Genomic DNA, 64052 nt, shown 5'->3' with positions numbered 1-64052 from the left:
ATTCTATTTCTGCAGTATTGGAGGTTGAATCCAGGGCCCTCTGTGTTTGCTATGCAAGCACTCTACCAGACGGGCTTTGGTAACAGCCCTACCTTATTTTTTATGTCAATTACTGAGCCTGGGAATGTGGCTCAGTGGTATGATGTTTGCCCAGCATGTGCAAGACACTGAGTCATATACCCAGACTCAGAAAAAAAAAAATATGTGCTTTAAGAGCATGGGTGAGCAATGTGGACAGAGTGGACAGAGCCAGAGAAGGTTTCTGGCTGACCCGGGCAAGAACCAGGGGCTGTACCTTCCGCTTGCCAGTCTGCCAGCCAACCTGCTGGGCAGAAAGGCTGTGAAGGAGATAAGAAGAAAGTTTTAAAAACTGACAACAATGTATTACTTTCTCCTTTAAGTATCGGAAGGAGGGAAGGGCTTATGTTGGCTCATGGTGTGATGGTCCAACATGTCACAGCAGGGAAGAGGAGGCTGCTAACATTGTGTTAACTTTTTCCGTTTTGTGTGTGTGTGTGTGTGTGTATGGTGTAATGCACAAGTGTGTGCACCCATGCACATGTGCACAGAGGCCAGAGGAGGCTGTCAGGTGCCCTACTCCATCATCTTCCACATTATTCTTTGGAGACAGGGTCTTTTACTAATCCTGGAGCTAAGCTGGCAGCCAGCAAACTCCAGTCATCTTCCTGTCCCCACCCCTGCCCCCACAACATTACAGTTACAGGGACCTGTGGCAACATTTGGTATTTTCTATGCTGCTGGTGATGCAAACTCAAGTTCTCATCTTGCCCACTGAGCCATCCCCCCAGCCCCATTTTTTTTTCTTTTTCCTACAGTCCAGGACCCCAGCCATGGGATGGCATGGTAGTTTTAATGAGAATGGCCCCCATAGGCTCATCTATTTGAATGTTTGGTTCCCAGTTAATGGAACTGTTTAGGAAGGATCCAGAGGTGTGGCCTTGTTGGAAGAAGTGTGTCACTGGGGGTGGGTTTTGAGGTTTCAAAAGCCCGTGTCAGCCTCAATCTCCTGTTTTTCTCTCTCAGTCTTCTGCTTGTGGATCAGATACAAGCTCTTAGCTACTGTTCCAGTGCCATGATAATCATGGACTAATCCTCTGAAATTGCATGCTGCTAATTAAATGCTCTTTTCTTTCTTCTTTTTTTTTTTTTTAATTCATTATGTATACAGTGTTCTGCCTGTATGCAGGCCAGAAGAGGGCACCAGATCTCATTATAGATGGTTGTGAGCCACCATGTGGTTGCTGGGACTTGAACTCAGGACCTCTGGAAGAGCAGCCAGTGCTCTTAACCTCTTGAGCCATCTCTCCAGCCCCTAAATGCTCTTTTCTATAAGTTGCCTTATCATGGTGTCTCCTCAGTTTTAGAACAGTGACTAAGACAGATGGTATCACCTGCATTCGAGGAATGTCTTCCTCCCTGACCGCTCACATGGGCCCCAGATGTATGTGTCCTGGGTGATTCTAAGCGGGCGGTGAAAATTAACCATCACAAACAGCAGCCAAAACCCACGGTGGATGGGAGAGCGAGCATATAATGAATCCTGGTGAGAAGGGATGGATAATCTAGGACCCAGGGCTCACATTCATTTTCACATGCAGGTTTCAAGGCAAGTTTCAGAGAGATGAAAAGGAGAGGAATGGTCTACAGATAATAAGTCAAGGGAAGAATGATTACCTAGCAATTGCAAGACCTTAGGCCCAATCCCAGTATCTCATCCCTCCCCTGTAAAAAAGAAACCTCATGGAAAATCTTAGAGAGGGCCTAGAGGCAAAGAATATTCTTGTGGCCTTTAATCCCAGCACTTGGGAGGAGAGGCAGGCAGAATTCTGTGAGTTCCAGGCCAGCCTGGGCTACAGAGTGAGACCTTGTCTTGAAAAAAAAAAAAAGGAAGGATGGGAGGGAGGAAAGGAGGAAGGAAGGAAGGGAGGAAGTAAGGAAAGAAGGAAAGAAGGAAGGCAGGAAGGAAGGAAGGAAGGAAGGAAGGAAGGAAGGAAGGAGGGAAAGACGGACATTATTGCCACCGGAACCTCTGGTCTCTGATCCTGGCCACCTGATAATGCAGCAGCTCAGAGGCCCATGGTTCCTTCCACAGAGCCAAAGGTGGATTTGTGTGTCCCTGGGTGTGGGCACAGGTCCTACCTGGCTGGCACAGTCACACACCAACTGCACTCTTGTCTGTGACATCCTGGAAGACCCTGAGTAAAACGTCACCTGCCTAAGGCTCAGCATCAGCATGCACAAGGGAAGGAGTGCTTTCCACCTGTGACAGACACAGCGGGCGGATTTCTAGGACTGACTTCCAGAAGTGACACCCGAGCAGCTCCAGGATGAACACACAGTGCTGTCCATTGCTCACAAAAGCAAAGCTCTGGAAACAACCTGAGCATTCACTGTTCAGTAGGGAAAGGGGAGATTAAGTTTCAGCACAGCTGGATGATACAAAAACACACAGTGGTTTTTAAAAAATGCCATGGGAAGCCAGGCACAGTTCCAGCTAAGGTTGGAGGACTGCAGATTCACAGCCAGACTGAGCTACATAGTGAGACTGTAGTAAAAAAAAATAATTAATTAGTTAAAGCTGGGCAGTAGTCTGGTATACACCTTTGATCCCAGCACTTGGGAGGCAGAGATAGGCACATCTCTGGGAGTTCGAGACCAGCCTAGTCTACAAATCGAGTTCCAGGACAACCAGGGCTGTTACACAGAGAAACCCTGTCTCAAAACAAACAAGTAAATAAATAATCAAGAGGCTAAGGAGATGGCTTGGTCGGTAAAGGGCCCAATACTGAAGCATGAGGACCTGTGTCCAGATCTCCAGAACCCCAGTGAACAAAAGAGCCAGATGCCTATAACCCCAAAGCTGAGGTGGGCTGAGACAGGAAGATCCCTAGAGCTCATAGGTCAGCCTGTTTACCCAAATGGGGAGCTCCAAGGTCAGGGAGAGACCCTGTCTAAAATAAGATGTGGGGCTTGGAAAGATGCCCTAGAGGTTAGGGTACTTGCTGCTCTTTCAGAGAACCAGAGTTTGGTTCCCAGCCTAGGATCCACATTCAGTAGCTCACAACCAACTATAACTACAGTTCCAGGGGATCCAACATTCCCTCTTTGGTGGAAGTAGCTGGGCAGTGATGGCTCACACCTTTAATCACAGCACTCAAGGCAAGCCTGGTCTACAGAGCTAGTTCTAAGACAGCCAGGGCTACACAGAGAAACCTTGTCATGAAAAATGATCAATCATCAATCAATCAATCAATCAATCAATCAAGGTAGAAGCTGGGTGTGGTGGCCTATGCTTTTAATCCCTACACTCCAGAGGCAGAGGCAGGAGGATCTCTGTGAGTCCCAGGACAACCAGAACTATGTAGAGACCCTGTTTCAAATAAGGTGAGCAGGGCAGTGGTGGTGCACACCTTTGATCCCAGCACTTGGGAGTCAGAGGCAGGCAGATCTCTGTGAGTTCGAGGCCAGCTTGGTCTGCAGAGCGAGTTCCAGGAAAGGCACCAAAACTACACAGAGAAACTCTGTCTCGAAAAACCAAAATATAAATAAACAAACAAACAAATAAGGTGAAGCCAGTAAGATTGAAAGGCCTGGCATCGGCTCAGGACACCCCAAAACCAAGCTCTCAGCACGAAGGAGGTTTATGTGCCCCGGAGAGACAAAGACAGGAGATAGAGGACGAGGAGGGAGAGGAAGGGACAAGGGGGGAGGGGATTATTTGTCCCAGAGGGACAAAGGACCGCAGTGCCTAGTGGTTTATAAAGGTAAAAGGGAAAGCTCCGTGTCAGGATGAGGTGTTTAATTTTAACTGGGCATGTTAATTAGGTGAGCCAAAGGGGGCTTTTGATTGCTGGACTTCAATACTTTGATAGCTGGACCTTGGTCGTCAGCCTCAGGAGAGGAAGGGGCCACATAAGGGAATAGACCTTAGTGGCTAGCTTTAGGAATGCCGTCTTTAGCAAGGCTGAGGGAATGAGGGGGAAGGGCAAGGCCTGCCAGAGTCATGTCCCTTCAGAGATGGCTCAGTGGATAAAGGCGCTTGCGACCAAGCCTGGTGACATGAGTTCAATCCCCAAGACCCTCACGGTAGAAAGAGCTGACCCTTGGGCTGTCCTGACTTCCACGCCTGCTGTAGCACGTACACCTCCCCCCGCCATACACACACAAAGAAATGAATAAATAGTATAGCAAAGGGAAATTTAAGAAATAAGGCAGAGATGGTCCAGGAAGACTTCACTTTCCACTTCTGGCCCTGCACCCGTGTGAATGAGCACCCTTCAATACACGTGCACAAACCCACATGACACATACATACACCACACACACATACACAGGAAAATGTCATTTTAACTTTTTCATGTCAATGTAACACTGCTTTCACTTAAATGTCATTGGAAGGAAATCAGACTTTTTTTTTTTACATAGTTATTATTATTATTGCAGGGCTGACAACTCAACCCAGGACCTTACTCTACCCAAGCAGTATACTACTAAGGCGGTATACCACTAAGGCAGTATACTACTAAGGCAGTTTACTACTAAGGCACACTCCCAATGCCTAGGCTTTAATTTGAAAATAAAGCCAGCCCTCAAACAAGGAGGTACAAATTTACCCACTCAGCCACCCAGGGCCTCGGGCAAATCACTAGTAGGAAGATGGGAAGTCTGGGTTACTGAAGAGAGGGGCAGGTACAGCTTATAAGAAAAGGGAGAGAGGGAGATAGATAGATGAGAGAGAGAGAGAGAGAGAGAGAGAGAGAGAGAGAGAGAGAGAGAGAGAGGAGTCATCAACCATCTAGGCTGGACAGACTGCAGTCAGACCACCTGTGGCCTAATTTGCACTGCATTTTCAAAGGGGCCTTGACCCTCAGATTCCAGGGTTCTTAGCCTAGGATTCCCCAAGTTCCTTAGCAGCTGCTTCTGGTGTGACTTGCAACTTTTTCCACCCAAGCTGTCCCTGAGAATGAGGCCCGGCCCAGGCCCCCAGCTCAGAGCTGCTCCCTGGGGGTCAGCCCGGCAAAGCAGTGAACAATGAGAGCCTTGTAGAGTCCCAGGAGCAGGGCTGAGGCGAGCAGTGGGCACGTGGGGTGCTCAGTGGCAAGATGGCAGCTTTCTCCCTCTTCCCCATCCTCCTGGGCCGGAGCAGCCCAGGATTTGCTAGGACACTCGCCCACAGGAAGTCGGAGCCCTGGAATCCCAGATAAGCCTAGCCTTCCAGACCATCCTGTCCTTGCCTGCTATGTTCTAGAATATCTTCCTGGGACTGGGCAAATAGAGCCACCCTTGAACTAAGCTCTGCAGGGAAGAGAGGACTCTGTGCTGCCTGTCACTGGGTGCATGGTGACTGTCATCTGGGACTGCCCTGGTCAAAGAATCTACTGAAAGACCCAACAGGCCAGCCCCCTAATTGAGCGTGTCCCTCCTGTGTACTAAACTGTGCAGAGGAGGAAGAGGTTTGTTAGGGGCACAAACATGCTCAGATTGGGAGCCCAACCCTTTGCAGCAGGCACTGTTAAGGTCTCAGGCTGCCAGGCTGACTCTCTGCTTTTGGCTGTTGTGAGATGCCCATTGCTGCTCTCCCCAACTGTATCTGGGCTCTGAGACCTGACCCGGATGCCACCTCCTCCTAGAAGCCATCTCTGACAGGCACAGACTGGAGCCAGGCCTCCAGGTCTTCTCGCAGGACTCACTCTCAAAATGAGAAGGGCCCCAGCAGGGGTTGTTCATGCTGAGTTCAGACAGGAATTTCCACATGTCTACCCTAGAGGAACTGATCGCTGCTGTGGAAGACAGAGCTGTAAGCTGTCACAGACAACTACCATGCAAAGAGGATGAGTAACATGACGGAAAAACGGACAGAATACTTGAGGATCCTCTCCCTTCTGCAGGAGACTGAGGGTCAACCCCACAGGCTGCATTTGGGCGGTCACCCACACTGGGTGGTATTTTTTTGTACACAGGTGTTTGCCCACTGGACCGTGCTGATAAATAATACAAACAGTTAAACTTTACTGGGCATCAGCGGTAGTCCAGACATTGCATGTGTTTTCTCACTAACATGCCTTGCCACACTTCACAAGGACGCTGAGGTCAGAGACCTGCCATCAGATGCAGTCAGGAATCAGTTTGGGTCTTTTGGACTTTACAAGAGTTTTCTTCGTCATCAAGATGTATTCCTGGCCGGGTGGTGGTGGTGCACTCCTTTAATCCCAGCACTCAGGAGGCAGAGGCAGGCAGATCTCTGAGTTTAAGGTCACCCTGGTCTATAGAGTGAGTTCCAGGACAGCCAGGGCTACACAGAGAAACCTTGTCTTAAAAAACAAAATCAAAAACCCAAAATCAAGATGTATTCCTGTGCTAAGCGTGGTGTGTCCCCTGAAGCACTAGTGGCATGTCTGTTATGGGGGCAAAAAACTGCTTTCTGATTGGATTCGAGGCCTGCTCCCCAGGAGGAAATTCATGCCTCGCGCTGTCATGTTCAAAAGCCCAAAGATGGGAAGGTCATAGGCCCTCGTGGAGAAGCCATTGCTGTTCTAATCTCAATGGATGAGGTATGCATCCATAGGTCAGTTTTCAGCTTTCGTCAGAACAGCTCCCCATCCCCACGCCCAGCAGGCAGCAGTTACTGAAGACATTCAAAGCTGGTCAAAGTGCTGAGAATAAATGACCCTTCAATGGCCAATCCTCAATTAAGACATCTACAGCACTCTTTCCAACATTCAAGGGACATCACAGAAGAGTGGGCATAAAGAATGTAAGGGCCAGGGGACTAGGTGGAATATTGTAGAGCGCTGTCTTCCATGTATGGCATGACTGTTACACTCTTGGACACACATTAGCTGTGATTACCTACAAAAGATGTCACAGGTTTGGGCCCGTTGATATTTCATCATGGATGGGGCCCTACCCTTCCCTGGGAAGTTACTGGAAGTTTTCAGAGGTGTAGCCACCGGTAAGAGGCTCAGGTTCTGGGAAGTAACCCCTTATATAAGCTTATGCAAACAATCCTAATCAAGCCCACTGGGTTACTGACACATACACAAAACAGAAGGGGCAGAGCTGGGAGTTGGGAGGGTGAGCAGGATCTGGATGGGGGACAAGAGTGTGATGAGGGCGGGGCCTGGAAAGATGGCTCAGAGGTTAAGAGCACTGCTTGCTCTTCCAAAGGTCCTGAGTTCAATTCCCAGCAACCACATGGTGGCTCACAACCATCTGTAATGAGATCTGGTGCCCTCTTCTGGCCTGCAGGGCACATGCAGGCAGAACACTGTAGACATAATAAATAAATAAATCTTAAAAAAAAAAAAAAGAGTGTGATGAGGGGTGAATATGATCAAAATACTTTACGTACAACTCTGAAAACGTCATAATGAAATTCATTATAGTGGGCAGTGGTGGCGCATGCCTTTAATCCCAGCCCTTGGGAGGCAGAGGCAGGCAGAGAGATCTTCAAGTTCGAGACCAGCCTGTTCTACAAGGGGAGCTCTAGGTCAGCCAGGGCTACACAGAAAAACCCTGTCTCAAAAAAAAAAAAAACCAAAAAAAAAAAGAGAGAGAGATAAATTCATTATATATAATTACCAGGTCCTGAAAGAAGATGTATGCCTGGTAAATCACAGCAGACATTGTGTCCAAGTCACTGCACAGCTGGTTGTCACCATTCTGTGAGCTTCTGAAATGCTGGTCAACAAGAGCCACCCTAGACTGCTCCAGTTACGCTGAAGCTCTGCCTTAAGATGTCCAAGGCCAGGCCTGGACAGACATCCCCCAGACCTCCAACCTAGGTCTTCTAGTAGTGTCTCGTCTCCCTTTCAGCAGTGATAACTGCTAAAGGACTATTTGCCCTTTGGCTGGCAGGGCCCTAAGAGATGTGCTCCTGTGCACACAATTTTACCTGGAAGATGGGTCAAAGTACTTGACTCAGAGTTGGTCCGCAGAGCGAGTTCTCTGGTTATGCTTCAGCTGTTCAGGGGAGCCCTCTCCCTCTCAATATAACCTGCCCCTCTGCAAGTCAAAGGTAGACAGAGCGGAAATGGTTCCTGAGCTGTCCTGACACAGGAAGATGGCCTTTCTAAGGACTAAGTGATAGGGAAGGAGCTGTCACACACAGGAAAAGGTTTGTTGGCTTCCCAACTGCCTATCTTGGCGCAGCACAGAGCCAGGAGCTCTTCCTGTCACAAACAAAAGGTGGCACTTTCTGTCCAAGATCTAGGAGTTAGGGTGGGGTTCAGCCTCAGGTGACCCAGGACACCAGCTAACTGGGGGGGGAGGGTTATGAAGAGCACACACAAGCTATGTTACCCTCCCTGGAGTCAGGAGCGAATAGGAAGCCCGGGGTTAGAGAGCAAGGGGCCCCATTAGACTGACTGGCTAGAGACAGCAGAGGCTCAGAACGTGAATGCAGAAGGGGCCATATCAGGATGGGAGCCCTGGAGGTCCCTTGAGTCCCCAGGTAGGATCAGAGGAGGAGGCCACCTCTCAGGATTCACCAGCTTCCGAAGACGTGCAGGTTGGGTGGTGGATGCAGTAAGGAAGAACCTGGCCAGGGGTAGGGTGGGACCAGAAATGAGCCAAAGCCTGGCTTCACAACAGGCTAGACAGGAATGTAGAGCCGCAAGCACCACGACACACCACTGCTTCTCATCCCACCTCCTTCCGGAATACCTCAGGAAATTGCTGGTGGGGTCTGGGGCCTTGACTTTGGCAGGTCCCCTGCCTCCACCTCAGCCTCTTCCTGGAAACTCTCCCCATCCCAGGAAGCCGGCTCTTGACCTGACTGCAGCGCAGGCTGGCTGGAAATAAGCAGCCACTGGCACAAAGCCAGGCAGGCGGCCATTGTTTCCCTGAGTGTGTCCCACTATCCACGGCTTTATGGTCCGTGTTCCACGTCTCTACATCTCTACATTCTATATAGGACCTGAGCGCACACACCGCCACTTAGACTGATATTGGTATGCTAATAATTCTTCTTCTTCTTCTTCTTCTTCTTCTTCTTCTTCTTCTTCTTCTTCTTCTTCTTCTTCTTCTTCTTCTCCTCCTCCTCCTCCTCCTCCTCCTCCTCCTCCTCCTCCTCCTCCTCCTTCTTTTTTGTTTGTTTGTTTTTCAAGACAGGGTTTCTCTGTGTAGCCCTGGCTGTAATGGAACCCACTATGTGGACCAGGCTGGACTTGTACCTAGAGATCCGCCTGCCTCTGCCTCCCGAGTGCTGGGATTAAAGGTGTGCGCCAGCACCGCCCTGCTGATGTGTTAATTGTTGTTCACGTATTCCTTGAGAATTTATCAGCTGCTCCTTCAAGAGGATATGTCGTCCACTGCCTGGGCCTTTGCTACCAAGAAACCTTTCTCAGGTGTTCTCAGGTTCACATAGATCCTAAATGTCACTCAGAATTCGAGGATGGCAGGGCTGGTATCTCCGCCTCACTTGGCAGAAGAGGCAATCCTGAGCCACCCTAGGGTCTGAGCAAGACGGGAAGAAAAGGCCCATTTTGGGTTCACCGTACGCTGTGTAAGAGGAAGAGAGTGGAGAAGAGAAGGGGAGAAACTGAGGACAGGTTCCCAAAGCCTTCAGAGGCTGCTCTGTGCTGAGAACCCAGCTCTAGTCCGGGAGTCTAGCGCTCAGGATTCTAACCCCGGCTATCGGCTGTCCCTCTCCAAGCTGTTGTGCCCTTGGAACCCTGCCAGGCTCACACAGGCTCTCCCCTACCCACACATGCCTTCTCTTCCCTCCTGCCCCAGCCCTGTCCGCAGCTCACCGGCTCCATCATCACCCCACAGTATGAGTCAGAGAGCCGGGCTTCTCCCACCTAGCAGCCCCCATAGCCAAATCCTGTCCTCTGTAACTTGTGAAGCCCCTAGGTTTTCCTGTGCCTGTTGCTGGGCTGCTCTGGGGAGTGGCTCGGCCTCTCTGTGAAATGGCCTCCCCACTGGCCCTTCCTTTGCTGTAGGGGTGGAACCCAGAGTCTCCCAAAGGAGCCTCGGGCTATGCCTCTGAGGGCTCGAGCCCTGACTCTCCATTTGGTCCGCGGAGAAAGACTGGATAAAGCCTTCTGTGGTCTTTGGAGGCTGCAGGTCCCTGCTCTACCATGACATCGCCAGGCTGCTGCACACATGACCTTTCTGCCTCGTCTATGACTGTCAAGTTCACAACCAGCTAATAATGGCTTTCATTCCCTAATTACACATTAAGTGCCGGGCTAAGATCTTTATATAATTCACTCATCAGCACAATCTGGAGGCAGGTGTCTTTACCATTTTATAGACGAGAAACCACAGCACTGAGCAGTAACTTGGGCTGTAATCACACAGGGACAGGGAGGGCTCAAACCCCAGAATGGCCGTGCCCACACCCTGCTATGCTGCCTTCTCCTACTGATTCAGAAACTTCTGGTAGGTATCCAGCTCCACCCAGAACCCCCATTCCCTGATAACAGAACACTTGCTCTGGCCATGTATGGAAGGATTCTCAGGCAGCCTGCGCTGCTGCTCCGGGCAAGACAGAAGCAAGCCCCTGCGTGTCGGGTACAGCTGCTCCACTCGATGCATTTCTCACTGTGCCAGGCGGAGTTCAGCTGTGCCTGCCCGACACAAGCGCTGGCTGCCAAGCCCCGCCACTGAGCTGGGTGATCTGGAGCCAGACACTCACACACACACACGGGTCTGTGTGACCCTGGCTAAGGCAAGCAGAGGGCCAGGAAGCCATGTCAGTCCACTGATCTGGAAAACACCCTGAGTATTCTTTTTATTTATGCATGTGTATGAGGCTGTCTTAGTTTATAAGCAACACGTGCTTGCAGGTGGCCAGGGATGCCCTGGAATTGGACTTTTAGGGAGTTTAATTTTTTTTTTTATGTGCATTGGTGTTTTGCCTCCATATATGTCTGTGTAAGGATGTCGGATCCCCTGGAACTGGAGTTACAGACAGGTGTGAACTGCCATGTGGGTGCTGGGAATTGAACCCAGGTCCTCTGGAAGAGTAGTGAGTGCTCCTAACCGCTGAGCCATCTCTCCAGTCCCTTTTTTGAGTTTTGAGCCACCAGATGTGGGTGCTGGGAACTGAACCCAGTTCCTCTGCAAGAGCAGTACTTGCTCTTAACCACTGAGCCATCATCTCCCCAGGTCCCTGACCCAGAATGAGAAAGGACAGAGAAAACCTGCAACTCCAGAGTCAGCCCAGGGGCTGTTTATTCTTGTTGTTTCCAAGACAGCCTTTCTGTGTGGAGTCCTGGCTGTCAGGCTGAGCCTAGGGACTATGTAAAAAGTACTTGTCACTGAGCCTGAGAATCCTAGGGCACATGGTAGGAGGCCTCCTGCAAAATGTCCTATATTTGTGCCACCTTGCTAAATAAATACACTTTAAAACTTTTTTTTTTTTTACTGAGACAGGGTTTCTCTGTGTATCTCTGGCTGTCCTGGAAACTGCTCTGTAGACCAGGCTGGCCTTGAACTCACAGAGATCCGCCTGGCTCTGCCTCCCGAGTGCTGGGATTAAAGGCGTGCGCCACCACCGCCCGGCAAAAACAGAATTTTTATTTTTTTAATTTTACTTATTTATTTTTGGCTTTTCGAGACAGGGTTTCTCCGTGTAGTTTTTGGTGCCTGTCCTGGATCTCTCTCTGTAGACCAGGCTGGCCTCGAACTAAGAGATCCGCCTGGCTCTGCCTCCTGGGTGCTGGGATTAAAGGCATGTGCCACCATTGCCCAGCCAAAACTGAAATTTTAAAACTACCGGGGGGGGGGGGGGGGGGGGGGGGGGGGGATTAGCCCAGGGGAGCCACCCTTGTCCAATGCAGGGCTGCTGGTGGGACAGCAGGAGGCATTCTTTAGGAGTGCGAGCACAACACCCTCCCCCAGCCAGGGAACTAGCACTGGACAGAAGATGGAGGAATCCAAAGCATGGCAGGTCCTGACTCCACTCTGTAGGCTCCTACACAGTCACAAAGGAAGTGCTTGGAAAATTCCCAAGGGTTTTACAAGTGCTTGGATGTTTTCCATATTAAGAGAGAGAATGCTCTTGCTTTTTCCCATCGGGAAGTGGGGCTGTGCCCTAGCACAACAGTTTTTAAAACCGGGCTGCCCTGGGTTATATGTGAACTCCACCCTTTGGCTCTGGAACTAGCAAAGAGCTCTATTAACTCGTTGGCGGGTAACGGCTTCCTGCCTCACGCAGGCTGCCTCCCTTCCCATCACCTACAGACCCCACATGGTCTCTAGCCTCCCACTCAACGTATCTGTACCAACCGGCTCTCCTTCTGCATCCAATGTGCTCTGGCCTGTGTCTGTTTCCTCTGCAGGTAAACACTTGCCCCAGCTTTCTGTAATATTTGTCTCCAGGATTCTGCTCAAAATGACATCCCTATCAGTGTGTTCCTTTATCTTGTCCAAACTCCGTTTCCCCATTCACCCTGCACGGTGGTTATGAACCCCCATTGATCTTCCAGCTTCAGTCTCCCAAGTGTGGGGATTACAGACAGGAGCCACCATACATGGGTCAAACTACCCTTGTGACATTGCCCATAATTTTCCACAGCTCATATCACCGTCAGATACAGAAAGCATGATTTATCACTTATCCACCACTGAAGTTTAAAAGATAGGATTTGGGGAACCTATTCTCCATACTGGATTGCCTCACCCAGCCTCAATACAAAGGGAAGAGCTTAGTCGTACCTCAACTTGATATGCCATGCTTGGTTGACACCCATGGGAGATCTGCCCCTTTCTGAACAGAAACAAAGGAGGAGTGGATGGGCGGGGCAGAGGAGAGGCAGTGGGAGGGAAACTGGTCGGGATGTAAAATTAAATGAAAAAATTAAATTAATAAAAAGAAGGGAAAAAAAAGATAGGATTTGGTCTTTCCATACTAGGACCTCCTTGCCTAGCGGTACCTAGCCACTTTCCCTGTGGATACAGGATTCCATCTTCTTCTAAGTTCTCTACTGTCCCCAGGGCTGCTATACCAAATCACAACACATTTGGAAACTTAGAGCAGAAATCACATTGTACTAGAAGCCAAAAGTCCAAAGTCAAGCTCTCCAGGAGCTACTCCTCAGCACATGGCTGAGAAACTCAACGTCTGTTCCTCTGTCTCTGCTTACCGTGGCTCTTGGGAGGATCCCTTATGAGGATCCCTGTCACTGGATTCAGAGCCCATCTGGATGAACAGGACTGTAGCTTCTATCCACAGAAGGTTACATCAATAGTTTGCAGGCGTTAGACAAATCAGTGGGCGAGAAAGCTTAGTTCCAAGTGTGGGGGAGGAACGACGAGAGAGCACCACTGTGTGCCAGGCAACAATGGGAGCAAACAGCATCCTGCCCATTCCTACTCTTGGCTCAGAGTACAGCTTGTCCTGCACTCACCTGCACTAGGCACCCAACCCAGGCACTGGATGACAAGCCAAGACACCAAGGTGACAGGCACATCATTAGCACCCAGGAAAGGGAAAGCCACTGCCCAGCTCTAGCACCTGCCAAACACCTTAAGTTACCAAGCAGGATGATTACAAGTCTGAGACCATTCTGGGCTACTTTGCTAGCTAGGTCAGCCTGAGCCACTTATCAAGACCCTGTCTCAAAAGAGCCAAAACAGGGCTGGAGAGATGGTTCAGCAGCTAAGAGGGATGCGATGCCCCTATCTGGCTTCTGCAGGCACTGTACACACGGTGCACAGACATGTGCACACACCCATACTCATAGAGCTTTATAAAAGCCCACGACGACACATCCATAACTAGCAGTAGGGAAACTGAGACAGCTGGCTTATGCTTGAGGTCATCCCGGGGTACACAGCCTTGTCTCAAACAACCCCTGCCACCACATACAAAAAGGATCTTAAACAGATCTGCAGAGCAGGCCCAGCTCTGTCTGGCAGCAGGTACTAATCTGACAGGAGGCGGTAATAAAATTAGTTTGAAGACTGGCTTGTTGAGAACTGTATGACCTCATCAAGTTACTCAATTTCCCGGGATCCACTTTCTCAACAAAGAAATGGGACACTGCACAAAACCTGAGCTGTAAGGGCTAAGCATGTCTGACACCTGTCTGCACAACTCCTAGCAGTAAGAGATGTCCCACAGTCTCTTCCCAGGGCCCAGCACTGCCACTAACATGCTATGCAAATCACGGCAGGTCAAACATCCTATAAAGCACACAGTACGTTATGAATACAGGGATGAAATAACTCAGCTTCCGCAGTCTGATGCGCCAGGAAAGCAGGGTACACAGGAAACGACGGACTGTTGCCAAAGCCACAGATCTGCCCATAAAAATGAGACCACAAATCCAGCTCCAACAAAGACCCTTTACTGAGAGCGCCCTAAAACATCCAGTCCTTGATGTGAACAAGTTTCAACTCAGCTGATGGCTGACTTAGGTAAGGCTTCTTGGTGACAAGAATGCTTCCCATCTATATCAAAACAGGTTCTTGACTCCTCGTGAGCATCCTCAGGGTCTCTGTCCCATCTTCTTCAGGGTTCGATTAAGCTACAAGGGAAATAAAGCTAAGTTAGATGTGGGATCTTTGGGACCTATCCCAACAATGTGCACAGTCAGGAAGCCAGCCTCCCAGGAGCCCCTCTGTGGCCACGGAAGGCCACAGAAAGCCAGGCACTCCTGGGACCCTCAGTCTTCCTTCTTGTCTTCACTTGACAAACGCACAGCCTACACTGCTCTGCCCATTTCGTAGACAGGACAGGGGTTCAGGGTGGCCAGACCAGCTGAGCTTCAGCTTCCCCCTGATAGAACAGTCCCACTCACTGTCCGACAGGCAAGCTTAGACAGCTAAATAGTAAAAACGGAGCCATGCTGTCATGACCTGAAGGAGCACGGCCTGTCGGAGGATTCCAGGTACCTCCAAGTGGCTCAGAGATGGACAAAGGAGCCCTACAACCTGGCGCTCTTTGGCCTGACACACAAGACATTTCCGAGTGTTAACACAGAAGCTCCAGGTCTGTCAAACACAGCTTCCAGTCCTGCAGGCTGCAGACACTGGCCAGACCTGCCTGAGCTGGAGAACACCCTAACCGGGACCTGGGGAAGGAGGGACTCAGCAGCAAACCCACCCATATTAGGAAATACCAGGAAGGGCGGGGAGAGCGGCACCCTTTGCAGGGCCACCCGCAGACCAAGATCTTGGAAAGAGATACCCTAGAAAGGGCTGACACAGCAACTCCTGGGCCCAATCCGCTCCTCAAGCTGCCAGCCAGCCAAGCTTGGAAAGTTAAAGGGCCAATCACACATTTCTTAAGAAGAAACATGAAAAAAAATTTAAAGCCCCATCTCTATCCTCAGGCTTATCAGCCACTCTCTTAGATGTCTTACCTCTTCAAATTTGTGGATCTGCCGGATAAAGAAATCCCCATAGCGCCGGGCGACCTTGGTGTCTGCAATATGGATCATGTCCTACGGGAGAAAGCAGTCAGAAGAGACGTGGTGGGTGGGCAAGCAGGGACGGAGAAGAGGGCCACCTAGTGTGGAGCCACTTAACTGCAAAGTACAATGGTGCCAAGTGTTAGTAACCCCTACGGTGCTGTCCCCAGTACTGAAGGGGACAACCCCGACACAGGGGAGGGGGAGGCCCTCTACTACTTACTGATACCCCCAGTCCTCTTTATGTTTTATTTTGAGAGTGTCTCTCTAAGGTGCCCAGGCTGGCAGTGAACTTTCGATGTTCCCTTCTTAGCCTCCCAAATAAATAGTATTACAGAACCTGGACAGTCATACTCAGTTCCTACGCTAATTCCCAAAAGCAAAGTTTGGGGGAAGCCCATCATTAGCAGGTAGTGAGAAACAAAAGCATGCACCGTGGGCACACATATGTAACCTAACACTTGAGAGGCTGATGAAGCAGGATCACCCAAGCTATACAGTGAAGACCATCCTGCCCTCAACACTCCCCAAACCACCAAAGTCATAAATGGCATAGGGCCTCCAAATCACGGATGTAGTACACACTGTCACAGCAAAACATAACCTGTGGGCCAGGGAGATGGCTCAGTGATGGTGATCACCTGCAATCTCAGCACTCCTACTTGGAATGGGAGGTGAGATGTAAGAATTCAGCAGAGCAAACAAAACAAGACAGACCCTGTCTCATCAAGACGGAAGGTGAGAACCAACTCCCCTAAATTGTCCTGAACTGTACATTCACACCAGCATACAGATCACACACAAGTAACAGAATATAAAAGTAAAGACTTGCAATGACCAAATTGGGAGACGCATTTTATTAAACCGTCAGCTGCGTTGGGACCGGTTGCCGAGTCACTAGAAGACAGAGGGGGCGGAGCAGGTCAACAATGCTATCAAAGTGCTTATGTCATACATGCAGGATGAGTCGGTGCAGAGAAGAGGGGTGTGTGTGTGTGTGAGCGCATGTTTGTATGGGTGTGTACAACTGTGCAGAGGCCAGAGGCTAATGTAGAATGTCTTCTTTTATTACTCTCCACCTTACCTTTTTTTTTTTTTTTTAAGTTTTTCGAGACAGGGTTTCTCTGTGTAGTTTTGGTAACTGTCTTGGATCTGGCTCTGTAGACCAGGCTGGGCTCGAACTCACAGAGACCCACCTGACTCTGCCTCCCGAGTGCTGGGATTAAAGGTGGTCACCACCTCCGCCTGGCTTTTTTTTTTAAAAGGTTCTAAATTACAGGCTGGGGAGATGGCTCAGTGGTTAAGAACACTGGCTGCTCCTGCAGAGGACCCTGGTTCAGTTCCCAAGTTCCCAGCACTCACATGGCAGCTCACAACTGTAACTCCAGTTCCTGGGACTCTGACACCCTCCCACAGACATACATGCAGGCAAAACATCAACGCACATGAAACACACATAAATAAATCATTAAAAAATGTTTAAAAATCCGCCGGGCGGTGGTGGCGCACGCCTTTAATCCCAGCATTAGGGAGGCAGAGCCAGGCGGATCTCTGTGAGTTCGAGGCCAGCCTGGGCTACCAAGTGAGTTCCAGGAAAGGCGCAAAGCTACACAGAGAAACCCTGTCTCGAAAAACAAAAACAAAAAAAAAAAAAAAAAAGTTTAAAAATCAACGATTTTCAGTTACACGCAGGCATGTTAGAGGTGGGTAGGTGCTTGAGGCACTGGCTCCCCTGGAGCTGGGATTATAGACGGAGAGCAGCCTGATCTGAGTTCTAGCTCCAAATGAGCAGCAAGTGTCGGGTTTTTATTTTTGCTTGGTTTTCCGAGACAGCATTTCTCTGTGTAGCTCTGGCTGTCCTGGATCTCGCTCTGTAGCCCAGGCTGGCCTTGAACTCACAGAGATCCGCCTGCCTCTGCCTCCTGAGAGCTGGGATTAAAGGCATGCGCCACCACTGCCCGGCTCCAAGTAAATTTTTACTTTTTTTTTTTTTAAACAATTTTATTTATTATATATACAGTGCTCTGCGTGTATCCCTGCAGGCCAGAAGAGGGCACCAGATCTCATTACAGATGGTTGTGAGCCAACATGTGGTTGCTGGAAATTGAACTCAGGACCTCTGGAAGAGCAGCCAGTGCTCTTAACCTCTGAGCCATCTCTCCAAACCCCAAGTAAATTTTTAAAGCCAAATTACTAGACAGCAAGATGGCTCATCAGGCCACATGAGCCTGATGACCAGTGTGATCTCAGAACCTATGTAAAGGAAAACCAACTCACAAAGCTGTCCTCCAACCTCCCCACACACTGTGTGGCACATGTATGTGCGCGCACACAACACACACACACACACACACACACACACACACACACACACACACACACACACTCTCTCTAAAGTTTTAAAAAAACAGATTACACAAACGGGACCCATCCATTCCATAATCACATACACACCCGAGAGAAAGATACTTCAGGTGTGTGCTACCGAGCCTGAAAGCTATTCATGAGAATCCGCAAGAGCTACTGCAGTGGGTATAAGCACTTTCTGCGCGAGCCTGACAGATGACCTGATACCTGGATCCCACACTGAAGGAGAGAACTGATTGCCGCAAGTTGTTCTCTGACCTCCACATGTATACACTCCTCCACACACAGATAAATACATCAGGGGCACTTCAAGAGAAGTAACTTGGTAAGGGAAACTGCAATCATTTGATACATAAAATGTTCACTGTTCTATGCTTTTGAGAAAAATATCCATGGAAATTAAAGCAAGGCTGGGTGTGGTGATTGGAATGAAAATGCCCTATAGGCTCATATTTGAACGCTGGGTCTTCAGTTGGTGGACCTGTTGGGAAGGATCAGATTGATTTGCTGCAGAAGGTGTGTTACCAGGATGGGGTTGGAGACTTCAAAAGTCCCCATCATTCCCAGTTAGCGCTCTCTCTCTCTTTCTCTGCGTCAGGCCTAAGGATCAGATGTGGGCTCTCAGCTTCTGTCCCAGCACCACGTTCCCTGCCATGATGGTTAGTCTTTGAAACCATGAGCCCTAAATTAAATGCTTTCATAAACTGCCTTGGAGGTGTGACGGTGTTCTGTCACAGCAATGGAAAACTAAAACAATGGGCATGGGGCACAGACCTGTAACCTCAACTACTTAGGAAGCTGAGGCAGGAGGATCAAAGTTCAAGGCCTGCCTGGGCAATTTTACAAAATGGGATGTAAAACTGGGCTGGGAATGCAGCCCAGTGCAGAGTGCTTGCCTAACATGCACAGGCACTGCTCAATGCCCAGCACCAAACAAAACAACAAAAAGCCATTTCCTGTTCTCGTTAAATAGGACCCTAAAGACTATTTCAACTTAGCATCACAGTATTGAAAACACTTCCTTCAGCCTACCTCTTATCCCAAGGAAGCCACTGCTATGCTGTTAGTGTTTTAGAAAGAACTCAACACATAACCAGACACACACACAAACGTGTTACAGATTATTGATAGCCAACCTACAAAAGCCTTATGTAAACCAGACAAAGGTGGATGTGTATTGTATAATTCCAGCACATGGGAGCTGAGGCAGGAGGATCATAAGTTCAAGACGCTACCTCTCAAAAAAGCCCCTGTGTCCTTTATGTAATAAACTAAAATCACCCAGAAACCCACCAACAGGAGAGCAGATGAACCACAGAGCAATCACCGTAGAGGGCGATGGGAGGTGACCGTCCATCTCAGGGCAGGCATGAAGGAACTGAGCATACAGAGCCACAGTGGAGAATGGCTAATGCTAACTCTCACCCCAGCTTAAATCTCACTTTCTCAACAAAGCCTTCCATACCATCGTCTTATGCCTGTAACCAGTGCCTCCCATCACCCCTTCCCTGTCTCTACTACTCATACTTCTAACCTACTACATGTCTGACTTAATTATAGTATCTATCATTTACCTCTTTGAGAGGATAAGCAGGGTGACCAGGGTTGCTGGACCAGAAGATGCCATACCTTATCAATATAGAAGTCTACCTCTGAGGCTGACTGGAATTCGCCATCTAGGGCAGAAATGCCACTGGTCCACACCAGGTTCTTCATCTTGTGCTTGAAGACAAGCAGTTGGATGCGGAACTCCTGCTCTGTGAGGTCCAGGAAGCCGGCCAGCTTGGCCACAGGCATGGTGGTGTAGAGCTTGAGGAAGCTGCGGATGGTGGAGAGCTGGGCCTGCTGCTGCACTTCATCAGAAAACACCTTCAGCTGCTGCAGGAAAGGCTCTTTGTGGTAGTTAGGGTGGACGTTGTCATAGTTGGGCACCACAGGCGACAGGAACTTAGGACAGGCATAGCTAAACAGTTCCTCGTAGACCTGGGCGTCACCCTTCTGCATGCGCAGCATCTTGTCCCCATACTTCTCCCGAAGCTGGAGATGGATGCTCTCATCAATCCGCATGGGGTACATGGTGAGAGCAATGGCCAACAGAGCATGCATCTGCTCATTCTGCTTGTTAATCTGGGGGAAGACAAACAAACACATTCCTGAATCCCACTGTGGACTGCTGGCCCCCACCTGCACAGAGCATCATTTATCATGTCTTCCACTCTCCCGGGAGGCCTGCAACACCAACCCCCAAGCCCTCTTGAGCCCCACCCAGTGCTAAGTCCTCCTTGGTTGTCTTCAGAGTCCTCCCCAGGACCTCTCCAGTTGGCCTCCTATTACTGGGAAGTTAATTCTTGTAAACTTGCGAAGAGTAAGTTAATGCCTGCATTTCCAGTACCCCCTTGCTAAGCTCATCTACAGAGCTGCCGTGCCGGACTCTCGAGCCCAAGTCCTCTCTGCTCAGGCCAGCCACGCTGTCCAGGAAACACCTCCCCAGTCCACATGTCTTGAGCCCACCCTCCCCCACTAACTGCTTCGGACAATGTTTGTTTTCGGTGCTGAGGACTGAATCCAAGGCTTTCATCATGCTAGGCAAGGACTCTACCATCAAGCTAAGCTCCTGGCCCCTCTAACTTGCCCTTATTACCAAAATGTTAGTAATCTAAGGTAAATGTCCTAACAAATGCTTAGCCAGGCAGGTAGTAAAATGTGCTGCTGAAGTGCTGGAGTGGAGTTCAGTGGTCAGTGATCATGTGCATGGACCACAGCAAAAGGGGAAAATCCAGTTAAGAGCAAAACCACATGCTCTCACATGCAGAAGCTAAAAACATTGATTTTACAGATGAGCAGAAAAGAGCTGATCCTAATGGCACAGGCTTTTAACCTCAGCTACTTTAGTGGTTAAGGCAGGGAGAACACAAATTCAAGGCCTGCCGGAGCAACAGGGTAAGTGTAAGGTTAGTCTGGGGAACTTAGTGAGACCTTCTCTTAAAACAAGCTTTTTTTTTTTGGAGCAGGGTGGTGGCGGTGGCTGGGAATGCGGCTCAATGGTACAGTGCTTACCTAACAAGCATTAGACCATACGTTTAAGCGGCACCACCACCCTACACATGGGCAGAAAAGCTGTGAGCCCTGTAAGCTAAAATAATGGTCAGTAGGAAAGATACACCCATGGCAGCAACAGTGGCACCAACGGTACAGGCTGACCAGCCAGTTTCTGCTTGGATTTAAGGCCTGCACCACAGAGGAAAAGCAAACAAGAGGGAAGCCCACCAGCCCCAGGGGGGAAACTACAGTAGTTTGCTGAATGGACATAGCACCAAAATGCCCTCTAAATCTCCATCTCAGACTTGATCACAGAAGTTCCATTGTGTAACGGACAGCAGTTAAGACAGAAATTCACAAGTGGTCAAAATCCACAGAAATGTTTGTGGACTAGTCAGTCACAAATGGGACATCTATATCACATGCCCTGCACCCAAGGCTCAGAGACCATGGAGAAGAGAGGCCAGAAAAATTCTAAGAGTCAGAGAATGAGAAGGACTCTGGTGCTGTGAAGATCTGTCACTGAGATTGGTTTAATAAACGGTGACTGGCCAGTAGCCAGGGAGGAGTCATAGTCAGGACATCAAAACTACGAGAACGATGGGAAGAAGAAGGGTGGAGTCAGGGGCGACACCAGACAGCAAGGTGAGTAGAAAACGAGGTCACAAGTCATGAGCCATGTGGCAAAGCATAGATAAGGAATACGGGTTAATTTAAGTGTAAGAGTTAGCTAGTAACAAGCCTGAGCTATGGATCGAGCATTTATAATTATACTAAGTCTCCAAGTCAATTATTCGGGAAGTGGCTGCGGATTATTTGGGAGCAGGTGGTCTAGGCAGTTGGGACAGGAAAACTCTGCCTACCCTCTGGAGCAAAACAGGACACGGCAGGATACCTGCACTCATGAATTGATAGCAACTATGGTTTCCTGCACCAGAACAAGCAAGTCACCATTCCAGCATGGAGCAGGGAGGGGAGGAGCTCAAGGGCCCCCACCACTGGCTGAGGAGCCCTATTAACAGCTGATGGCTTCTGAGGGAGGGAGTAGTTTTCAATGGCACTATACCCTTGAGTATATGGGCAGCACAAACTACTCCCTAGGTTATTATAATATAAATAAGTAGAGCTGGAGAGATTGCTCAGTGGTTCAGAGCACTGACTGCTCTTCCAGAGGTCCTGAGTTCAATACCCAGCAACCATAGTGGCTCACAACCATCTACAGTGGGATCTGATGCCCTCTTCTGGCATAAAGGTGTACATGCAGACAGAGCACTCATACATAAAATAAATAAATCTTAAATATATATATATATAAATAAGTAAAACACAAAGTTGAGAGGGTTAGGGATTCTGGGAGGAGTATGGGGTGAATATGATAAAGATATATTGTATGCATGCACGAAACTCTCAAGTAATTAAGAAAAATGTTATACTGTTTAAAAAACCCAACATGCTGAGGCAGGAAGACTGCTGTGCACAGGAAGACAGTGGCTGGCTGTGGCTATCAACAAAGTCCCCAAACAACAGCCACTATAATTTCCCTGGAAGTGAGCAGGCAAACCGAGGGAGTTCAGAGAATAGGCATGTGATAGATAGATTGAAAAAAAAAAAAAAATGAGTTCTGTAGCATAGCAGGGGCACCATTTTATATCAATTTATATCTACAAGGAACTAGAAGAGGGACTAGAGAGATGGCTCAGAGGTTAAGAGCACTGGCTGCTCTTCCAGAGGTCCTGAGTTCAATTCCCAGCAACCACACGGTGGCTCACAACCATCTGCAATGTGCAATGGAACTCTGTATACATAATAAACAAATAAATAGAACTAGAAGAGCCAGGTGGGCTGTGGTGGCAGAGGCAGGCGGATCTTTGAGTTTGAGGCTAGCCTGGTCTACAGAGCAAGTTCCAGGACAGCTAGCTCTACACAGTGAAACGCTGTGAAAAACAAAAACAAAAGGAAGAACTAGAAGACCAGCTTGAAAGTGTTCAATACAAAGAAATGATAAATGGTTAAGGACAAGAAATATTCTGATTTGTTTGTTTATTTGTCTCTTTACATAGCCTTGGCTGTCCTGGAACTCACTATGTAGATCAGGCTAGCCTCAAACTCAAGAGATACACCTGTCTCTGCCTCCCAAGTGCAAGGATTAAAGGTGTGCACCACTCAGCTCTGATTTTTCCTTCCATCTTATCTAATTACCACATATCCAACAAATATACACAATTTAAGTTGTACTGAAATGAAGTATTTTTAAGAGCAGCGATTTTAGATAGTGCTTGTCCAGACCTGTTGGCACTTGGGAATGAGCTGCCTGGTGAGACAATGGCTGCAGAGTTCTCTTACCATTTCATACTTGTATGTGGTCCTCTGGAACATACTCTTGGTCCTCTGGATGTACAGGAGGATGTTGGCAAAGACCCGGATAGCATCCTGGTAGCGACGCATCATCAAATATGCAAAGCCAACATAATAGTACGTGGTGACTTGGCACTCAGGTACACGGGAATACATGCTCTGCAAAGGAAGGGGGGAGCAGCAGCCGTGAGTCCTGACTCATCCCAAACCAACAACACAAAGCAGTGATGGCACACGTCTTTAACGCCAGCACTTGGGAGGCAGAGGCAGCTGGATCTGAGTTCCAGGACAGCCAGGGTCACACAGAGAAACCATGTCTCAAAAATAAATAAATAAATAAATAAATAAATAAATAAATAAATAAATAAATAAAGCACACAGAAAACTAAGTCTTTCGGGTGGGTGTGATAGAACACAACACCTGCAATCCCAGCACCTGGGTGGCAGAGATAAGTGTGTTTCTGTGCATTTGAGGCCAGGTCTATAGCGAATTCCAGGACAATCAAAGCCATACAGTGAGAGCCTATCTCCAAAAGACAAACATAAACAAAAAACTAAGTCTTTCAGGAATTTGTTTTTGTTTTTGTGGATAGGCTCGTATTATATAGTGTCCTGGCTGGTCTGGAACTTGCTCTGTAGGCCAGGATGGCCTTGAACTTGCAGAGTTCCTACTGCTTCTATCTCCACAGAGCTGGGTTGCAGGCAGGCACCGCCCATGCTCAGCTTTTGAACTCCATCCACACTAGTAGAGAGCTCTCACTAGCTTTCTGTTCTGAAGACAGGACAAAGACTCCAAGACCACTTCACCTCAGTGTCCGCCACCCAGACCATCAAGCACAGAAAGGCTTGGGGACAAAGGAATGCTCGATCCTGTTCCCTGGCTGTTTATCCTAGGAGATGAGACCAGAGGCAGGCATTCTTACCTTCTTGTTCAGCTCGATGTTTTCCAGCACCTTGATAGCCTGGTAGTAATCCCCCAATAGGGAATGCAGGCGCAGAAGCCCCACCAGGCTGAAGTAGCCCAGCATCTTGTAGAGGGAATGTCGTCCATATTCCCCAGCCACACTTTCGGGGTCGCCTGTGAGGGAAAGATGCTGTGAGTGCTTCCACAGGGAAAGGAAAGGGGGACCAGCCTGGCCTCTGACGGTCACTAAGACTCTCACCTGCTGCCAGGTTTCAAAGCTGCCCTCACATGGAGTGCCTCGGCCTAGGAGTCTCAAGGAACAGGGCCGGCTGTGTTCTCATCTTGTGGTGACTAACAGCTGCCTTGAGAGGGGCAGGTCATTTTTGGTTTGCTATTTGTTTATTTATTTATTTTTGGTTTTTCAAGACAGGGTTTCTCTGTGCAGCTTTTGGAGCCTGTCCTGAAACTCACTCTGTAGACCAGGCTGGCCTCGAACTCACAAAGATCCGCCTGCCTCTGCCTCGAGAGTGCTGGGATTAAAGGCGTGCGCCACCACCACCCGGCTGTTGTTTTTTATTTATCCTAATATATCTGAGAATGTGAGAAGGGCCTCACTGAGAATAGTTAGTTACTCCCAGAACCCTTCCTTTAGGGACCCGAAGGCAAAGCTATCTCCCCGCAGATGCTACGGCCTCTCTCTGTGGAGCTGATGAGCGAGAACACAGAACCAATGCTGGGCAGAAGCACGGCCATCTTTGAACCATCAGCACGTCCTGGATGCCACATGGTGGTGCCTGCTCCTAGTCCCTTTCCTCAGCACTCTACTTAACACAATTACATACAAGAACCAAACTCAGGCCTGGCTATTCGACAGACGTGTCTCCAAAAATAATCTCTCAGACTTCAAAGAAAGCTCAAGGGCGGACAATGTGGTTCAGCAGGTAAAGGCACTTGCCGCCTAGCCTGACCATCTGAGTCAGATAACCATATGACCAGAACCCAAATGGTAGAAAGAGAATCAACTCCCACAAATTGTTCTCTGCCCTCTGCATGTGTGCACTGTAACACATGTGCACCTATACACAGAAATAAACAAAATGTACTTTAAGCGAAACAGATTCTAACTATTTACCTGATGAGATGAGGAATACGATGTCTTTTTTTATTGGTGCTGGGAACTGAATCTAGGGCTATGCACATGCTGAGCACACAGCCTTCCACTGAGTTACACCCAAGCTCTAATGTGCTTTTTTTAAATTATGTAATAAAAGGTGCCAATATAAGGCCAGGTATGTTGATGCACATCAACAGCACATCAGAGGCAGACGGATTTCTGTGAGTTCAAATCCAGTCTGGTCTACACAGAATTTCATTCATGTTGATGAAGGACCCATTGAAATTGTAGGGCAGACCAGTAAGTTCGAGATAATGAAGTGAAAGGTCACACCAACATGGTTCCTCACCAATACTACGTAGATCAAAGAACCACTGTCAAATTCCAAAGACATACACTCTGCAGTGAAGAGCGGGAGCGGAGCACCAGCTACCTGAAAGGCTATTAACCTCCTCCAGAACACACTGCAGCAGCAGGCGAGCCTCTGTGAGGTCCAGGCCAGTCTGCTCTACAGAGTTCTAGGCTGCCCCAACCAGTCAATCAAACCATTCTTCCCTTTCCAGCTGAGTACAGTGTGAAATTAGATTATCCTCATGTACGTCAGCCAAAACCTGCCAAAGGCTCCACACAAAAAGGCATTCCAGCTATCTAAGAAGGCAGATTCTAATGAGCCCTGGAAAATGCCCCTTTAACTAAAAATAAAATAACGTGTGTGTGTGTGTGTGTGTGTGTGTGTGTGTGTGTGTGTGTGTGTGTGTACAGTGCCTGTGTCCTCTGTCCCTTCTAAGTTTGGGTTTGTTCTTGGAATGAGCTTTTGTGCCCCTCCTGGGTGTTGAAAACAGGAGTGGGTTTACCTCAGATTACCTAATGTCTAATGTTTATTACTCAAAAAATGTTTTCCTGCCAGGGCAGTGGTGGTGCACACCAGAACCTGGGAGGCAGAGGCAAGTGGGTCTCTGAGTTCCAGGACAGCCAGGGTTACACAGAGAAACCCTGTCTTGAAAACCAAAACAAAAAAGTTCCCAAGTATGGCCTTTCCTGAGTTTGTAAACAGCTTGAAGTCATGTGACCTTGCTTAATCCTCACAATATAAACTGTCTGATGCTCTAAATAAAGGTGGCTACTGCATGAGACTTTTGTTCACCTCATTTTTAGGTTCTACTCTCCCAGGTTCACGCCACCAACTACAGTGGTGACACACACACACACACACACACACACACACACACACACACACACTTACATAATAACTAAAATGTTATGGTTCTTAATCTAAATGTAAGAGCAGGTAAAACAGCTTGGTTAGTAAGAGCAGGGGTGTAACCCAGCAACCTGAGTGTGATTAGGGTGGAGAGAACCAACACATACATACACATGATTTTTTAACACATAAGAGTTCCTGACAAAAGTCTGAGCGGTATTAACCCAAACAAAGGCCCTGGAGACACAGCAGAAGCAGTTGAAAACGTAGATCTCGGCTCGGCCGGCTCGGCCTAGCCTGCAGCACTCACCTCCACTTGTGTAGACCTCCAGCTGACGGTTGATGTTGGATTTGTCCACCAGAGAGTGAAGGACATTGAGGACGCTGTGAACATTCCAGATCTTAGGGTTGGACCTGAGGAAGTCAATCTCCTCCTCTGACTTCTTGGCAGTCTTGCAGCGGTACTGGCTAAAGGACTGGAACTGTGGAGGAGGAAGAGGAAGATGTGGCATCTATGCAGTACAGTCGTGTGCTGAGAAGGAAGTGGCACGGGGTTTTATTAAGTAACTGCTCACGGGTGGGAAGGACAGCTATACAGCTCAGGTGGCCTCACACTCTCAGTGCGCCTGCTTTTGCCTAAGTGCCAGGATGAAGACAAGGCGTGTGTTTTCAAGTCACAGCAAATGGCACAAAGCACGACCCTGTCTTTAAATGACAGCTCTAGACACACAAATTCATATAAATCCCTATGCACCAACAAGCAGACACTTCCATGTTATCTGAGGTTTGAAAAGACTAAATAAAACTCCACCCAAAAGGCCAGTGGTGGTGGCACAGCCTTTAATCCCAGCACTTGAGGCAGAAGGCAGATCTCTCTAAGTTCAAGGCCAGTCAGAGCTACATAGTAAAACCCCATCTCAAGGAAACAAAAAAAAAAGTGTCGTGGAATATTTTTTTTTGTAGAATATTATTTTAAGATGTGTTACATTTGTTCATGCTATGGAACATTTGTTTAATGATGTAAAGATGTGTTGCATTCTTTTACGTTGCATTTGTTTAACTCTGTGATGTGGTGATATTGTGTTCCCCAAAATATTGTGCACCCTAATAAACTTATCTGGGGTCAGAGAACAGAACAGCCACTAGATATAGAGGCCAGAAAATGGTGGCACACACGCCTTTAATCCTATCACTTGGGAGGCAGAGATCCATGCTGATCTCTGTGAGTTTAAAGCCACACTGGAAACAGTCAGGCATGGTGACTCACGCCTTTAATCCCAGGAAGTGACTGCAGAAAGCAGAAAGGCGTGAGGACCAGGAACTAGAGCTGGTTAAGCTTTTAGGCTTTTGAGCAGCAGCTCAGCTGAGATCCATTCCGGATGAGGACTCAAGAGTATTCCAGTCTGAGGAAACAGGATCAGCTGAGGAACTGTCGAGGTGAGGAAGCTATGGCTTGTTCTGCTTCTCTGATCTTCCAGCATTCACACCAATACCTGGCTTCAGGTTTGATTTTTTTTTTTTTTTAAGATTTATTTATTTATTATGTACACAGTATTTTGCCTGCATGTGTCCCTGCAGGCCAGAAGAGGGCGCCAGATCTCATTATAAGTGGTTGTGAGCCACCATGTGGTTGCTGGGAATTGAACTCAGGACCTCTGGAAGAGCGGTCGGTGCTCTTAACCACTGAGCCATCTCTCCAGGCCCCCAGGTTTGATTTTATTAATATGACCTTTTTAAGATTCCTGCTACACTGTGAAGCTGTGATACTTTGTCTAAAACACCTGATGGTCTAGTAAATAACTGAACGGCCAATAGCAAGGCAGGAGAAAGGATAGGTGGGGCTGGCAGGCAGAGAGTATACATAGAAGGAGAAATCTGGGAGAAGGGAGATCAAGGAACGAGAAAAGGAAGGAATGAGAAAAAAAGGGGCAAGCCACACAGCCAAACACGGATTAAGAAGAAAAGAAAAGTATACAGAAATAAGAGAAAGGTAAAAGCCCAGAGGCAAAAGGTAGACAGGCTAATTTAAGAAAAGCTGGCTAGAAACAAGTCAAGCCAAGGCTGGGCATGCATAAGTAAGAATGAAGTCTCCGGGTATGATTTCTTTGGGAGCTGGGTGGCAGGCCCCCTAAAGAGCCAAAGGAGCAAAGACTAAAAACACCACCACCGAAAGAGTGTCGAGGAAGGGCCATTCCCTCTGTGTCTACTGCCTTGGTCAGGGACTTTCACAGGCCTCCCTGATCCTCCTGGTCAGTCTCTGGATTAGAAAGCCCCTTAAGAAAAGAACACCAGCTAAGCTAAGGAATTTTGCTTATCTTAAGACGGATAAAGCTCAACCAGGATTCTCCTCCACTCCCAAGCCAACAGGACAGTCAACAATCTCAATTATTCCGAGAGGCAGAGACAGCCGAGAGGTCAGGAAGGGGAGTGTGGCCTGAGACTTGCACCGTGAAGGCACTGGTGCCTCCCTCAGGGCAAGAAGCATCTCTCTCAAAGAACCTGAAGGAGTTTTTACCTACCACAATCACCAACACTGTGTACTCAAAGGCTCCCTAGCCTGTGGCATTCAAATACCTTAAGACACTGATTTCAGGCCAGGCCGGCACACGACTTTAGTACCAGCACTTGGGAGGCAGAGGCAGGCAGATCCATGGTCTACAGACTGAGCACCAGGATAGCCAAGGTTACACAGAGAAACCCTGTCTTGGGGGACGGAAAAAAAAAAAAAAGATACTAATTTCTAACCTGGTCTGTAATCCCAGAACATGGAGAAGAGGCAGAAGTTCAAGGATAGCCTAGGCTACATAAGACACTATGTCAAAGCAAATTAAAACAAAGACAATGATTTCTCCCGAATTTTTCTAAATTTTAAACTTTTTTGAGACAATACGGCCTGGAACTTGCTATAATCCTCGCCCCTCCTTCCCAAGTCCTGGATTTACAAGTGTGAGCCACCATGCCCAGCAACGTATTCTGCTTGTAAGATGACTCAAGTCTGGAAAAGGATGGTGACAATTCTGACCACATAAGGAACACGCACTAGCTGTTCTGTGACTAAGCACTGTATATGCAGGGCCTCAGGAATCTTCCCAGCAACCCCTGTGCTCAGAGATGAGGAAGCCTGCATGGTGGTTAAATTACCCACCCGACATCCAGGGTCAGTCAACAGTGACACTGAACTTCTACCCCCAGGCTACACAGTTGTGACTGCACTTTACACCTGGCCACATTCTCAGTGCACCTCACCAAGAGAGCCCTGAGACAAGAGACGGGTCCTTCCTGATAAGCAGTGTTACTGCATTCTGACCCAGCACATTTCAGGTAAACACCACGATCGAGATACAGACCTCTCTAGCAGGCGGGATGGTACACCCCTTTATCTCAACACTTGAGAGACAGAGGCAGGGGGATCACTGAGTTCAAGGCCAGCCTGGTCTACAAAAAGAATCCAAACGTTTCTGTTTGATGGGTGAGAAAGACTAGTGAAAGTTTAAACAAAGTCAGTTACTGAGACACGAGGCAGCCCTCAGTCTAGAACCTACTTCCACCCGACTCTAAAGCCTGAAGTGTGTGGCTGCTGCCAGGCCAGTCCCTGAAGTCAGAAAAATTCTGGGTAATGAAGGTCAAGCCCAAGACTTCCAAGTTCGTATCTGGAATTCTCAGGCGTCACTGCTCTCTTCAGAAAACCATTCTAACCCAGGGCCCAGTGCCATACTGGAGATAGTGTCACACACATGCACAACGGTCATGGCAGCTCTCTGTGGGAATTACTTTTTTCAAGTTAAGGCGAGGCTGAACAGGTACCTGGTAGATGAACTCATCGATGATGTCCCAGAGCCACTGGTTGGGGAGTTCAAGAGGAGCAGGTCCATCAGCATCTGTAGAGATGACAAGAAAATCAGATTGCAGAGTTTGCCTGTTGGAGCAGGGCTACAGTACCCTTCATAATCTCCCTCACCAGAGCACTACAAACCACAAGACTTCCCTTCTTCCCAACTGCACACTGAAATCCAGTGAAGAGCTGGATGCCAAAAAAACACCCGTGGACAAACGTGAGACTTACTGAGGATGTAGTTGAAGAGGTTGCAGTAGTTGTAATAGGATTCGAACCTCTGCTCTAAAGAGGGTCCCCCCTGTAAAGAGAACAGGGATATCAGGGCACATATGAAGTTTAAGTGCTTTGCCCGTGGTCTACCATGACGGCTGAGAAATGAGGTCAGTCCTCTGCTTGTATGTGAGAGCACAGAAGGGAGAGGAGTACTACCCTGACTGAACATGAGGTCAAGGTCAAGTTTGATGGCCACAGATCACAGCCAACAGGCATGCAGATCTAGAGAAGCAGAGACAGGGAAGGTGCTTCAGGAGCTGTGGCCCTAACAAAGGTGAAGAGGTAACATGAGAGCATCTGAAGGCCAGGGGTTAAAGGAGACAACACAGCATTGGGCCAGTGCCAGACGAATAGTCCAGGGGACGGCAAAGCCCATGAACCACCCGTCCACAAAGTTGGAACATGCAGCCACACCCACTCACTGGTATCATTTATGGCTCCTAAAAAGGCACAGATGGAGGGGCTGGAGAAATGGCTCAGAGGTTAAGAGCACTGGCTGCTCTTCCAGAGGTCCTGAGTTCAATTCCCAACAACCACATGGTGGCTCACAACCATCTGTAATGAGATCTGGTGCCCTCTTCTGTCATGCAGGCATACATGCAAGCAGAACACTGAATACACAATAAATAAATTAAAAAAAAAAAAAAAAAAAAAGGCACAGATGGACAGATTAAAGTTACTATGTCCCCGCTGGGAGGTGGTAGTGCACGCCTTTAATCCCAGCACTCGGGAGACAGAGGCAGGTGGATCTTTGTGAGTTCGAGGCCAGCCTGGTCTACAGAGCGAGATCCAGGAAAGGCGCAAAGCTACACAGAGAAACCCTGTCCAGAGTGGTGGTGATGACCACAATTCCAGCACATGGGAGAATGAGGCAAGACGAGGTCAAGGCCAGTCTGGGCTACAAAGAGTTTTGCTCAAAAAAGAAAAGGGGGAAAAGGTAAGGTATTTTATATCAAAAATTATGTTCGTCTAAGACTGGGCCAGCCTGGTCCACATACTGATCCCAACCACAGCTGCATAGTTAAACTCTATCTCGAAAAAAAAAAAAAGTCATCTAATCATTCAAAGAAAATTCTCTCTCCAGGGTATTAAAACTGGTCACACTCAGTGCCAGTCTGGAACCCAGCAAAGATTCCAGGTGGTAATGAACTGCTAAGTGTCCAGTCTGCAGACCAGACAGGAGAAATGCAGTCCAGTTACATCCCATCTTCCCTAAGTAGTCACACACACACACACCATGGCCCCCTTCAGTGCAGCCACACATGGCTGGACTTGAGCACTAACGGCAGTAAGGAGCCCTGGCTTTCCCTCGGTCAAGTAGCAGAGATCCCACTGGGACGCCGGGTGACAGCCCCAGAAACTCCTCCAGCTGCCATTGCTGGTGGCTCCCACAGCAGGACAGGAGCTCCGGGCAGATCAAGCGGTCCTAAGGACTGAGGAGGAGTCACCGAGAGTGAAGCCAGGTCTCCTTAGGTGGGGACTCTTCCAAAGAGTCTCCTTCACTGACACATGCTCAAACAATGACTGTGTCACTGGTGACACATCAGACATCACTCCAGGAACTGGGTGACAGCAGTGAACAGCACAGAGCCCAACCCCCAGTGGGCTAACACTCCAGTCGAAAAATCGAAGAGACCCCAACGAGCCAACAACACAGTGTGCTAGTGATCCAGGAGGGAGGGGCAGTCACAGGGAATCAAACTGGCAAACGAGTCAGCCAGATGCAGAAGGGCCATGGACCTAACCTGGCCTTTCCTAAGCATGATGGACTACAGGGAATATATCAGTGTAAGTTCCCGTGAACAGGGACTGGGATGGTGGGGACACTAAGGACGGACAAGCGCAAGTGTCTACAACAGATGCCAACTTTCTGGGTCAAACCACTCTTTTGCCTTTCTTCAAAAAAGTGCAGCGGTGGCGCACGCCTTTAATCTCAGCACTTGGGAGGCAGAGGCAGGTGGATCTCTGTGAGTTCGAGGCCAGCCTGGGCTACAGCGTGAGTTCCAGGACAGCTAGAGCTACCAGAGAAACCCTTTCTTAAAGAGAAAAAAAAAAAAGTTAAAACCAAACAAGCAGTTGGGAGCTGGAGAAATGTTTAGTAGTTAAGAGCACTTGTTCTTGCAGAGGACCAGGGTTTGATTCCCAGCACCCACATGGTGGCTCACAACTGTCTGTAACTCCAGTTCCAACGGATCTGATGCCCTCTTCTGACCTCTTCGAGCACCAGGCACACACATGGCACACATACATGGAAGCAAAACACTTACACACATAAAATAAATATAAAAAGAAACAACAACAAACACCAACCAAGCACCTTTAGACGTGGAACAAATACAACTAGTGACCGTATTAGACATGAATCTGACAGGGACAGTTTACAGAGGGACTACCAGTAACACCAACATTAGTGTAAATCCCCACACTGACTTTGTTAGAGGTGAAATTGACAGGGACAGTTTACAGAAGTACCACTAGTAACACCAACACTAGTGTAAATACTCACGCTGACTTTGGCGTATATATGCCTGTAGTACAGTTCTTTGTACAGAATCAGGAAGACAGCATCTAGAAGACAAAGCCGAAGGGTACTCCGTTAGTCTACAAACCGACTGGTATTTCCTGCAGCTGCAGCCTTTCAATGTAGGGCAGAGGTGACCTAGAAGGCAAACTCCTAAACCAGTGGTTCCCAACCTTCCTGACCTTCAACCCTTTAACACAGTTCTTGTTGTGCTGACCCCCAACCATAAAATTATTTCGCTGCTACTTCATAACTGTAATTTTGCTACTGTTATGAATTGTAACGCAAATATCTGTGTTCCCTGATGGTCTTAGAGGCGAACCCTGTGAGAGGTAGTTCATCCCTTCTCAAGGGGTTGCTACCCACAGGCTGAGAACTGCTGTTCTAAACTCTTAAGCTGATGTCCCAAGAACCTATGCACCCAGTCAGGGCAGTGCACGCCTCTAGTCCCAGCACTTGAGAGGCTAGGGCAGGGAGACCTCTGAGTTTGAGGTCAGTCTGTTCTACACAGTGAATTCCAGGTAAGCCTGGGCTACACACGATGAGAGCCTGTCTCAATAAAAAGACTATATACACCCAGAGAAAACTATGCTCCATTCTACTTTTAACCTCCTAGCCATCTGCCCCTTCTCTCCCGCTCTGAGGCAGGTCTCACCATGTTATCACTGGCTCTAAACGGATCCTCACCACATAGAAAAAGAAAGTGGGAGCTGGAGAGATGGCTCAGCGGTTAAGAGCACTGGCTGCTCTTCCAGAGGACCCAGGTTCAATTCCCAGCACCCACATGGCAGCTCACAACTGCCTGTAACTCCAGTTCCAGGGGACCCTCACGCAGACATACATGCAGACAAAAACACCAGTGCACATAAAATAAAAATAAATAAATTATTAAAAAAAAAAAAAAAAGAAAAAGAAAAAGAAAGTGAAAAGGTGAGGGGCTAGGAAGCTCAAACCAAAGTGACTCAAAGACCACCCACCCCAAAAAGAGGGAAAAGAAAACTCCTTATCTGGGAATGCTCAAATTATACCATGTTCTCTAACTGTAGATGTAACCAACCGTCTTATTAAATAAGAAACACAGAGTCGATTCAGAGAAGAAAGCCAAGAGGTCAGAGCTAAGAGCCTCACCCTTCCTGCTTCAGCGATCCCCTTCAGCCAAGAGAGCTCTCCGAAAGGGACCTACTTCCTGTGTGTATGTCTTTATATAGTCTAGCTGTTCTGCCTTCTCATTGGTTGTAAACCCAAACATGTGACTGCCTCGTCACTGCCTGAATGTACCGCCCTCCAGGTCCTTAAAGGCGTGCGCCACCGCCGCCAAGCACTTGCTATGGCTCTAATAGCTCTGACCCCCAGGCAACTTTATTTATTAACATACAATTAAAATCACATTTCAGTACAAGTAAAATACCACCACATCTAACCATGCAGTTTTACTAAAAACCTACATCTTAAGCTCTAGGGAAATAAAATGCAAAGTGAAACACACACAGGCTGACCATGGTGGTGGTGGTGGTGGTGCATGCCTTTAATCCCAGCAGTCAGGAGGCAGAGGCAGGCAGATCTCTGTGAATTAGAGCCTGGTCTACAGAGTGAGGCACAGGACAGTCAGGGCCGTTACACAAGAAACCCTGTCTGGAAAAGCAAAAAAGAAAAAAAAAAGAAACACACACAAGGTCCCTCGGCCTGTCTATGATATCTGCTATCCAGCACACGTAAGACACGGATTTATACCTACCGTTGCCAACTTGGGGTGCAATGGCTTCCGCCTCAGGCCATGGTGTATTCTTGAAGAATCTTTCAGTTAGCTTGGTCCAGCTGAAAGTCAAGCAAAAACAATTCACAACTCCAAAATAAGAAAGATTCAGGACCCAACCCTCAAATTTTATGGGACTGAGAACATAAGAGATATCACAGAAACAGAGCCTGAGCCCTCCAAGCCTATGACTTTCCTCAACCTAGCCCTCCTCTTCCGACCCTCAGCAATGTGGGAACAGAGTTAAACTCCTGTTAGTTGATCCAATAGGTGTCTGATCATTTGCACACACACCCCATCCTCCCAGAACTTGCTTGAAATATCTCCTGTCTCATCCCTGGCTGACCTGTCTTATATCTAGCATCCACGATTATCAGGGCATCCCCTCACCACTACTCTGGAGCTTGGTCTGTGATGGCATGCATTGGGAGGTTGTACAGTTCAGAAATTAGGCTCTGGGGTCAAGAGTGTGCCGGTTCAGAACAAAGCATCTGCACAGTGCTAGCTCTGATTCATTTCTATGATGTTTCCTCTACTATACAAAGAGAAAAACCATAGAACTTATACTATGGGATTACTGTTACAGGTAAAGTAGTAAACACACAAAAAGTACTCCAACACTGCTCGACCTACATGAGAATATGCTAACAGCTACTACTATCATTATTAGTGATGACATTATTTTAGATTTGAACCTTTTTTGTCTGTGGGATACAAAGTCTAGAGCTAATTAACATGCCGCTAGCCCAGTGGTTCTCCACCTGTGGGTCAAAACCCTTTTGACAAACCTCTATCTGCAAAAACACTTACATTACAATTCATAACAGCAGCAAAATTACAGTTATGAAGTAGCAGTGTTAATAAATTTATGGTTGGAGGGGTCACCACAACATGAATTGTATGTTAAAGGTTGCAGCATTAGGAAGGTCGAGTCCAAAGGAGTCATAACAACACAGTAAAACCATCTCCAAACCCCAAAACCATAAGCCCTCTACACACACACACACACACACACGACCGCACATTACTCATCTTGTAGGAGCTGCATCACCAGGCCAGTCCCACTCAGAGACACAGTATTACGGTCCATACCTGTTCTCATAGATGTCCTGGATCTCATACACCTTCTGGTCAATGACATCACTGGAGACACGGCTGGCCTGAAGCTCATACACTTTCTGGTCAATCAAATCCGAGACAGTTTTGTGGAAGTACTGGATGAAATTTTTGATTACTTCAGGAATCACCTGATAGGTCTGCTGCTCGTACTGCCGTTCATAGGCAAGGTCCTGCTTTGGGTCTCCTAGAGGATGGATACAATAAAAACTGTAGAGTGCTTGCAAGCTCATAGATATGATGGACCAGAAGGGCAGGGCCACCTACAGGGCTTGGAGTATAGTTCAATCTTGATCACAGAATGCTTGCCCAGCATGAACAAGGGCCTAAATTCAATCTGAGGCTGCGGTCGGGGTGGGTCAGTGTGGACAGACAGACACAGAAACATGCACCTCATCCCAAACTAAACTCAGATCTACACAAACCAGTATAATTTTCCTTTAAACATTTAGAGATATAAACTCTCCCCAAGTCACCCTCAATCCCATCCCACTGTACTGTTCCTTCACAACAATTACCATCAAAGATATTTCTTAGCTGGGCATGGCTGTGCACACCCAGCACTCAGGAGGCAGAGGCAGGTGGCTCTTTAAGGCCAGCCTGGTCTACATAGTAAATTCCAGGATAGCCAGAACTATACAGTGAGACTCTGTCTCACAAAACATAACAAAAAAAAAAACAACAAAAAAAGAAAAAGAAAACAAAAGAAACTCATTTTCTAACTAGGTTAACTCATGGCAAGCTACCCAGCCTCCTTCCTCAGTTTTTTCACGTTTAAAGAGACATTAACATATACTTTGTTAAACTACTTTAAGGGTCTGAATAAAACATTTAATAGGATGTACCCTGAGCAACACATGCCACTTGGTACTTAATCTCAAAGTCACTGTAGCATTTCAGTAAACTTCAAAAGCCTCCCCAGAGTATTTTACATGGACTTGGTTTGAACCAAGTACATTTTTCACACCAAGATTTTCTTCCTCGGGGCTGGGGTGTGGGTCACATGGTAGAGTGTGTGCAGAGTGCACCAGACCCCAAGTTCAATATCCAGTCCAAAACAGTAAACCCACAAAGGTTTTTCAACTTCGCCTGATGGTTTGAGTAAGGAGGGTTGTGGGTGTGGCTCAGAGCTTGCCTAGAAGCTTGGGGCTCTGGGTTCCATTCCCAGCATGTCAAATAAGATCACCCACAAGTAAAGAAAACCTAGCCAGGCCAGTTATCCTCCCCCCGGCAGGAAGACCACAAAAAAGGCCTGATTTATTGGGCCCTTGCACCACCCTACCACTCAGGCCTAATGGCGGACTCCAGACCTGGCCCATCAAGGAGGAGTTTTTACCAGGTCCCTGTCGGAGTCAATGCTGAGACATTTAAAAAGGTGCCAATATCTGGAGGCACTGAGCCCAGCGGGGCAAATTCAAGGTCTCACCTGTGTGCATATCATAGTCGCCCGGGTAGGCATAGGGATCATATGCAGCCTGCAAGGAAAAAGACTAAGTCAGGAATGCACGCCAAGTGAGGACTCCAAAATGCTCGTCCTCGGGCGTACACGTCAAGCTGACGACACCACGCAGCTAAGACAGTCCCCACCTCGGAGGGATTCACGCGTGTGCGAGAAATGGGAGCGCGGGCAAAGACGACCCACGGTTTACCCGGGAAATAAGATAAGGCAAGCACAGTATGCGCGCGTCTGCAGCAGACACAGCGCAGCTCCAAACACCCTTCAGGCCGCCTAGGGCTGCGAAGACACGCGGGGACACACGCCGAGTAGGCGGGCAGGGGAGGGACCGGTGAGGAGTGCCGGAGCCCGGAGGGCCAGCATGGTCGCGGCCGGCATATTCCGGCCCGATCTGGACGCCGCCTCACCTCGGGGGCAGATCCCACAGCGCCGGGTCCCCGACGCGGAGCCCGCCGTGCGCACATTTCCTCCTTACCTCAGACTCGTAGTCATCAGCGGGGTAAGACATGGCTACGCCGCTCCAGAACTCCGCGGGAGAGAGCGGAAGAAGTACTCGGCGCTTGGCTGTCGGAACCGGAAGTCCCGCCCAGCCCCAGCCTTACCGGAAGCCCTTCCGGGGCGGCCGAGGAACTGATGTAGCTTTGATCGGAAGGGCGGAGCACGTAGGCTAGCGGAGACCCTCCCTCCTCCTACAGAAGCTTTTCAAAGGATGTGGTTCGCGCAGAAATAGGGACCGGCGGGAGTTCTGTGTGAAGGGGAAGCCTGGAGGGCCTGTTGGATCACGTCTGCGTTCTCATGGATGGCGGGGGCAAGAGGTTCGCAGCAAGTTGCAGGATACCCTGAGTTTAGTTATTTCCAGGCCAATGTGGTTATAGAGCAGGATCACTGCGAGGCTCTCTGTGGCTGGACCGGTGTTGCTGCGTAGTGATGCCTTCTACTCAAAGCATTTAGAATTGCATTTAGAATTGCCTTCAGGTCTGATTCTTTTTTTTTTTTTTTTTAACACAGAGGGTTTAATAAAGATTTTACTTTTTTTTTTTTTTTTTTTTTTTTGGTTTTTCTTTTTTTTTTTTTTTTTTTTTTTGGTTTTTCGAGACAGGGTTTCTCTGTGTAGCTTTGCGCCTTTCCTGGAACTCGCTTTGGAGACCAGGCTGGCCTCGAACTCACAGAGATCCGCCTGGCTCTGCCTCCCAAGTGCTGGGATTAAAGGCGTGCGCCACCACTGCCCGGCCAAGATTTTACTTTTAAAATTACTATTTATTAGCGCGCGCACGCGCGCGCGTGTGTGTGTGTGTATGTGTGTGTGTAAGTGATGCATAGAGGGCGTCAATCCTCTGGAGTTACAGCTGATTGTGAACTCACCTCTCTGGGGGGTGAAATTTGGGTCTTCTGCAAGAGTAGCAAGCATTCCTTAACTGCTGAGCCATCTCTCCAGCCCCAAGATTTCTTATTTGTTTATTTGTTTGTCTATTTTTGACACAGGGTCTCTCGGGAGGCAGAGACAGGTGGATCTCTGAGTTCGAGGCCAGCTTGGTCTTCAGAGAGAGTTCCATAGTACTGGAACACACTGGAAGACCCTTCTGGGGTCTTTGAGGGAGTTAAAGAATAAATAATTGGAACTTTTTGCTCAAATTTCTAAAGGTCTTATAATAAAAAACCCTGAGCCAGATACTGGGGTAAATGCTGAAAGATCAGAGAGACAAAGGAACAAGCCACTGCCACGTCTTACCTCTAGGACTCCTCAACATGAAAAACCCTCAGCCAATAGGCCTCTAGCCAAAGGAGCTTCCTCAGTGGAAAAGGCTTCTAGTTCCTGTCTCATCATGCTTTATATACCTTTCTCTGTCCAGCCCTTAAAGACATGTGTGCTTCCCAAGTACTGGGATTAAAGGTGTGTGCCACCACGGCCTGGCTCTGTTTCTCTCCTAAACTAAGTAACCTCATGTAGTCCAGAGGGCTTCAAACTAACAGAGATCAGACGGATCTCTGCCTCCCAACTGCTAGGATTAAAGATGTGTGCCACCACTGCCTGGCATCTATGTTTAATCTAGTAGCTTGTTCTGTTCTCTGATCTTCAGGCATATTTTATTAGGGTATATAATATATCAGCACAGGAACTCACTCTGAAGACCCTTCTAGGGTCTTTGAGGGAGTTAAAGACCAAATAATTAAACAGTTTTACTTAGTTGTGATAAAAAGTAAATTAGGCCGGGCTGTGGTGGCGCACGCCTTTAATCCCAGCACTCGGGAGGCAGAGCCAGGTGGATCTCTGTGAGTTCGAGGCCAGCCTGGGCTACCAAGTGAGTTCCAGGAAAAGACGCAAAGTTACACAGAGAAACCCTGTCTCGAAAAACAAAAAAAAAAAGTAAATTAGGTATAAAACTCTAGACCTACAAAAATAGATAATAAAAAATTTTCTCTACTTTTGCCAAATACAAATGAACTGGATATTGTAACTGTAATTCTTACTTGATAACTGTTTTGTTGTATATAATTTTACTATGTTGAACTTAAAACCTTCCCTTTTTTTATTTAGACAAAAAGGGAGAAATGCTGTGGAATAATCCTTCTGTACACTGTGAAAATGTGTTCCTCTCATTGTTAATAAAAAGCTGATTGGCTAATAGCTAGGCAGGATTTGGGGGGCAGAATGAATTCTGGGAAGAAGAAGGGTGGAGTCTTGGAAGTCTTGAAGAGATGTAGAGAAAAACAAGATGAACATGCAGTGTTGAAGAAAGGTACGAGGGTATGCCAAGTGGCAGAGAGTAGATAAGAACTATGGGTTAATTTAAAATATAAAATTTAGCTAGTAGCCATCTAGCTATCAACTGAACATTTATAATTAGTAAGTCTCTGAATGGTTATTTGGGGGCAGCTGCCAAGACACAGAGAAACTCCGCCTACATTCCAGGACAGATGAGAGTTGCATAGGGAAATCCAGTCTCTGAAAAACAAGTTTAATGCTGAAAAAAATTTTTTTGGATCTAAACTAGATTCTAGAGGAAACAATTATTTTTCCATTTTCAGGTATAACAAATGTTGACGCTGGGCCTGGGGGTTCAAGCCTTTAATTCCAGCTACTCAAGTGTTTGTGGCAAGTTCAAGACCTGCCTGGGATGTAAAGTGAGTTCAAGACCAGCCTGGTAAATGCAGTGAAACTCTGTCTCACCAAGTAAAAAGAAAGCCAGGGAAACAGCTCAGAGGTGGAGCACTTACCTAACCTGTGGCCAATCCTAAATTCAACCCCAGTGCTGAAGAGGAAGACAGGGATACAAAAGAATTGTTTCAGATCCAGAAAGAACCAGCATATTAAGAACCAGAAAAGCCGGGGCGGTGGTGGCGGCGCACGCCTTTAATCCCAGCACTCGGGAGGCAGAGCCAGGCGGATCTCTGTGAGTTCGAGGCCAGCCTGGGCTACCAAGTGAGTCCCAGGAAAGGTGCAAAGCTACACAGAGAAACCCTGTCTCGAAAAACCAAAAAAAAAAAAAAAGAACCAGAAAAAATAATTATGTAGCTAGACGGTGGTGGCCCACGCCTTTAATCTCAGCACTTGGGGAAACAGAAGTAGGCAGATGTCTGAGTTTAAGGCCAGCCTGGTCTACAAAGTGAGTTCAAGGACAACTAGGGCTACACAGAGAAGTCCTGTCTCAAAAAAAAAAAAAAAAAAAAGATATGTGTTTCAGAACATTTGCTTCCTGGGTTTTGAGAATTTTGGGTTGCTTTTATTTTAATTTGGGGTGGGTTCTTATTCTGCACTCTGGCTGGCCTGGTGCTTACTATGTAGCCCAGGCTGGCCTCAAACTTGTGATAATCCTACTACATCATGATGATGATAATAGGGGCTGGAGAGATGGCTCAGTGGTTAAGAGCACCGTCTGCTCTTCCAGAGGTCCTGAGTTCAATTCCCAGCAACCACATGGTGGCTCACAACCATCTGTGATGAGATCTGGTGCCCTCTACTGGCCTGCAGGGACACATGCAGGCAGAATACTGTATAATAATAAATAAATAAATCTTTTAAAAAAATGATAATAATAATAATAGCCTGGCAGTAGTGGTGCATGCCTTTAATCCCAGCACTTGAGAGGCAGAGGCAGATCTCTGCTGAGTTCAATGCTAGCCTGGTCTACAGAGCAAGTTCCAGGATAGCCAGGGCTACACAGAGAAACCTTGTCTCCAAAAAACTAATAAATAAGTAATAATAACAACAACAACAATTCCAAATTAGCCTTCTGACTTTGAGGTTCAGCCCAGTTTGAACGGCAGTCTCCCCTTCTCAATTAAGGACAACTTTATCCTTTCTGTTGCTTGTGGGGGTCCCTGCAAATGCTACAGCCAGCAGGAAAATGGATGGCAAGAGGTAAGAAGGGAAATCAGGTTCAGCACAACTTGGCCAGTGCATGACCAGACTTCTAGAGTCTGACGCTGGGCAGTTGATTTTAGACATATTTAAGTACAACACGATTTTGGAAAAAAGTTTCCTGGTGACAGTTATCTCAATCCCGTGTGCACAATTAAGCTTTAGGTGTGACTACATCAAAACTCTTTGCCCAAGTACATGTGACCTCTACCGTGAGGATGGATTCTATAGTTCAAGAGTCTAGGGTCGCCGGGCGATGGTGGCGCACGCCTTTAATCCCAGCACTCGGGAGGCAGAGCCAGGCGGATTTCTGTGAGTTCGAGGCCAGCCTGGACTACCAAGTGAGTTCCAGGAAAGGTGCAAAGCTACACAGAGAAACCCTGTCTTGAAAGACCAAAAAAAAAAAAAAAAAAAAGAGTCTAGGGTCTGGTGTGGTCTGTGATCAAGATAGCATAGAGGTCACCAGGCTATAAAGTACATGTGACATCTCCCCTACAGATGGGTTCTATTGACTGAGAAACAAAGCTAAAGGTAAAGGCCTAGGGAGGGAAAGTCTGGGATAAAGATTCTGGCGGATTCAAGCCCGGCCTTACAGGTTATTAACCGCATCCAGTCCCAGTCTTCTGAGGGGGAAAGAGGTCTACACATTCCTTGAAGAGATAAGCCTGTGTGCTTAACATTCCTGGTTTTCCTAGTGTTTTCACAGCCGTCCTCCCCTCCCCACCCTCTCTCATATTCCATGTTCAATGCATCTTGCAAATCTTGCTGGCTCTACTCCAGAAATAGCCCCATAAGCTAGGTCTCGCCACCTTGTCTCCATCATTCCCGTCTACCCCGACATCTCATCTGCACTGTCATAGCTACTACTTTCCGCTCTCCTGGTTTCCTTTAAAACCTTATTTATACGATTACATTTGAGTCTAGACTAGGTCCGTTGCCTGACGGCACATTAACTCGACTTAGAAACACAGCTCTGGTGAGCAGATGAAAGCCCTTCACAGACTATGCGATCTTTCATCACAGGGGGGTTGATTTTTGCAAGGCTCCTTTGTAAATGGAAAAGCAGGACTTCAAAGGAGAAGGAACAGAGCAGCCTCGGGCTCCTGGAACAGGGGACTCAGCAGCTGAAATCCTGCTTTTTTTCTCTTGATCTTTTGCCTGGGGTTTGAGGTAGGAAATTCTCTGGCTTAGTTATATCCCGGCCTATCTAGGCTTTGCAGACGGATGTGTTTGAAGCTCCTTTTTTCACAGCCATGAGGTTTGTTTGTAGTTCACCTCCTGTTCTGTTTGCTTCACTGCCCAGATCACTATCTCAGAAGCCCTACCCACCCCATCCTGCACTTGCACTTTGCCAGTCAGAGCCAGAAGCATCATTGTGGATCCTCCAGTATAGGCTTCATCAAGCAAAATCTAAACTGAGGCACACTATATAATAAAAAGGCCAGCCGGGTGGTGGCGGCGCACGCCTTTAATCCCAGCACTCGGGAGGCAGAGCCAGGCGGATCTCTGTGAGTTCGAGGCCAGCCTGGGCTACCAAGTGAGTTCCAGGAAAGGCGCAAAGCTACTCAGAGAAACCCTGTCTCGAAAAACCAAAAAAAAAAAAAAATAAAATAAAATAAAAATAAATAAAAATAAAAAAAGGCCAATGAAGGGGCAGGCTGTTTCCTTATTGCTTCTTAAATTCTATCTTTTCCTTTCACCATAGACTTTGAAGACTATATTGTTCTTGGCCACAAATAAACAATCTACTTATTTGTCTGGCTATTGTTTTGTTTTTCTTTGCTCCATTTCTTTTTTAGATTTATTCATCTTATTGTATGTGTATAAGGGTTTTGCCTGTGTGTATGTATGTGCACCACACGCATGCAGTGCCATTGGAGGTCAGAAGAGGGCGTCAGATCCCCTGGAACTGGAAGAGTAGCAAGTGCTCTTAACTTTTAAGCCATCTCTCCAGCCCAGAGCTTTGCTTTAAAAAAAAAATCCAGGTGATGGTGGCAGAAGCCCTTAATCCCAGCATTCAGGAGGCAAAGGCAGGCAGATCTTGAGTTTGGGGCCAGCCTTGTCTACAAAATGAGTTCCGGGATGGTCAGAGAAACCCTGTCTCAAAAAACAAAAAAAGAAAAAAGAAAGAAAGGAAGAAGGAAGGAAGGAAGAAAAAAAGAAGAAAATGCAATAGAGTTGAAGCACAAGATAAGGACTTCAAAGCAGCGAATATAAATGTGTTCGAGGACCTTAAGGAGGATATGAATGAATCCCTTAGTGAAGACAATGAAAACACAAAGAAACAATTGAATGAAATAATGAAAACAACTAAAGACATGAAAGTAGAAATAGAATCACTAAAGAAAACTCAAACTGCAATAAAACTAGAAATGAAAATGTGAGGATGTCAAACAAAACCCTCAGAGATCAGTGCCTTATTCAGTCATCATCAGGGAAGCTGCTTCTTGCAGCAGATGGGAACTAACACAAAGGCCCACAACAGGACAATGTGCAGAAAGCGAGAGACTTTGGAGCACTCACTGCTAAAGGAGATGTCTTCATCAGACCCCTCCCCTCAGGGCTCAGGGATCTAGTTAAAGAAGAGGCAGAAAGCAAGAGTCAGAGAAACCTTGTCTGGAAAAACAAATGTGTGTGTGTGTGTGTGTGTGTGTGTGTGTGTGTGTGTGTGTGTGTGTTAAGATTTATTTTATTGAAACAGGATCTCACTTTCTAGCTCTGGTTGGCCGGGAGTTCACAATATAGACCAGGCTAGCCTCAAACTCATAAAGATCTACCTTCTTCTGCCTCCTGAGTCCTCGGGTTAAAGGTGTGTGCCACCGTGTCCTGCCTCATTATGCCACTTTTGTGAAAAAAAAGCAACATTTTCACTTCTTGCTAACTCATTTTAAGAATAGGCTTTCTGCCGGTCAAATGGTGGTGAAAGCCTTTAATCCCAGCACTTGTGGGGTAGAGGCAGGGGGGATCTCTGAGTTCATCGCCAACCTGGTCTACAGAGCATGATCAAGGACAGCCAGGGTTATACAGAGAAACCCTGTGGTGGGGGGTGCGGAGTCTTCCCTAAAAATGACAGAAAGTGGCAATTGCCTTTCAGCCTCCATTGGAAGGCAACAAGGGTGGGGAGACTATGGAATCCTATGTATAGAAGGGGAAAGAAGGGCCTGGAGAGATGGCTCAGAGGTTAAGAGCAATGGCTGTTCTTCCAGAGATCCTGAGTTCAATTCCCAGCAACCACATGGTGGCTCACAACCATCTATAATGAGATCTGGTGCCCTCTTCTGGCCTGCAGGGACACATGCAGGCAGAACACTGTATAAGTAATAAATAATTCTTAGAAGAAGAAGAGGAAGAAGAGGAAGAAGAAGGGGAAAGGAGAGCAGGAGCTGAGTTGTATGTAACTCAGCAGGCAGGGTGCTTGGCTACCATGCACAAAGCACTGGGTTTGCTGCCCAGCAACACATAAACACATCAGGGTGGATCTTTGTGAGTTTGAGGCCAGCCTGGTCTACAGAGCGAGATCCAGGAAAGGCGCAAGGCTACACAGAGAAACCCTGTCTCGAAAAAAAACAAAACAAAAAAACAAAAAAAAATTAAAATTAAAAAAAAAAAACCACATCAGGGTGATGTGTGCTTGTCATCTTAGTTCTAGTCAAGAAGCGAAGTTCAAGGTCATCTCAGGCTGCATAATAAGCCTGAAATAACAACGTACAATAGTAATAGTGGGGACATCATGTTATGTATTGAAATATCTTCCCGTTTTTAGGAGAATGTGAATAAAACTGTTATTTGAAAGCTGCCAAGTGTTATTTTAAAATTTTGTTAATATTTGTGTGTGAGCAAGGGTAAGGGAGGGAGAGGAGGAGGGAGGGGAAGAGAGAGAAAGAGGGAGACAGACTGTGGGTGCACCCATGCCATGGAGTGAGTGTGGAAGCTAAGGCAGAACTTCCCCCAAGATCTGGAATCAAACTCGGGTAGTCAGTCTGTGGCAACAAGAGTTCTGTCCCACCAGCGGTCCTCAACCTTCCTAAGGCTGTGACCCTTTAACACAGTTCCTCATGTATGGGGACCCCAACCATGAAGTGATTTTCGTTGCTGCTTCCTAACGGTAATTCTGCTACTGTTATGAATCATGATGTAAATATCTGATATGCAGATGGTCTTAGGCTACTTTTGTGACAGGGTTGTTCAAGATCCCCCCGGGTTGAGAACACTGTCCATCTTGCTGGCTCAGCTGTCAGTTTTTTTAAATTTGTTTTTTTAAGGTTTACTTGTTTTTATGTGCATTGGTGTTTTGCCTACAAGTATGTCTGTGTGAGGGTACCAGATCCTCTGGAACTGGAGTTACAGACAGTTGTGAGCTGCCACAGGGGTACTGGGAATCAAATCCAGGTCCTCTGGAAGAACAGCCAGTGCTCTTGCCCACTGAGCCATCTCTCCAGCCCCATCAGCTGTCAATTTTTAAAATGTTACTTATTTCCATTTTTTGTACATTGGTGTTTTGACATGGGTGTCAAACTGGAGTTATAGACAGTTGTGAGCTGCCATGTGGGTGCTGGGAATTGAACCCGGGTCCTCTGGAAGAGTAGTCCGTGCTTGCTCTTAAACACTGAGACATCTCTCCAGCCCCCAGCTCTCAAAGTTTAAATGTGGACAACCAGTTCACATTTCTCTAATATACTGTAAAGGCCAAGCGGTCGAGGCGAAGAAAGATGGAAAAGAATGGCAACTTGTTGGATCTGGCCTGGGCTGGTATTCATATTCTACCTAGAAAAACTCCTGGCGGGAAGACGGGCTCCAAGAAGTTGCCCCCAAATTACAAACTTAGGGTAGATCGGGACTAGAACCCAAGTCCTTGGAGTCCCACAAGGCAAGACTACAGGTAGTTATTTACCTGGTCTTACAAGTGTTTTTTATTTTATTTACGAATTGACCAAATGCAAATGACGTGCGCGCGTGCATGTATGTGCAAATGCGTGTGTACTAGCAGCTCCCTTGGGTCAGGTTCAGGCCAGTGTTAGATAGGACTTTCTTTTTCTTTTCTTTTCTTTCTTTTTTCTTTTTTTAAATAAGTATCAACATTTATTTGGCACCTGATGGCAATACAAATCTTGGCAGTGGGAAGTGTGAAGATTCTATCACACAAATATATGCATCCTATACTGACCCAAAAGCAGAATTTGGCAGCAAGTCTTCAAACCACTTGATTCATACAACAAATAATAATTGAGCACCTCAACTATCATAGGCCTCAAATATGCTGGACACCATGGAGATGTGAAGGAAGTTGTCTCACACGTGATATGTCTTCAGATGGTTTAAAAACAAACAATAAATCAGTGGATAAAAATAGAACACCTGAAAAAAACCAGAAGAGTACAAATACTAATTAAACTGCATACTATAATAGCAATTTAGAAATTGTTAAAGGCAGGATTTAACTAGAGTTAGCGGCTTGCCTCCTTCCTTTATTCAAGAAACATTCATTGACGACCTAGTAAGTTCCAGGTACTGGGTATACAGCAAGTAAGAAACATGATTTCTTCTCTCTGAGAGCTTTCAGTTTAGTAGGGAAGGTATCTGTAAGGATTCTGTCCTTAATTATGTCATCAGCCTGCGACGGCGTCCCAGCCTAAAAAGCAGGTGGGCCCTCTCACTCTCCTCCGCCAGCCACGAGCAGTGGGCTGTTAACCAACATTGGTGCCGTAACTCGGATACACCACCGAGCACCGAGGACCTGCTGTGACCGCTGCCATCTGCCGCTGGACCCCCACACTGCTACTGCTGCCGTCACCACAGTGAGTCAGCCGTTCTCACGCTGTAGTCTGAGCTATATTCTTTGCGACGGACACCCCGGGGGTTGTCCTCGGGCTGTACTGGCAATGACAGGCACATTTTTTGATCCTGACGAGGGGGTCAATGGTGTCTAGGGTTCAAGGGTGGACCAACTGCAGTGCATCCAAAGCCCTCACCTTCCCTTGACGAAGAGGAACGGTGACTTGAGCTGATTCATAGATCTCTCTCCACAGGGACGCCCGAGATTGTAGTCTGATCCTGGTTTGTTATTTCAATTTTTTATTTTTCTCTTGGCTACAGCCATGGGACAAAGGGACGGATACATTTGCCACCTACATTGGCGGATAGGGGTGGGCACTGGTAAACCTGGCCGCATAACAGCATCGCGGGAACTTCTGCCAGCGAACGGGCAAATAAGAGTTACTTTATCTCCAAGCTTTCTGCTGAAGCTCTAAACCCTTCTCCCTCCCCACCTCTGCATCTGCCATGTGCAACCTTTTCTGTCTGACTTCCACCGGCAGTGGGCGGGCTCAAATGGGCGGGCTTGGGCGGTTTCTACGTCTCGCCCTAACTCACCTTAACTCCACCCACTCGTTCTCAAACTGCCTTGAGAAACACAGACAGGTCTGGAAGCGGCTAAGATCCATACAAATAAGTTTACAGTAGTCAAAATGGCTCTTAAGCCAAAAATCAGCTTATAGCCTCAGACAAGTCTTCCAAAAGGATCAGTTTATAGTCTGCCTCCTGGCAGATCTTCCAAAAGCTGTCCTTAAGCCACCAATCATCAGGAAAAAAATTCAGGACACAGAGTAAAATCCATCTCCTGTTTCCCACACCTCCCCGACTAAAACTTAAGCATCTGGAGAGCAAGGCTCCTGACCCCACAGGCAAGAGAGTCATCTGTGACATTTAAGGTGTGCCAGGGAAGAGATAAAAGCCCGAAAACAAAATTGCCAAGTGCTGGCACTTGCTAACTTCCAAAAGCTGTTGGGTCCCTGTTTTAAGTGAAGAAAAGGCCACGGGCTAGCGAATGCCCTGCCAGGCCATCAACAGTCTTGTTAAAAGTGCCGCCTAGAAAGACAAAGAGTCAGCTGACTGCCCCCAGGTGCTAAGATGCATGGGTACATCAAGCTAAGACCTCCAGCAGACCTAGGCTTGGCTACAGCCATGGCAGGGAACCCAGAACGCAGCAGGGAATCGATCTGTTTCTTTCCTTCTGGACACCAGAGCCACTGACTCAGTCCTGGGAGTTTTGGGATATCACCTCTCCTTTATTATCAGGTACAGAGGACAGCCTTACCACCTCACCAGATTTAATTGCACTTTCAGAGTTACTTAAAGAAAAAAGATTTCCACGTAAAATAAGAGCTCATTGCTTCACTCCAGATCCACTGCCTGTGTTTCTCACGTGCATACAGACGGGGCCCTGATCTTTGCCTTGTCCCTAATTCCAAAAAAATAAATTTTCATGCACTGTTCAGTCAATGATACAGGACCACCACAGAACCAGAGTCCAGAGATCATCAAGTAAGAAACTGTAACAGCTAAAGGTATTTACACCCCAGACCCAAAAGCGTCTGGGCGCTATAAAAAGACTTTAATATAAACATCTATTACTGTGAGATGCTTTTAACAATTGATCACCTGTCTCCTGGATGCCAAACTAATAAAGAAAACAGGTGCTTTAAAATAATCTGTCTCTGATAAAGCTTAACATGTTTCAAAATCCATAGGGACAGGCCGGATCTACCTCAGATAAATGTCAACATAAAATAATAATGATTCTTTTATCTCTCTAAGTTTTTTCTGTGTCACCAGCATTTTGTCAAACAGAAAGTTCCCAGCCACAGCCAAGAAGGATACATGTCTCCAGAGCAAACGGATGACAGACAGCATCCCACAACACCTGTCTACCTCAGAAGACTCCCCCAAGAGCCAACCGACATCCAATAGTCAGCTGGAAGCAGTTTTTGAGAGGAACAACGCCCCTATTCCCATCTACCTGCTTTTTTATAATAAGCAAAAATCTGGGATGTAAGGAGTCTGTCCTTAATTACGTCATCAGCCTGCGACAGCATCCCAGCCTAAAAAGTGGTGGGCCCTCTCACTCTCCTCCGCCGGCATGGTCACTGCGGGCGGCGGCCAGCCACAAGCAGTGTGCTGTTTAACCAACAGTATCAACAAGCAAAACATGCAAGTGTGCCTCTACAAACCGCAGTAAGCACAATGAAGGGCCACCAGGATGCCCTCAGAAGAGGTACAGAAGACTGCTCGTGGACAGCATGGACCAGAGGTCTACTGGAGACTCGAGAATCAGACACTATCCTAAAGAAGCGCTCAAAACACCTGCAGCAGTGAAGGAGGAACTGAGAGGGGCCAGAGCACAGTGTGAAATCTCCATTTACTGAGATCCAAAGGGAAGGTGAGAGCCAGATCTCATAAAGTGGGGTAAGGATTTGAATTTTAGATGAGGTGTAACAGGAAGCTAGTGTTCTAAGCAAGACAGTGACATCATCAGACATTTTAAAAACCAAAACTACCGTTATGTGGAGAATAAACTGGGAGAGAAGCAAAAATGGAAATGCAAAAGGTTTTAAAGAATAAAAAAGGTTCATAAAAGCAGAGACAAGTGCTTCTAGGTTAGTGGCCTATCATGTATGCAACTATCCTCACTAACACACAGACAGCGAGATGGGATAATGCCTCCTAAAACTGAAGGAACCGTATGCTCAAGCAGATGGCAGGAACAAGATACAGCCACACCTTCAGTGGCCAGAAGATCCTGCAAAGGAGGACTTCACAGACTTGGCAGAGACAGTGAATGGGAGGAAAATGAAGAGGGGAATCAGTGCAAAGCAAGAAATTTCCTGGAGGCCGGCTGTGAAGTTCAGTTTAACTGCACATCAGAAATCACAGTAAGGAAGGAGACATTCTGGTGACAGGTGACAGTGTGAGACACAGCACATTTACCTGTCACCGAGTGCCTATATTGAAATGCCTACAAGGTTCATTTCGGTGACAATTCAAAGAAAGCATGACCAGGGAGCTGTCCACAACTTCCAGTGTCACAGCATACAGACCTGAGGCTCTGGCCAAAGGCTGGGTGCACAGAGCACAAAGGAGCCCAGGGTGAAGCTGAGGAGATGGCCCTTCACCTCAGGCCTACGCTCAAAAGCATGCACAGGAACGTCTGCTCACAGTAGCAGGGTCTAAGTCTCTCTGCCTCATCAAGATAGTTGAACACACCCGCATTAAATTGGGACATCTTCCAAATCTTCACTGTGGGGAAAAATGAGGTTGTAGATATGAAAAAAAGATAGGAGATGATCTCTGAGATACCTTAAATGATGTTTAAAAAAAAAAAAAAGCAATGACCAAAGTATCCCTAAGAGCCCTGGAACAGAAATATGAAACATTGAGAAATCCACATGCTCTCTCCCCACAACAATAATGTGTTCATAATGTCATTTTCCAGGCTCTTGGGCTGTAGCCAAAATGCTTCTGGCAACAAATCCATTCAGAGCTGGTTCTACAGGGAGAGAGCACCACACGGGGAGAGCTGTCCTTAAGTCTCATACCCAAAGATGGAGACGGCCGACAGCAAACAAGCCTGGTAGAGTCTCTTATCCCTGAGGGGGTAGACAGAACAAAAAACCATCCTCAAGAGAAGGCTCCATTGTGCCCCCAGCGGTCCAGTGGCCTCCAAGGGCATGAACAGCAGGTGGCATCACGTGGGTGGGTGACCTGGGAACAGGTAGAGCTGCCGACACAGAGTCCTACTACAGTACTCAGACATCTCTTTGCATCGGTGGAATTCTGTGCCAGGGGCGTAGCCTTCACGCTCCTTGATAAGGGCATTCACCTTAACCAGCATGTCAGCCACGTGCATGTCACAAGCTCTTTCGGAGAAACCCCGAGTGAGTGCTTCAATGTACCAGGAACCCCATTCGGTGTTCCGCACGGCAGCAGTGCCTTTTAGGCAAGCATAGCCACATATCATGTCCGAGCAAGTAGGTAGTCTCATCTTCATTAATTCCTCTCTGCCAGCATCACTCTCCTCACATCCAGGGGATTGTGGGTGGTACTTTCCATCTTGCTGGTCGACCCCTCCATCCGTCTCCTCTCCAGGGCATGCTTGGATGAAGAACATGTTCGGCTTGTTCTGTAGGCTTGGACAGTTAGCACTGTCAAAAAGTCGAAAAACCTCTTGGAGCTGAAGCAGTTTGCCATCCACACCGTAGATGCCACCTTCCACACCATGTGAGAGGTGTGCCACTATGCGGGAGTCTGTGACCCGGTGTGTCACTGTGCAAAGTTCTGAAGTTTCTCTTGCATTTCCTGTGCAGTCTGATCATGTAGAGCATGGACATTATAGCCCAAAAGCTTGAAGAGGGTGACTAGAGTATTGTGGTCCACTTCCCCTCCAGAGCGAAATTCCAGGTCTTTCTCTCCAGTGAAGTGTACATTACTCAACAGCAGTGCCAGGCCAAGAGGCTGAGACTGCAGCCTATAGGCCAGTTGGTAATGTGCCCGATAAAACTCAGGAGTGCATGGCTTCACCTGAAGGCAGGGAGGACCGTCACCATTGTCTAAGGAGTGTTCTGTAGTACCTGTGGATAGGCGGAGCTGCTTGGGAGGCGGGCAGGTCTCACACACCCAGAAAGGGAGACTTGTATCATAGTCACAGCTCAAGTGACTTTGCCTGGTCTCTCGCAGGGCCTCACAGAAAGCATCAAAAGCCTGTAGATAGGACTTTCAAGACTGAGCAATAGCTCTGCCTACTGTAGGGTTTACCCCGAATTAAAGGTCACATTGAATTAAAATTCTTTGTTAAAGCAATGATCCCTGCGGGGGACAAGAGAACCCTGACGAAATTCGTTGACGAAATTCTATTACGTTAGAAGATATTACCGCCTGCTTCGTGGTGATATCTACAAATCATTGTTCGTTTTGTGGGAAATCTCTCTTTTTGTGTGTATGTTCATTGATTCAAAACACACCTACATCAGAGTAGTTTGGTTTCTTCACTTTCCTTTCCGATTGGCTGAAGAGCATTTACCATGATTGGCTAAAGCATTTGCCAGTCGTCTTTCCGGAGCTACGACAGGAAGAACTGGAAGAAGAGGATGGGGGAAAGTGGCCTGAACTCAGCTGTTTTATTGGCTCCGGTAGCAACCGCTAAGTGCGTAGCAACTCTAATTTGTGATTGGCTTACGTGCCCGCCAGTCACACTACCGGAAACCAGTGTTCTTCTTGTACTCTGCTTTCCTTGCCTGATTGGCTGTGTTGAGCAGGGTCGGCGATCTCTGATTGGTCCGACGCTCTACGCGGCCCGGCCTGCCCGCACTCTGTTGCCGTGGTTGCAGGCCCCGCCCTCCCGCTCGCTGACAGCGAGGCTTCTCCAGGAGGGAAGCGGGTCCGTTGGTCGGTCTGGAACGAGGCTGGCGCGGTTTGGCCCGCGCCTAGCCGTTGCCATGGCAGCCACCGGCGGGGGCGCGGATGACGAGTCCCGATCCGGTCGCTCGAGCTCCGACGGCGAGTGCGCTGTGGCGCCGGAGCCGCTGGCGGAAGCCGGAGGCCTGTTCTCCTTCGCAGACCTAGGCGCTGCGCTGGGCGGCGGCGCAGGCCTCCCGGGCCGGGCAGCCGGCAGGGCCCAGTCCCCGCTGCGCTACCTCCAGGTCCTGTGGCAGCAGGACGCCGAGCCCCGCGACGAACTGCGCTGCAAGATCCCCACCGGGCGGCTGAGGCGCGCCGCCAGGCCCCACCGCCGGCTCGGGCCCACGGGCAAGGAGGTGCACGGTGAGCTCAGCTAGGGATCCTGGGGTCGCTTGTGAGTGATCGCAGTAGTTAGAGCTGCCGAGGACCGTGGCTTTGGCCACTTGGACATCACCGAATGAAAACTTTCCACTCTCGGGGGTGGTTGTAAGTAGACAATAATGTGGGACAGTGGAGAATATTTTCATTATTAGAGAAGGGAGCCCAGAGCCTGTGGCCACGCTATACCAACTTGTGTGGATGCACAGATCTGAATCAGACTGCTCCACACGTGGCCCTTACACAACCTACAGACACTTGTGGCCTCGGTTTCCTATTTGTAGAATGGGTACACTGCCAACTTTACTGGGGTGTTATCAGTTAGGGAAGGTTCTGAACGTGTAGTCTACCTTTGTGATGGGCCAAACACTTGTTTGAAATACAACCTTTTATAATCCTTTCGGAGATATATTGTGACCCATGGGAAATGATGACCTGTACAGAATTTACTGTAAACAAGAAAATCAGCCAGGTGCTGTAGTGCACACCTGTAATCCTCAGGAGGCAGAGGCAGGAAGATGTCTGTGAGTTCAAGGCTAGCTTGGTCGAAGTAGCAAGTTCTAGGTCCACAGTGTGAATCCTGGCGATTGCACTCAGGTCAGGTTTTGAAGCAAGCATCTTTCCCCACTAATCCTTTTCAGCATCCCTAACTCCTACATATTATCGATATCAAGTCCAGTTATTACCACTTGGACATTCTGATTTCAAGTCACATAGAAAAAAGACTGTACCAGTATTCCAACCCAGGTCAGCCAGACTGCCCTCGTATGTCTGATATATTGTTTTCTACCGTTTGTGGGTGTAAAGGAAAATGGGGTGCAGGAGGATTAAGAATGAAAGTTTTAAGGTCCCTTTTCAGACTACCACCATTTGACCTGATGTGTGTGTTAGTGTTATAAAGATCAAAAGAGGGCCGGGCAATGGTAGTGCACGCCTTTAGTCCCAGCACTCAGAAGGCAAAGGCAGGCAGATCTCTGAATTTGAGGCCAGCCTGGTCTACAGAGTGAGTTCGAGGACAGCCAGGGCTACACAGAGAAACCCTGTCTCAGAGAAGGTTAAAAGAGAATTTCAAAGTGCTATAGAAACAAAAAAGTGGCATATGGATGGATGCAATTGTTACAGCTAGTCTGCAGTTTTTTCGGACCATTCTCTGACAGCAAAGGTAGTTTCTGTTAGTTCTAAAGTAGAGGCAATGTCAGTGAAAAGAGGGATGTTTCTGCTTAGGAATTAGCAAGTTTGGTAATCCATTTAGGAAGGAGTAGAACAATAAAAGGTGGAGTGCAATTAGCTCACAAAGGACTAAATAAGCCCTCTCATTCTTTCTCTTTAAGAAAAGATTATCTCTGCCGGGCGGTGGTGGCGCACGCCTTTAATCCCAGCACTCGGGAGGCAGAGGCAGGCGGATCTCTGTGAGTTCGAGGCCAGCCTGGGCTACAGCTCGAGATCCAGGAAAGGCGCAAAGCTACACAGAGAAACTCTGTCTCGAAAAACCAAAAAAAAAAACAGATTATCTCAGTTTTCTTTGTAACAACTTAAGAGCTGGCAGAACAGCTTAGCCTTGCTTTATAGATGATGGGCCAATGCCCAGGGTAAGAAACTGGCTTGCTCAAGGTTGCCAGCTACCACAAGTGGCAGAAATTAGATCTGGCTCCAGAAGTCAGCTTTGTTACAGAAACTGGTCTCCCCTCCAACTGTGGCCCAGTTCCAGGTTCTCCTTGTTCCCAGTCTGGTGGTTTCTACCCCAGCACCTTTGCCTTTCTGTGCTGCTGTGACCGAAGGGTGGACTACCAGGGAGAGCTGTGAAGCGTGCGCCTTCTGTTCTCTTCTGGTCCTTTTTTTTTTTTTCTTAACTTGTTTCTTCTGTCTTTGTAGCTCTGAAGAGGCTGAGGGACTCGGCCAATGCCAATGATGTAGAAACAGGTGAGTGTGCACAGTGGGACCTAAGGACTGATGGGGAAGGAAAAAGCCAAGTACTCCATACCCGAGCAGTCTGCCAGCTCACCCTCATTCCTTGGAGCATGCTCGCTGTATTTACTCCCTGACTCTGAAGTCACTGTGCAAAACAGAAGTAAGGTGTGGGTACTCCCCACCAGGCTCCTCTGTTACCCAGCGTCTCTGGTGTCCCAGTGCTCATCACCCTGTGTGCATCCTGATGCTAGGGACCATGCCTGTTTTCTTTGTTTTTATCCCCCCTGGATTCAGCAAAGCCCTCAGCAAAGAGCAAGTGCCCACTTTGGAACTTTTGGCTCCCAGGAGTGAACACTCCGCCTTGACTGCCGGGTGATCATCTGGCACTCCTGGCTGTCCAGTAACTGGTCCTCAGACCTGTTACTGACAGGGCGTCTGACAAGCATGGGTGGGGCTCCCTGTAGGACACTGCAACTGTCTTTCTGTTGCTGCTTCTGGGCATTCCCTAACTGAGGTAGAGCATCAGAGGTACAAGGACAGCTTCTAGGACCAATAGTACTACTACTACCACTACTGCTATTGCTGCTGATACCTGCCATGTCTTGGGGGTGGGGGTAGGGTGTGGGGGAAGGCTGTGTCGGTTTACTATGGCTGCTGTATTGTCAGACTGTCACGGTGACAAGGAAGGAGATTGATTTTGGCTCATGATTTCAGATCTTTTAGTTCTCAGATCATTTACTCCATTCACACCTCAGTGTGGTGGGGGATGCCCTTAATCCCAGCCCTCAGGAGGCAGGGGTAGGTGGATGACGAATTAAGGCCAGTCTGGTCTACACAGCAAGTTCTAAAACAGCCTGGGGGACAGAGGAAGAGGAAAATAATAGGCTTGGCTCCGTGGCAAAAGAGCATTTGCTGTAAAAACAAGAGGACCTGAGTTCAAATCCCCAGGACCCGTGTGAGAAAATCAGGCATGGCTCCATGTGTCTGTAACCCCAGCATCAGGGGGTTGGAGACAGGTGGATCCTAGGAACTTGGTGGCCAGCCATCCAAACTGAAGCAGGAAGCTTCAGGTTCACTGAGACCTTGTGTCATAAAATACGGTGGCGAGTGACAGAAGGCCCCTGATGCCCTCTTCTGGTCCCTGCATGCAGACACATAGGCACATGCACTTACACACACCTTGAACATATACCCTACATACGCAACAAACAAAAAAGATAAATTAATGAAAAAGAAAAACAAAGCAAATTTGCATTGGCCATTGCTGTGGGGTGGGCGTGACAGAGGAGAGGTCAGTGTCACTGTGTCAGGAAGCAGAGAGAGCATGCGTGTGCTCTCAGGCTCCCTCCTTTTCCCTGTCCTGTCCTTCTGGACCCGCAGCATATGGAATGGTGCTGCCCACGCTCAGGGTGGGAATTCCCTCCTTCCTGAATCTTCTCTTGAGAGTGCCCTCATAGGTTCACACTGACATGTGATCTCCTGGTTACTTCTCTGATCAAGTTAGGATTCACCATCCAAGCAGCCTCAACAAATGACCCACAGTCAGTTTTCAACAACACAAGTATCATGGACAGTTCTGTAGGTCACACATCCAACCCAGGTTTCCTGGCCAGGCTAAAACTCCAGGTGTCTTCCAGACTGCATTTCTTTCCGGAGGGTCATGGGAAGAATCTGTTTCTCTTTGTTTGGCAGTTCCCAAGTTGCCATGTTTCTTACCTACAAAGCCCGCAACAGTGGGCTGAGTCCTATCTTGCCATCTCTAGTTTTTGAAGTAAGAAAAGGTCCTCTAGCCGGGCTGTGGTGGTGTACGCCTTTAATCCCAGCACTTGGGAGGCAGAGGCAGGTGGATCTGTGTGAGTTTGAGGACAGCCTGGTCTACAGAGTGAGATCCAGGACAGGCTCCAAAGCTACAGAGAAACCCTGTCTTGAAAAACCAAAGGAAAAAAAAAAAAAGAAAAAGAAAAAAGGAAAAGGTCCTCTGGTTTTAAGGATTCATTCATTTCCATTGGGCCTGGATAATCCAGCATTGTCTTCTTATCTTGAGTCTTTAGCCTTAGGCAGATCTATAAAAATTACTTTTGCCTTGAAGGTAACATAGCCACAAAATTTGAGGGCCATTATTCTACGTACTTCCAGAGTACGGCATTCTGCTTTGGTGGTGGGATGCTGTGAGAAACAGGTGAGATGTGAACACTGATGAAGGGCCATGGTTATAGGAGCCCCCTTACAGCAGGCATGGGAGAGGGACAGTTACCTCAGGGACCTGCTTCCAGATGGGTTCCCTTGCCTTTGGCTCAGCAGTAGTCAGTAGGCCCAGAACCTGGAAGGTCTGTCCACTTCTCACTTTGGTCTGTTTTCCATGAAATTAAATGTTTGAGGATATTTGAGCATCAACTTAGAAAGTTTTGCAATGGAAGATAATAGACATTATTTTTTAACGTTATTATTTGGAGGAGCATGTGTGTGCTTGTAGATGTCAGAGTACAACTTAGGGGTACTTGTTCCCTCCTTCCACCTTGTGGGTTTCTGTGATTGAACTCAGGGCATCAGGGTTGGTGCCTTGACCTACTGAGCCTTCCTGCACACCCAGGCACTTTAAAAAAAAAACTCTCTAGGGTGTGGCAAGAGAATAGGGTTAGGGCTGATGTCTTTCAGTTTGGTCTTGAACTTGTGAATCTCCTGTCTCCAGAGTGCTATGGTTGCAGGAGTGTGACATGACAGCCAGACAGACAGCCAGGAACACTAACTGCGCACTTAAGGGACACTATGCTTCATACCAATGACTAAAACTTGTAACATAGCTGAGGAGGAAGAGTATAAAGTGACGCCAGTTCAAAACCCAGATGGAGCTGGGCAGTGGTGGCCCACGGCTTTAATCCCAGCACTCAGGAGGCAGAGGCAGGTGGATCTCTGTGAGTTCGAGGCTACCTCGTCTACAGAGTGAGTTCCTGGACAGCTAGGGCTATAGACACTGAAACCCTGTCTCCAAGAACTGAAAACCAAAACAAATCCAGGCAGGAATACAAATCACAGCAGGTTTGCGGCCTGCTTTGCCTCTTGTCACCTGGGTCACTGTGGCCTCTGAGCCTTATGTGTCACTGGGCTGAAGTGTCCTGGTCTGGGAAGTGTTTGTGACCCCTTGCATGGCTATTGTCAGGCCGACTCCTGGCCAGAATTCTGAGTACACTGTCCAGTGAGCACTATTCTAGAATGGACAGTCTCCTGCTGCTAAAGAACAGGATGAACAGGAAATGGAGAATTGTGGGAGAAGAGAGGCTGACTCAGCTGGGGAGAGCTGCATGGACAGGAAGCAGTTTGGACTTTGGCTGGAAGGACTCATATCCTTGAGGGTGCTGCTGGGGAAAAGAGACTAAAATGTCAGACTCTAAAATGACTGGCAGCAATTTTCCCCACTTGTGCTGGACATGGTCATTAGTACATAATGTCTCCCCCTTTTCAGGGCCCCGCACTGTCAGAAGCAATAGCACATCCATTATCCCCCTCACAGCGGCTCTGCAGATGTCAGGGCAGAGATGAAGCCCATTTCTGATGATGCTGTGAAGACCAGGCCTCCAGGCCTGTGCTCATCCCAGCTCCTGCCACCGCCTCATGATGGTGGCTGTGTACTCCTTTCTTGTTTCGCTTAGCCTGGGACTCTGTGTGTCCCTGGGGCTTGTGCCCCGGTCCCTTCCAAGTGCTACCTCTTAACCAAGTACCAGCCAGTAGCTTGGGCAGCTGTGTCCAGCTGGAACGGATATGTATCCTAGCAGAGACAGAGGATGGGGCCACGACCTATGCCAGAATTACTGTGACTCTGTAATGCCTACCATAAACATCAGGAGCCTCTTCTGATGTTCTAGCTGATGCCTAGACACATCGGTTAAACAGAATCCACGGCCAGGAAGGTAACAGCTGCCCCTGGGGGCCAGTAGTCCCCGTGGGGCCGGCATCTAGGAGGGACCAACTTTCCTGTGAATTATGAATGGTTCATCTGGAGGGGCCTGGAGCATCACTGGCCATCCCTAGGGACTGTAGCATAGCTAACGCTACTGCTTTCTCTCTCTCCTCCTCCGCCATCTTGGTGGTCAGTGCAGCAGCTGCTGGAAGACGGCACAGATCCCTGCGCCGCTGACGACAAGGGCCGCACGGCCCTCCATTTTGCCTCCTGCAATGGCAATGACCAGATTGGTGAGTCCCGGGGAAGCGACAGGAACTGGTCAAGGCCAGTGAGTGGAATGGGGGAGGAATTGCTGTCTGCATGCCTCAGGGGGACCCGGGCTGTGGGACAAGGAAGACTTGTGACAGGAGTCCTCAAGTGCTGGGATGACAGATATGTGTGCCACTATGCCTTGGTGAATAGTCATTTAATAAACAGAAGTGCTTGTTAATGCTTGTTAATGAAGTGTGTGTGTGTGTGTGTGTGTGTGTGTGTGTGTGTGTGTGTGTAACAGGGTCCGTGTGGTCCAGGCTGGCCTTAGACTTGCTGTGTTGCCGAGAATGACCACCGACCTCCTCCTCCTGTCTCCGAGTGCTCGCATTACAGGTGTACACTGCCACACCTTGGGCCAGCTTGCTTTTTTTTTTTCCTTTTGTGGTCCTGGGATCAAACCCAAGGTCTTCACTCGTGTTGGCAAGTGGTCCACCACTAAGCTATATTCCAGCCCTCTTTTTACTTTTTTTTTTTTTTTTTTTGGTTTTTCGAGCAGGGTTTCTCTGTGTAGCTTTGCGCCTGTCCTGGAACTCACTTGGTAGCCCAGGCTGGCCTCGAACTCACAGAGATCCGCCTGGCTCTGCCTCCCGAGTGCTGGGATTAAAGGCGTGCGCCACCACCGCCCGGCTTCTTTTTACTTTTTGGTTTGAGACGGATTTAGTAAGTTGTCTAGGCTGGTCTTGAGCTCATGCTACAAACCAGGTAGGCCTTGAACCTGAGAGCCTCCAGCCCCAGACCCCTGGGTAGCTAGAATCACAGACCTAAGCCACCAGGCCCAGCTACAGTGCGCTGGTTGCTCCTTTCCTATGGTTGGTGGGTTTTTCTGTGTGTAACTCTTCACGAAATCTTCACCTTCCCCACAAAGATAGTCTCCTGTTTCCTTCTAGAGATGTGACAGTGTTACTGTTCACATTTCATCTATGACCAATCCCTCTGGAATTAGCTTGTGTTCTTTTATGAGACTCAGCCTGGCCCTCCAGTGATTCCAGCTGGATGATTGGCAAGCCCTGGCAACATGAGGTGGCCCAGGGCTGCTGAAGAGGGGAGACTGTTCATGGAGCACAGCGTCATCTATGGCCTCACTCAGTGCAGCGTGCTGCTGTAGAGGGAATAGGAAATATCTTCAGGAGCCTTCCCGGGTACTTCCCTCTGTCGGATAGGACCGAGAGGCCAAGAGAGTCTCCCTGAGTCCTTGGTTCCGGACCCTTGGGGTCCTACACATAAACCCTGTAGATCACATAAGTAATTGAGTGCATGCAGCAGCATGGGGAACCGTGTCTGGATCCCGCACTCTGCACTCCAGGGCGAGGTTCAGTTGCTGGACCTCTAACAGTACATCGTGGCTCTTTCTGTCTTCAGTGCGGCTTCTCCTGGACCATGGGGCTGACCCCAACCAACAGGATGGCTTGGGCAACACACCACTGCACCTGGGTAAGTCCTCGAAAGCCACTGCCAGGTGGACTTCGGAGACGTAAAGCCTAGGGTTCTGCAGACTCCCGGAAGTATCTCCTAGCATCCTGGCAGGGCCTGAAACACAAGTGTGCGTTCCCTACAGCCTGTGTCCCACAGACCAGCCATTCACAGTTGGCTGTGCACTTGGCAGCCTGGACTGCCTGCAGCTCCTCTGCTAGGAAGTGGGTTGTGAGCTCTTTGGCTGTCACAGCCTTGCTGTTGACTCACACCATCGATTATAGTGAGTCCTATCTCTGGGCCTCAGTTTCCCCAGCTGTACAGGGAGAAAATGGGACTTGACCTGAGTCCTGCCCAATAGGGCACACTGCCTTGGTGATACTGTCTCAGGAGTAATGTGGCCCAGGCACACCCAGACACAGCTTCTCTTCCCTGTTCTCCACACTCGTGATTCTTCAGTCTCTCTTGTTTCGCAGCGGCGTGCACCAACCATGTGCCTGTCATCACCACACTGCTTCGAGGAGGTATGTGGCCCCGTCCCCTCTTCCCGCCTTTCTCTTAGTCTCATCCCCAGCATGCTTCCATCTGCCTGTTCCCACAGGGGCCCGTGTGGATGCCCTAGACAGAGCTGGCCGCACGCCCCTACACCTGGCCAAGTCAAAGCTGAACATCCTACAGGAGGGCCATTCCCAGTGCCTGGAGGCCGTCCGGCTGGAGGTGAAGCAGGTGAGCGATTTCTACCTGGATGGGTACCATGCTCACCAGACCTCCTGCCTCTGGCTTAGGGCTCCTGATCTCACTGACCCCCAACATCCCAGCTCCATTATGCTAATGGTGGCAAGTTGGGCCTGTGCCTGCCTTCTAGCCAGCGGCTCAACTCGCCATCTCCTTCCAGATCATCCACATGCTACGGGAGTACCTGGAGCGCCTGGGGCGGCATGAACAGCGGGAACGGCTGGATGACCTCTGTACCCGTCTCCAGATGACAAGTACCAAAGAGCAGGTGAGCTGTAGCCACAGGACCTGGGGTGTCACCACCACCGTGGCCCTCACAGCTTCTGTCCACTTCCTGGAAGCTGTGGTGGCTGGTGTGTGCTCATGTCCCTGCTCTCGGGGTGGGGGTGGGGGGGCAGTCCCAGACTACCTGATGCCCAGGATGAACCCATAGTCAAAAGGGTTGGTGACACCTAGGCCTTCACTGGTCAAGGACAGACTCTGCTGAGCCCAACACAGAAGTCTCGAACCCCCATCCTAGTCACTGAAACACCAAGATGGGGGAAGCATTTGTATGCCCTGAAGAGGGGCACTGCCTGTGTTCCATGGTGATCCCCCGGTATCTGCCTGGGTTTCTCCCTGCAGGTGGATGAAGTGACAGACCTCTTGGCCAGCTTCACCTCCCTCAGTCTGCAGATGCAGAGCATGGAGAAGAGGTAGCAAGGAAGGTCCCATGCTTTGCCAGCACCCTCTGTCCTCCGCTCTCGGTGCAGGGAAAGCTCAGGGGACTCCGGAATTCCACCTTGCCCTTGCCCTTAGATGCTGAGGGCAGAGCTGCTTCCAGACAGTCTGCATCATCTCTCTGGGCCAGGACCACAGCCCCAGCTCCCGCTGCATAATGCCAGCCTCTGTAGCCATACTCTAGGCCCACGTGTGCTGTCCTAGCCGACACCACTCCTGTGGCCTCCCTGTGGCCTCAGCAAGCCCCAGAGCCCTATTTCTTCCTAGCCACGGACTTATTGCCGTCATCTGGCTTTGGGTAGGCATGCCGAGGCCCCCCTGGCTGCTGTGGGTCTCCAAGCTGGCCCTGCCCCTCACACCAGCACTGAAGTTTAGCCCTGCCCCTGACTTTCAAGGACACACTGCACTGCATGGGTGTCTCTGAGCAGAGGAGGGACATTGCTGATGCCTAGGCCTTCATAAGGTTAGGGACCCTGTTTAGCCCAAAGAAAGGTCTCCGGTTCCTTCCCTCCCAGTCGCTGAAACACTACGGATGGGGATCCATTTTGCAGCCCAGTTGTCAGAGACAGACAGTGGTCCGTGTGCCCAGGTCCTCATCCCAGGAACCTCGAGGCCTGGGCTGGTGTGGCAGGAGTCTGCACAGACATATCACCAGAGGTCTCTAGAGGAGAGAGGATCCTGGATCATCTAGGTGGCCGGGGTCTCATCCGGGTACCCTGTGGGAGGGAGGCGGGAGATGACTGCTGCCACATGGGTGTGAGAAGTGGAGGAGGAAACCAGGAGCTGGGGAAGGACTGCAGATGGATCACCCTCTGAACCCCCTGCAGGGCCTGGCTCTGCTGAGACGGGATTGAGCTCAGTGGGACACGGTTTAGTTTCTAGCCTCCAGAACTGTGAGAATAAATCTGCTGTTTAAGCTGTTTCTTTTAGTGGTGGCTTCTTGTAGTGACAGCAGGAACTGAGGAAGTAGCAGGGACTCAGACTCATTGCAGAGGTCTCTTAGGTCCGCTGTACAGTGCCCTACCCTGTCCTGAGGGAGATGACTCTGGGTGGGGGATCCTTACATAGTAGGTGCCCCTCAGATAGGGATCGGCCACTGGCTGCTAAACTCAGTCCGTGTCTGGCCCGGCATTGCCCCATTTTCTCTCGACAAGCTGGAAGCCCTGGCTACTGGCAGAAGAGAGTCCATCTTCAGATCCCAGCTCCGTACCGAGTGGAAACTCAGCCATCCCCAGACCCTGGAGGAGGAACTGGATGGGATTTCAACCCCCCAGCCCCCATGTGGAGGGGGAAGGAAGCCCAAAGTCCCCCGCGTTGGCAGGGTTGGGAGGGCAAAGTGCTGCAGCAGCCCCAAGACTGAGGAGGAGCAGCTGCCGTCCCTGCTGAGGGGCAGGAGGAGCTGTGTGGGGGGCCAGGCTTTCTCCTCTGCCTGGGTGACCTTCACTTCTTGGGGCCCAGGGGTTCACCTGATCTTGCTCTCTTCTTGGGGCTTCGCTGGGGCCAAAGCCATTACCTGGGGCAGGTTGGAGACCCCGCCCCCCTCAGGCCTTGCATCCTTGGGCCTCCTCACCCTCGACCACCAGGAAAGAGTTAAGGCATGGTAACCGGCCCTCTGGCTGTTAGGGGAGGGACAAGAACGTCAGAATGGAGTAAGGTTTGTGTGGAGTGCGCCCTGGCATCCTGAAGAAAAATCTACATTAAGCGAAATTGGAACGCCAGCTTTGGTGCCCTGGGAACAGATTCGTGAAAGCTGCCAGGGTCTTCTGGGGCTGCCTGGGCATG

The 64052-nt window shown here is 48.5% G+C and overlaps 3 protein-coding genes and 1 long non-coding RNA gene across 7 annotated transcripts; 2 read left to right on the top strand and 2 right to left on the bottom strand.

Annotated features, from left to right (window-relative positions):
- Positions 1–14299: 14299 nt before the first annotated feature.
- Eif3l (eukaryotic translation initiation factor 3 subunit L) lies at positions 14300–37913 on the bottom strand. 2 transcript variants are annotated; one of them, XM_052748331.1, is made up of 13 exons: positions 37796–37913; positions 37291–37339; positions 35841–36051; positions 34731–34810; positions 32981–33042; positions 30430–30499; positions 30171–30244; positions 26677–26848; positions 24071–24225; positions 23136–23306; positions 19383–19880; positions 15339–15419; positions 14300–14501 (listed from the first exon to the last, which is right to left on the bottom strand). In XM_052748331.1, exons 1-13 carry the CDS (start codon positions 37826–37828, stop codon positions 14463–14465), a joined length of 1695 nt encoding a protein of 564 aa, XP_052604291.1. In that variant the 5' UTR covers positions 37829–37913; the 3' UTR covers positions 14300–14462. The 2 variants fall into 2 exon arrangements, with proteins under 2 accessions (XP_052604291.1, XP_052604292.1); XM_052748332.1 differs by lacking the exons at positions 34731–34810; positions 37291–37339; positions 37796–37913 and having other exon boundaries at positions 35841–35919.
- A 111-nt stretch (positions 37914–38024) lies between these two features.
- On the top strand, positions 38025–43110 carry LOC128116762 (uncharacterized). Of its 3 annotated transcripts, XR_008220590.1 has the most exons (4): positions 38025–38135; positions 40348–40443; positions 41564–41680; positions 42704–43110. It is a non-coding gene; the product is annotated as an uncharacterized LOC128116762 (long non-coding RNA). The 3 variants fall into 3 exon arrangements; XR_008220588.1 differs by having other exon boundaries at positions 41564–43110; XR_008220589.1 differs by having other exon boundaries at positions 38034–38295; positions 41564–43110.
- A 3706-nt stretch (positions 43111–46816) lies between these two features.
- Positions 46817–52528, bottom strand: LOC128117240 (caspase-2-like). Its single transcript, XM_052749227.1, is given in 3 exon segments — positions 46817–51778; positions 51781–52225; positions 52478–52528. Coding segments are annotated over 3 exon segments (1074 nt in total). The 3' UTR covers positions 46817–51200.
- Positions 52123–63192, top strand: Ankrd54 (ankyrin repeat domain 54). Its single transcript, XM_052748320.1, has 8 exons — positions 52123–53272; positions 55160–55207; positions 59285–59383; positions 60765–60836; positions 61292–61339; positions 61417–61541; positions 61711–61818; positions 62175–63192. The coding sequence occupies exons 1-8, from the start codon at positions 52600–52602 to the stop codon at positions 62247–62249; spliced, it is 1248 nt and encodes a 415-aa protein (XP_052604280.1). The 5' UTR covers positions 52123–52599; the 3' UTR covers positions 62250–63192.
- The last annotated feature ends 860 nt before the right edge of the window (positions 63193–64052 follow it).

The sequence above is a fragment of the Peromyscus californicus genome, unplaced genomic scaffold (assembly GCF_007827085.1).
Source record: "Peromyscus californicus insignis strain IS unplaced genomic scaffold, ASM782708v3 Scaffold_20__1_contigs__length_68692818, whole genome shotgun sequence".
Classification (NCBI taxonomy): Eukaryota; Metazoa; Chordata; class Mammalia; order Rodentia; family Cricetidae; genus Peromyscus; species Peromyscus californicus.
Note: the sequence above shows the minus strand (reverse complement) of the source record. Positions and strands in the feature narration are given on the sequence as shown.

Bases quoted from the DNA above. Each gene is read 5' to 3' on its own strand.
- Ankrd54 (XM_052748320.1), top strand. From the start codon at position 52,600: ATGGGGGAAAGTGGCCTGAACTCAGCTGTTTTATTGGCTCCGGTAGCA. The intron at 53,273-55,159 runs GTGAGCTCAGCT...CTGTCTTTGTAG, and splicing joins CACGGGCAAGGAGGTGCACG to CTCTGAAGAGGCTGAGGGAC. The intron at 61,340-61,416 runs GTATGTGGCCCC...CTGTTCCCACAG, and splicing joins CACCACACTGCTTCGAGGAG to GGGCCCGTGTGGATGCCCTA.
- Eif3l (XM_052748331.1), bottom strand. From the start codon at position 37,828: ATGTCTTACCCCGCTGATGACTACGAGTCTGAG. The intron at 36,052-37,290 runs GTGAGACCTTGA...TCCATCCTCTAG, and splicing joins CGACTATGATATGCACACAG to GAGACCCAAAGCAGGACCTT. The intron at 26,849-30,170 runs GTACCTGTTCAG...CCTCCTCCACAG, and splicing joins TCGATGAGTTCATCTACCAG to TTCCAGTCCTTTAGCCAGTA.